The sequence below is a fragment of the Arachis hypogaea genome, chromosome 9 (assembly GCF_003086295.3).
Source record: "Arachis hypogaea cultivar Tifrunner chromosome 9, arahy.Tifrunner.gnm2.J5K5, whole genome shotgun sequence".
NCBI classification, from domain to species: domain Eukaryota; kingdom Viridiplantae; phylum Streptophyta; class Magnoliopsida; order Fabales; family Fabaceae; genus Arachis; species Arachis hypogaea.
The window spans coordinates 33741126-33813214 of record NC_092044.1 but is presented as its reverse complement, the minus strand read 5'-3'; the positions used below and the strand labels follow the sequence as shown (position 1 = coordinate 33813214).

General features: G+C 38.2%; 1 protein-coding gene and 1 pseudogene across 1 annotated transcript in view; both read left to right on the top strand.

Annotated features, from left to right (window-relative positions):
- Nucleotides 1-46011: 46011 nt before the first annotated feature.
- Nucleotides 46012-67668, top strand: LOC112709076 (probable galacturonosyltransferase-like 7; annotated as a pseudogene).
- Nucleotides 67669-71681: 4013 nt separating this feature from the next.
- The window catches only part of LOC112710832 (probable linoleate 9S-lipoxygenase 5), a 9664-nt gene continuing 9256 nt past the window's right edge, over nt 71682-72089 (top strand). The window contains exon 1 of the mRNA XM_025763253.3: nt 71682-72089. This exon is cut by the window's right edge and continues 33 nt beyond it. Coding sequence (XP_025619038.1) covers nt 71918-72089 — 172 coding nt within the window. The 5' untranslated portion in view covers nt 71682-71917.

The window sequence follows — 72089 nt, the reverse complement described above, 5'->3', positions numbered from 1 at the left end:
TTAGTTAGTTGAGTATATTTGATAGTTTAGTGTGTTAAATAAGGTTTTAAGGTGTTTTGGTAGATGTTTGGAGGTTTGGAATGCTTGGATTGATGCAAAAACATAGAAAAATTTTGAAAAACAAAGCACGCACACGCACCATGCGTGCGTATCCACAATCCAGCATTTTCGACCATCCACGCGCACGCGCACATGACGCGTACGCATGGATGCAGAAGTTCCACCCCCAGCCAAAAGACCCGAGAGTTGGGCCTGCATTGTGCGGAAATTGGACCTGAAGCACAAACCAACTCGCGCACATGCCGCGTACGTGCCACTCTCGAAATAAGCCATCGACGCGGATGCACGCTGTACGCATACGCGTCAAACCCATTGCACCACCATCCCCGCGCGCGCCATGCGTGCGTACACGCGGATTTCCTTCCTTCACTATATTTCTTTTCTTCTCCTCTTTCCATTTCTTTCCCCCTTTTTTCTTCTTCCCTACTCCTACCCTTCATCCAACACTCCCAAACACCATTAATAACCATTTATTTTAGTTAACTAATTAGTTAGTTAGTTAGTAATTAGTTAGTTAGTTAGTTGATTAGTTAGTTAGTTTACTTTGCATTTATTTTTTTCATTGTAAGTGTTGGATTATTGATTTTGTTTACTATACATTGCTGCCACTTATTGCCTAAATTCTATTTTAGCAAGAATGTTTTTAGATAATCTTTGTTGGATTCTATGATTGAGGTTATATTTTGCTACTTGGTTTTGAGCTTTTCATGCTTATCTTTTAAAAAACAGCAAGTGATGAGAATTGCCTTCGAGCTTGTAACTCTTCTTGAATTACATGATTTGGCCACCATGTAATTTGAGCCTTATTTTGTGATTAGGCAACCTCTTGATGGATGATGTTGTGCATTTACCTTAATGCCTTGTGTTATGATCATATGCATCCATATGTTTTTAGCTTGAACGCTCTCATGCTTCTTCAATGCTTGTTTTACCTTACAACTTCACTTAAAGCATCTCAAGCACACTAGAATAAGTGAAGTGCATGCTTCTTTTGTGACATTGCTTTTTATGCTAATGTGTGTTCTAAAAGGTGCCTAATTTAGAACTCACATTCCTATTTTCACTAATGTCACACTAATTCACTCACTCATTCCTAGTGATTTACCTCATTCCATCAATGTATGCTTCCTTGCTTTTGTTTTCTCATCTTATGGTGTTATACTTTTGTTTTTCATGAACAATGCACCACAAGCAAACATGGAAGCAGAAGAAAGAACACGCAGCAATCTGGAGAGTCGCCGTACCCCCTTGTTCATCTTTGAATGCACCGAGGACGGTGCAAACTTTTAAGTGTGGGGAGATCGTCCGACTGATCAGCGATTTTGGGTGACAAATTTTTAATTCCAACACTTTTGCATTTTATTTTAGGTTTTGTTATTTTTGCATATATATATACACAATAAGCTAAGTCAAAATAATGAAATTTTTCGAGAAAATCATCTATAGGGCACCAATTGATTTGAGTGAAAAATTTTCATAAAACTTGTTTGAATTATATATATATATATATATATATATATATATATATATATATATATATATATATATATATATATATATATATATATATATATATATATATATATATATATATATTGTGGAACATGGTTTTTGAGCTAAGAACACAAGCAAGTGAGATTTGAACCTAATGGTGTGGTTACATCTTATAACCACTTATTTTTCCTTCTTGTGTGCAATTATTCTCTTTCTATGATTGTGATCTTTGATTTGTTTGATTCTCTATTTCCATTATTTTGTGTATTCATGCATTTATATGATTGAGGCCATTAATTCATTAGCTCACCTACCCAAATGGCCTTACCTTTTATCTTCCTTTGTTAGCCAAATTTGAGCCTACGATTAACCCACTTTGTTCTTGATTTAGCGCATTACAAGCCTTAAAGCGGAAAACAATAAAAGTCCTTATTTGGATCTTGATTAGCTTAAGCTAGTGTGTGTGTATCATTCAAGTATGGGAACCTTGGGACATTGGGTGAATAAAAGGGTAGCTTTGTATTGTTATTGAAAAATATTGGGAATTGGGTACATACTCATGTATTGATCAAATGTAAAACCTTATGCATTGATGCTCTTATATATAGAAAGAAAAAAATGAGAAAAACAAAAGAAAAAGAAAAGAAAAAGAAAAATAATATGGAAAAGAAAAGAAAAAAATAGAAAAACAAAGAAATAAAAGGGGACAAAATGCCCCAAAGTAAAGTTCAAATAAAATCAATGCATATGTGTGATAATCAAAAGAAAATGCATGAGTATGTGAAAAAGTGAGGAATGGATAGTTAGATTAGTACTTAATTGTATAGGTCATTATATAGGTTAGGTGGGAAGTCTAAGCTTATCAAAGATTCAAATTCCAAGCTCACTTAACCATATATGCATCCTACCTTGACCCTAGCCCCATTACAACCAAAGAAAAGACCTCATGACACTTGTATGCATGCATGAAATGTATGTTGATTGTTAGAAGAAAAGAATCTTAGAAAGCATGAAATAGAGGAGAATTGAGTGAATCAATCCTAAACACTTGAGCGAATAGAGTGCAAATACATCCGATGAGGGTTTGATGCTCAATTACATGTTTCTACCAATGATCATCTCCTTTCATGCAAGTTTGTAAAAATATTTAATAGCTCAACTCAATTGTGGTTTGGCATGGTTGTTAATACCTTTGGCCCTTGTGCTTATATATGTATTCTTGAGAATTGATTTATTTTGACCAAGCAATTTCATTCATTTAGATAGTTGTATATAGGTAGATTGCATTTAGTTAGTCTCCATTGAATAAATGTTGATACCCTTTGTTTCTCTCTTGGCTTAAGCATGAGGACATGCTTGGTTTAAGTGTGGGGAGGTTGATAAACCCCATTTGTAGGGTTTATCTTGTATTAATTTTAGGGGATTTTATCACCTTTTACCCACATTTATTCAATGAAATAGCATGGTTTTATAACTTCTCCCTTAATTGTGCTTAAGAGTGAAAACATGTTTTTTAGGTCTTAAAACAGTTAAATTTAATTCACCTTGATTCCATTAGATGCCTTGATATGTTTTTTGAGTGATTTCAGATTTAAGAGGCAAAGATTGGATCAACGGAATGAAGGAAAAGCATGTAGAAATGGAGAACTTATAAAGAAATGAAGGAATCGCAAAAGCTGTCAAGCCGACCTCTTCGTACTTAATCGACCATAACTTGAGCTACAAAGGTCCAAATGATGCGGTTTTAGTTGGTTTGGAAAGCTAACATCCGGGGCTTCGAAATGATATAAGATTTGCCATAGTTTCTATACGTATAAGGATGCGTACGCACACTGTACACGTACACGCCGTTGGTGCACGTGATTCACTTCATGCAAACTCGTGGCTAGCGAATTCACAAGCCTTGTGGGCCCAATCCAACTCATTTCTGATGCTAGTTAAGCCAAGGATTGAAGGGAAATGAACATACTTCACATACTTTTTATCATTAGTTTTAGTTTAATTTTAGAAGTAGTTAGAGTTAGTTTCTAGAGAGAGAAGCTCTCTCTTCTCTCTAGAATTAGGATTAGGTTTAGTTCTTATATCTAGATTTTAATTCATCTTCTTCTACTTCTATCTTCTTAATTCCTTGTAGTTACATTCATTCTTCTTCCATTCTTTTGTTGTAATCTCTTTTATGTTGTTCTTGTGTTTTGTTGTCGATCTACTTTTGTTTCTTCTACTCTCTTTCAATTCAATCAAGGTAATTCATAATAAATGTATTTCTTTTGATTGTTGTTGTTAATTCTTTTCAATAATTGTTGTTAGATTCTATTCTTGTTATCAATTTACTATGCTTTTCTTTTGTACCTTCCAAGTGTTTGATGAAATGCTTGGTTGGATTTTAGTGTAGGTTTGGTTCCTCTTGGCCTCGGTTGAGTAATTAGTGACTCTTGAGTTATCTAATTCCTTTGATGATTGATAATTAGAAGTTGCTAATTAATTTGAATGCCTCTAAAGCTAGTCTATCCTTTGGGAGTTGATTAGGACTTGAGGAATCAAATTGATTCACCCACTTGACTTTCCTCTATGGTTAGAGGTTAACTAAGTGGGAGCAAAGGATAATTTGTTATCACAATTGAGGAGGATAACTAGGATAGGACTTCTAGTTCTCATATTTTGCCAAGAGCTTTGTTAATTGTTAGTATTTTCCTTGCCATTTGTATTTCTTGTCAAAAATCTTAAAAACCCCAAACATAACTCACAACCAATAACAAGGCACTTAATTGTAATTCCTAGGGAGAACGACCCGAGGTTCAATACTTCGGTTTATAAATTTAGGGGTTTATACTAGTGACAAACAAATTTTTGCATGAAAGGATTATTGTTGGTTTAGAAACTATACTTTACAACGAGACTTCATTTATGAAATTCTAAACTGTCAAAAATCCAATCATCAAGGAGCTCTGCAGCGTCTCGATGAATTAATGCAATTATTTCTATTTTCCATTCAAACACGCTTGTTCCTATCTAAGATGTTCATTCGCGCTTCACTATGAAGAAGGTGATGATCCGTGACACTCATCACCTTCCTCAATCCATGAACGTGTGCCTGACAACCACCTCCGTTCTACATTAGATTGAATGAGTATCTCTTAGATTCCTTAATCAGAATCTTCGTGGTATAAGCTAGAATCTATTGGCAGCATCCTTGAGAATCCGAAAAGCCTAAACCTTGTATGTGGTACTCCGAGTAGGATTCTGGGATTGGATGACTGTGACGAGCTTCAAACTCGCGAGTGTTGGGCGTAGTGACAGACGTAAAAGGATCAATGGATCTTATTCCGACATGATCGAGAACCGACAGATGATTAGCCGTGCTGTGACAGAGCATTTGGACCATTTTCACTGAGAGGATAGGAAGTAGCCATTGACAACGGTGATGCCCCTACATACAGCTTGCAATTGAAGGAGCCTTGCATGTTTGAAAGTGAGAAAGCATTATGTTGCAGGGATTCAGAAGACAAAGCATCTCCAAAACTCCAACATATTCTCCATTACTGCGTAACAATTACTCCTTTTACACCTTTTTTCTTATCTTTTACAATCGAGGCTAAAGAATCCTATTGGTATCCTGACTAAGATTAATAAGATAACCATAGCTTGCTTCAAGCCAACAATCTCCGTGGGATTCGACCCTTACTCACGTAAGGTATTACTTGGACGACCCAGTGCACTTGCTGGTTAGTTGTGCGGATTGCAAAAGTGTGATTGAAATTTCGTGCACCAAGTTTTTGGCGCCGTTGCCGGGGATTGTTTGAGTTTGAACAACTGACAGTGAATCTTGTTGTTTAGATTAGGAAAATTTTATCTTTTTTACTAGAATTGTATCTTTTATTATCCCTTTTAAAAAAATTTTCAAAAATATTAGTTTTCTTTATTAATTTTTAGTTTTTCTGTGAATTTAGTGTCATGTTTTAAGTTTATTGTGTCAATTGCATGCTATTCTTTGTCTTTCAATTTTCGAATTGCATGTTCTTTATTTTTCCTTGATCTTCAAATTGTTCTTGTCAAATTTTCTTGTTTGATCTTTGGTTTTTCCTATTTTGTGTATTTTTTGTGTTTTCCTTGTGCAAGTTCAAAATATTAGTTTTCAAAAAATTTTATTTTTATTTATTAAAAAAATACCTCTTTAAAACACGTTACATTTATAGCTCAATTGGTTAGAGCGTTAGTTTATGTTCTTGGTAATTGGGTATCTTCTTTTTAAAATCTTTTTCAAAAATAATTTTTCTTTGATTGAATCTTGTGCCAAACTTTAAGTTTGGTGTTTTCTTGTTAATTTTCTTTAATTTTCGAAGATTTATTTTGGTTTTCTAAAAATTTTAAGTTTGGTGTTCTTTCTTTTGTTCTTGTTGTTCTTGTGATTCTTCAAGGTGTTCTTGAGTCTTTCTTGTGTTTTGATCTTAAAATTTTAAAGTTTGGTGTTCCTTGGTATTTTCCCTCCAAAATTTTTGAAAACAAGGAGCATTAGATCTAAAAATTTTTAAGTCTTGTGTCTTTTGTGTGTTTTTCTCTTTCATCATAAAATTCAAAATTCAAAAAAATATCTTTTCTAACTAATTTTAAGCCATATTTTCGATTTTTTTATATAAAAATTCAGATTTCAATTTCAAAATTTTTCAAATCTTATCCTTTTGAGATTAAAAATTTTTTTTATCTTTTTCGAAAATATCCTAACCACTTTCTCTCTCCTCACTTTTTCGAAAATCTTCATAAAATATTTTTAAATTCTTTTTTTATTTTATTTTTATTTTTATTTATTTTTAATTTTATTGTCGTCTTTATTTTATTTTATTCTATTTTATTATTTCGAAATTTTTATATATAATAAAATAAATTCACATCATCGCCCTTTCTCCATTATGGACTTAAGTGGAATGAACAGTCCAGAAGGACTCTGGGGTCATATGCTAACCCCACTACTGCTTCATACGGGAGTAGTATCTGTATACCCTCCATCAGAGTCAGTAGCTTTGAGTTGAACCCTCAGCTCATTATCATGGTGCAGCAAAGTTGCCAGTATTCTGGTCTTCCACACGAAGAACCTACAGAGTTTTTGGCACAGTTTTTACAAATTGCTGACACAATACATGATAAGAAAGTAGATCAGGATGTCTACAGATTATTACTGTTTCCATTTGCTGTAAAAGACCAAGCTAAGAGGTGGTTAAATAACCAACCTAAGGACAGCATAAAGACATGAAAACAGCTATCAGAAAAATTTCTAAATCACTATTTTCCTAAAAAATGGATGACACAGCTAAGGCTGAGCATCCAAGGCTTTAAACAAGGAGATAATGAATCCCTTTATGATGCTTGGGAGATGTACAGAGAGATGCTAAGAAAATGCCCCTCTGAAATGTTTTCAGAATGGGTGCAGTTAGACATCTTCTACTATGGGCTTACAGAAAGAGCTCAGATTTCTCTAGACTATTCAGCTGATGGATCCATACACATGAGAAAGACAATAGAAGAAGCTCAAGAGCTTATTGATACAGTTGCCAGAAATCAGCATTTGTACCTGAGCAGTGAACCTTCCATCAATGAAGAGGCTAAAATAGTAACTGCTAAACTCAGTCCTACAGAACAAGCTACTGAATTCAATTAGCAATTAGATTTTCTAACAAAACAGCTAGCCGAATTTAAGAAAATATTGCAAGAAACAAGAATGGCTAATATGAATATGGAAGTGCATTTGAAGCAAACAGAACAACAGTTATCAAAACAAATAACAGAAGAATGCCAAGCAGTTCAATTAAGAAGTGAAAAAACATTAAATACCCCACTTCAAGGCAGCAGGAAGCCAAGAAATGAACAGACTGCTACTCAAAATCCCTCTGAGGACAGTCAGAGTCCAAAGAGGAATAATCATGGCGCTCAAACGCCAGATAATGGGTGAAAAGCTGGCGTTGAACGTCCAACCCATGCTCAGTCCTGGCGTCCAACGCCAGAAACAAGTAAGGAACTGGCATTGAACGCCCAAAGGAAGCCCAGTTTTGGCGTTCAGATGCCAGAAACAGATAAAGAGTTGGCGTCTAACACCAATCCAGCTTCCACCCCTAGTATTCAAACACCAGTGGGGGATCAGACACATACAAGTGTTGATAGCAACTCCTCTAAAAAGGCTTCTCAACCCACGGCTATAGTCAATAAACCTGCAGCAACTAAGGTTGATGAATACAAAGCCAAAATGTCTTATCCTCAAAAACTCCGTCAAGCGGAACAGGATAAGCAATTTGCTCACTTTGCATACTATCTCAGGACTCTTAAAATAAAGATTCCGTTTGCAGAAGCACTTGAGCAAATACCCTCTTATGCTAAGTTCATGAAAGAGATCTTAAGTCATAAGAAGGATTGAAGGGAAACTGAAAAAGTTTACTTCACTGAAGAATGCAGTGCAGTCATTCTGAAAAGCTTACCTGAGAAGCTTAAAGATCTCGAAAGCTTTATGATACCATGCACATTAGAGGGTACTTGTACCAAGCAAGCTCTATGTGATCTTGGGGCAAGTATCAACCTAATACCTGCATCTACTATCAAAAACCTTGGGTTGACTGATGAAGTCAAACCAACCCGGATATGTCTCCAACTTGCTGATGGTTCCATTAAACACCCATCAGGCGTGATTGAAGACATGATTGTCAAGGTTGGGCCATTTGCCTTTCCCACTGACATTCTGGTGCTGGAAATGGAGGAGCACAAGAGTGCAACTCTCATTCTAGGAAGACCATTCCTAGCAACTAGCCGAACCCTTATTGACGTCCAAAAAGGGGAAGTAACCCTGAGAGTCAATGAGGATGAGTTTAAGTTGAATGTTGTCAAAGCTATGCAGCATCCAGACACCCCAAATGACTGCATGAGCATTGATATTATTGATTCTCTAGTAAAAGAAGTCAATATGACTAAGAGTCTCGAATCAGAGCTAGAAGATATCTTTAAAGATGTTCAGCCTGATCTGGAGGAACCAGAGAGAATAATAGAACCTCTGAAAATCCCTCAGGAGAAGAGAAACCTCCCAAACCCAAGCTCAAACCATTACCACCATCCCTGAAATATGCATTTCTGGGAGAAGGTGATACCTTTCCTGTAATCATAAGCTCTACCTTAGAGCCACAGGAAGAGGAAGCACTAATTCAAGTGCTAAGGGCACACAAGACAGCTCTTGGATGGTCCATCAGTGATCTTAAGGGCATTAGCCTAGCCAGATGCATGCACAAGATCCTATTGGAGGGTGATGCTAAGCCAGTGGTTCAACCACAGAGGCGGCTGAATCCAGCCATGAAGGAGGTGGTGCAGAAGGAGGTCACTAAATTACTAGAGGCTGGGATTATTTATCCCATTTCTGATAGCCCCTGGGTAAGCCTGTTCAAGTCGTCCCTAAGAAGGGTGGCATGACAGTGGTTCATAATGAAAAAAATGAACTGGTTCCTACAAGAACAGTTACAGGGTGGCGTATGTGTATTGATTACAGAAGGCTCAATACAACTACCAGAAAGGATCATTTTCCTTTACCATTCATAGACCAGATGCTAGAAAGATTAGCAGGTCATGAATACTACTGCTTCCGGGATGGATATTCAGGGTATAATCAAATTGTAGTAGATCCCCAGGATCAAGAGAAAACAGTGTTCACATGTCCATCTGGAGTATTTGCATACAGAAGGATGACATTTGGTCTGTGCAATGCACCTGCAACCTTTCAGAGGTGCATGCTCTCCATTTTCTCTGATATGGTGAAAAATTTCTGGAAGTCTTCATAGATGACTTTTCAGTATTTGGAGACTCATTCAACTCCTGTCTTGACCATCTAGAACTTGTTCTAAAGAGGTGCCAAGAGACCAACCTGGTTTTAAACTGGGAGAAATGTCACTTTATGGTGACTGAAAGAATTGTCCTTGGGCATAAAATTTCGAAGGGAATAGAGGTGGATCAAGCTAAGGTAGAGGTAATTGAAAAATTACCACCACTAGCTAATGTTAAGGCAATCAGAAGCTTTCTGGGGCATGCAGGATTCTATAGGAGGTTTATAAAAGATTTTTCAAAAATCACCAAACCTCTGAGTAATCTGCTAGCTGCTGACACGCCATTTATCTTTGATAAGGTGTGTCTGCAGGCGTTTGAGACTCTAAAAACTAAGCTGGTCACAGCACCAGTCATCTCTGCACCAGACTGGACATTACCATTTGAACTGATGTGTTATGCCAGTGACCATGCCATTGGTGCAGTGTTGGGACAAAGGCATGACAAGCTTCTGCATGTTATTTACTATGCCAGTCGTGTTTTAAATGACGCACAGAAGAACTACACAACCATAGAAAAAGAGTTACTTGCAGTGGTTTACGCCATTGACAAGTTCAGATCTTATTTAGTAGGATCAAAAGTGATTGTGTACACTGACCATGCTGCTCTTAAATATCTACTCACAAAGCAGGATTCAAAACCCAGACTTATCAGATGGGTGTTACTTCTGCAGGAGTTTGATATAGAAATAAGAGACAGAAAAGGGACAGAGAACCAAGTAGCAGATCATCTGTCCCGAATAGAACTAGTAGAAGGGGCGTCCATCTCTCTTACTGAGATCTCTGAAAACTTTCCGGATGAGCACCTCTTTGCCATCCAGGAAGTGCCATGGTTTGCAGACATTGCAAACTACAAGGCAGTGAGATTCATACCCAAAGTACTATCTTTGGGATGAACCATATCTCTTTAAGAGATGTGCAGACAGAGTAATCTATAGATGTGTGCCTAAAGAAGAAGCACAGAAGATCCTCTGGCACTGCCATGGATCACAGTATGGAGGACATTTTGGAAGTGAGCGAACAGCTACAAGAGTCCTCCAATGTGGCTTCTACTGGCCTACTCTCTATAAAGACTCCCGAGTGTTTGAACTTAATTGTGACAGTTGCCAAAGATCTGGCAATCTACCTCATAGTTATCCCATGCCTCAATAAGAAATCTTGGAGATTGAGTTGTTTGATGTATGGGGTATTGACTTCATGGGACCTTTCCCACCATCATACTCAAACACTTATATTCTGGTGGCAGTGGATTATGTATCCAAATGGGTGGAAGCTATTGCAACACCCACTAACGATACTAAGACAGTGCTGAAATTTCTCTAGAAACACATCTTCAGCAGATTTGGTATCCCTAGAGTACTAATCAGTGATGGGGGCACTCATTTCTGCAATAAATAGCTTTACTCTGCGTTGGTTCGATATGGAGTTAGCCACAGGGTAGCTACTTCATATCATCCACAGACAAATGGGCAAGCTGAAGTCTCTAATAGAGAACTTAAAAGAATCCTGGAACGGACTGTGATTAACCGTAGAAAGGATTGGGCAAGAAGCTTGGATGATGCTCTGTGGGCATACAGAACAGCATTCAAGATACCTATAGGAACTTCTCCATACCAGCTGGTGTATGGAAAAGCCTGTCACTTGCCAGTGGAACTGGAACATAAGGCCTATTGGGCAACCAGATTCCTAAACCTTGATGCCAAGTTAGCTGGAGAAAAACGATTGCTCCAGTTAAATGAGCTAGAGGAATTCAGACCCAATGCTTTCGAAAATACAAAAATTTACAAAGAAAAAGAAAAAAGATGGCATGATAAGAAACTATCAACCATAGTCTTTGAGGCAGGGCAAAAAGTTCTGGTATTTAATTCTAGGCTCAGATTATTCTCTGGGAAATTGAAATCCCGGTGGAGAGGTCCATATGTGATTACAAGTGTATCACCATATGGATATGTGGAGCTTCAGGATAATGATTCTAACAAAAAGTTCATTGTTAATGGACAGAGAGTCAAACATCTTGAAAGCAATTTTGAGCAAGAATGCTCAAAACTGAGACTTGATTAAAGCTCAGTAATAGTCCAGCTAAAGACAATAAAGAAGCGCTTGCTGGGAGGCAACCCAGCCATTTACAAAGCTTATTTGTTAATTAATTGATTTTTACAGGTTTATGTCAATTACCTTCAAGGTAAAATAGCAATTGCTTGAATTCACAGAGTTACAGAAGGATTCGTATGATAAAACAGCAAAAAGGAAGCTCACTGGTGCGAAAAAGCCAGTAAGAGATGTCTTGGGCATTGAACGCCCAAAAGAAGCATCTACTGGGCGTTCAACGCCAGTAAGGATAGCCATATGGGCGTTAAACGCCAGAAAGAAGCACCTTCTGGGCGTTTAACGCCAGATTTACAACGTCTTCGGCGTTCAGAAAAACGCCCAGTGACAAAGGAGTTCCTGGCGTTCAACGCCAGCTAGAAGCAACAGCTGGGCGTTGAACGCCTAGGAGAAGCTGCAAATGGGTGTTAAACGCCTAAAACATGCAGCGTTTGGGTGTTTAACGCCTGGATTATGGGGAGGAGGTAAATTCGTTTTTACTTCATAATTTTTTCAATTTTCATATTTCAATTCATGATTTCTTGCTTAAACATGTTACAAACTCTCATTCTTCAATTCCAAAAATATTAATCCTAATTTCTAAAATCCCTTTTTCAAAAATATCAAATGTATCTTAATTCATAAACACAAATCCTTTTTCAAATCCCATCCAACTTCTTTTCAAATTTTTTTTCAAAACTCAATTATTTTTTCAAATTAATCCAAAATCTTTTTTCTAAAATTCAGATTTATCTTTTTCAAATATCTTCTATATCTTTTCAATTTTCAATTATATCTTTTTTCTATCATATTTATCTTTTATAAATCATATCTTCTATCTTATCTTTCTTCAAAATTTTTTAAAACCCACCCCCTCCCTTTAAATCCACATTCGGCCTCTCTCCTTTCCTCAACAATTCGAAAACAAGCTCTCCTTCTATCCCTCTCCTTTCTTTTCTTTTGCTTGAGGACAAGCAAACCTCTAAGTTTGGTGTGTTTATCCGTGATCACTAAACCATACCCACTAAGATCATGGCTCCTAAAGGAAAACAACCCACTCCAAGAGGCAAGAAAGAGAGTATTCCAAAACAACTTTGGAATCAAGGAAAGTTCTTAACCAAAGAACATTCAGACCATTACTACAAAATAATGGGTCTAAGGTCAGTGATCCTGGAAGTCAAATTCGATCTGAAAGAAGATGAATATCCAGAGATCCAGAGCAAATTCGAAACAGGAGCTGGAAAATCCTAGCTAATCCTGAGACAAAGGTGGGAAGAAACATGGTTCAGGAATTCTACACTAATCTGTGGCAAATAGACAGGCAGAGAATATCTGGAACTGCTCTCTAACTATCAGACCTTGGTCAGAGGAAAGATTGTTCACATCCACCCTGATAAAATTAGGGAGATCTTTAAGCTACCTCGGCTGAAAGATGACCCAGACTCCTTTAATAGGAGAATGATGTGAACAAATAAAGGCCTGGACAAGATTCTAGAGGACATATGCCTCCCTAGAGCCAGGTGGACCACTAGCACCAAGGGCGTCCCAAATCAACTCAAGAGAAAAGATCTCAAACCAGTCGCCAGAGGCTGGCTGGACTTCATTGGGCATTCTATACTGCCCACTAGCAACCGCTCTGAGGTTACCGTTAAAAGAGCAGTGATGATCCACTACATTATGTTAGGAAGAGAAGTGGAAGTTCATCAGTTGATTTCGTGTGAACTTTACATAATTGCAAATAAGAACTCCAAAGATGCCAAATTGGCTTATCCTAGCTTAATATATATGCTATGTAAAGATGCTAGAGTAAAGATGAGAATAACTGAGTATATCTTAGTTGAGCGACCAATCACCAAAACATCAATGGAAAAACAACAAGTGCAGGATGACCCCATCAAGAGGAGAGCACAGGAATTCCTCCCAGAATTTCCTCAATTTGAATACTGGGAATATCTTGAAGCATCGGTTACCAAGTTGCAAGAAGCTACGGACCAAATAAAGGAAGAACAGAATAATCAAAATAGCATGCTTTGCAAACTGCTTGGAGAACAAGAAGAGCAAAGGCGTGATTTGAAGGAACTGAAGCATCAGAAATTATCTCTTGAAGGATCAAGCACCTCACAGACTAGAGAAACATCCACTTCCCAAAATAAAGGTTGTTGAGTCCTAATCTTAGCTTTACTCTGTGATAGTTATCTTATAGATTTACCTTAGAAGTTATATAGGAGTAGTAGTAATTAGTATATCTATTTTGATTTTATTTCCAATTAAGCTATAATTTATTTTTCTCATCATCATCAAACATGAATAAAATAGTAGATTTTTAGAATAAAGAGGCAATTTAATTTCGAGTTCTTAATAAGGAAAATTCTAATTATTTATATGTAGTGGCAATACTTTTTGTTTTCTGAATGAATTCCTCAACAGTGCATATTTTTGACATTGAAATTCATGAATGTTAAAAGTATTGGCTCTTGAAAGAATGATGAACAAGAGAAATATTATTGATAATCTGAAAAATCATAAAATTTATTCTTGAAGCAAGAAAAAGCAGTGAAAAAAAAAGAGAGGAATCATTGGATAAAGAAAAAGAAAAAGCCTACAACCCTTAAAACCAAAAGGCAAGGGTGAAAAGGATCCAAGGCTTTGAGCATCAATGGATAGGAAGGCCCAAGGAAATAAATCCAGGCCTAAGCGGCTAAATTAAGCTGTCCCTAACCATGTGCTTGTGGCATACAGGTCCAAGTGAAAAGCTTGAGACTGAGTGGTTAAAGTCGTGATCCAAAGCAAAGGAGTGTGCTTAAGAACTCTGGACACCTCTAATCTGAAAAGGTTCACCCAGTTATGTGTCTGTGGCAGTTATGTATCCGGCGGTAATACTGAAAAACAAAGTGCTTAGGGCCACAGCCAAGACTCATAAAGTAACTGTGTTCAAGAATCAACATACTAAACTAGGAGAATCAATAATACTATCTAAATTCTAAGTTCCTATGGATGCCAATCATTCTGGATTTCAAAGGATAAAGTGAGATGCCAAAACTATTCAGAAGCAAAAAGCTACTAGTCCCACTCATCTGATTAGAATCTGAGCTTCACTTGAAACTTTGAGATATCATTTCTTCTTAATTTCTTTTTTTCCTATTTTATTTATATAGTTGCTTGAGGACAAGCAACAGTTTAAGTTTGGTGTTGTGATGAGCGGATATTTTATACGCTTTTTGGGGGTGATTTCATGTATATTTTAGTATGTTTTAGTTAGTTTTTAGTATAATTTTATTTGTTTTTAGGAAAAATTCATATTTCTTGACTTTACTATGAGTTTGTATGTTTTTTTGTAATTTCAGATATTTTCTGGCTGAAATTGAGGAAGCTGAGCAAAAATCTGATTTAGGCTGAAAAAGGACTGCTGATGCTGTTGGATTCTGACCTCCCTGCACTCGAAATGGATTGTTTGGAGCTACAGAAGTCTAATTGGCGCGCTCTCAATTGGGTGGGAAAGTAGACATCCAGGGATTTCTAGCAATATATAATAGTTCATACTTTGAGCGAAGATAGACGATGTAAACTGGCGTTCAACGCCAGTTCCATGTTGTAGTTTGGCATTCAGCGCCAGAAACAGGTTGCAAGTTGGAGTTCAATGCCAGAAACAGGTTACAACCTGGCGTTCAACTCCAGAAACAGCCCAGACACGTGAGAAGCTTAAGTCTCAGCCCCAGCACACACCAAGTGGGCCCCAAAAGTGGATTTCTACACTATCCATCCTAGTTTACTCATTTTCTGTAAACCTAAGTTACTAGTTTAGTATTTAAACAACTTTTAGAATTCACAAATATATTCTCGTTGCAAGTATAGTTTCCAAACCAACTAAAATCCTTTCATACAAAAAATTGTTTGTCACAAGTAACAAACCCCTAAAAATAATAACCGAAGTATTCAAACCTCTGGTCATCTCTCAAGGAATGGCAGGGATGTATTCTTATAATTGGTTATGCAAAGGTATATTTTTGGGGTTTTGGGAATAAGAGAAAAAGAGAAAGTAAATGGTAATGAAAATAAAATGATAAAGAGGTCTTGGCAAGGTTTGGTGGTCAAGGATCTCTGTCCTTATCACTAACCACAACATGAGAATTGGCAATGATCAATCCCATTAAATCATCCTCTAACTAGTAGTAAAGGAAAGTCAAATGAGCTATATCAATCCAAGTTCATAAGTCCTAGCTCTCCATCAATTCAATTAGTAAGGACTAGAGTTAATGGCTACCAATCATCAATTACTTGGACATTAGTAATTCAAGAGTTCCTAAGTTACCATCCTAAGTCAAGAACATAAAATCCTACTCTAACATCCTTCCAAGCATTTTATCAAACACTTGGAAGGCATAAAATAAAAAGATAGAGAATTAATAAAGGATAACAAAATCCAAACAACCAATTGAAAGCATCAATAACGTAAATTGAAGAAAGCAATCATAAATGTAAAATACCTCAAATTGCATTAAATAGGAAATCAAATCTAACAAGAGAATTCATAAACCAAATTGGAGAAATAGACAAATCAACAAGAGAAATAAATAAACTAGAATTCTAGAACAAATGAAAGTATAAGAGAAACTAAATTAAAGCAACATAGAAATCTGAATTTAAAAAGAAATAAACCTAAAACCAAAAACCTAGAGAGAAGGGAGAGCCTCCCTCTCTAGAAACTACATCTAAAACCTAAAATTATATGAATGAAAAGTGTATGATTGATTCCTCCACTTTGCAGCCTCTAATCTCTATTTTTGGGCTAAAAATTGGGCCAAAATAGTCCAGAATGAAATTGCCCCCAGCAATTTCTGATACGTACAACACGTGGCTCATGCGCGCGTACGCGTCATGCACGCGTACCCGTCGCTTGGCTGCGCACTATCCACGCGTACGCGTGCTTTGTATGTGCGCGTCGCTTAACAGAAAGGCAACTATGGCAAATTATATATCATTTCGAAGCCTCGAATGTTATCTTTCCAACGCAACTGAAATTGCCTAATTTGGATCTATGTAGCTCAAGTTATATCTGATTTAGTTACAGCTTTGCAATTCCTTCAGTTTCTTGTATTCCTTCCACTTTTGCATGTTTCCTTTCTATTCTCTACGCCATTCCTACCCTGTAATCTCTGAAAACACTGAACGCACATATCACGGCATCGAATGGTAATAAGAAAGGAATAAAATTAGCTAAATTAAGACCAAAGAAACATATTTTCAATCATAGCACAAAATCAGGAAGGAAAGTGTAAAACATGCGATTTCTATGAATAGTAGATAAAATTCACTCAATTAAGCACAAGATGTACCACGAAATAGTGGTGCATCAAATCTCCCACACTTAAACATTATCATGTCCTCATGTTAAGCTCAAGAGAAACTATAAGAGTGAAGAGGAATGGTAGAAAGTATGAAATGCACCCTATCTATATGAATGCAACTATATGTAAAATGTTTCTACGTACTTGGTTAAAAGTAAACGAATCCTTCAAGAACAAACATGAACTGGATTTCACTAATTCAAATCATAAAAATGAAGTTCAAATAGACTTGCAAGAAGAAGATAACTCATGAAAGCCAGGAACAAAGAATTGAGCATCGAGTTAACCTAGTTAACGTGGCCTCTAACGTTAAAGGGGGAAGAGATGCCAACGTTAGTGACACTCAACATTGTCACTAACGTTGGCCTAAGGTGCAAAAAGCCACGTTAACTCCCACGTTAACCTGGTTAACGTGGGAGCTAACGTAAGAGATGGAGAGTTGTCGACAACGTTAGTGACACTCAACATTGTCACTAACGTTGGAGCAACCACACAACCCCCAAGAGCCACGTTAACCTTCACGTTAACTTGGTTAACGTGGAAGCTAACGATGAGGAATGAAGAATGAGCCAACGTTAGTGACACTCAACATTGTCACTAACGTTGGGATGGCTAAGAATGGCCACGTTAGAAGCCACGTTAACCCAGTTAACGTGGACTCTAACGTGAGACCTAGGGGCACACTTGAACGTTAGTGACAATGTTGAGTGTCACTAACATTCTCGAAGGTTGGCAAAAGCCATATTAGAAGCCACGTTAACTTAGTTAACGTGAGCTTTAACGTGAAGCAAGAAGGGGCACACTTGAACGTTAGTGACAATGTTGAGAGTCACTAACATTCTCGAAGGCTAACAAGGCAATGTTAAAAGCCATGTTAACCCAGTTAACATGGGCTCTAACGTGAGGCAAAGGGGTGCATGGCAACGTTAGTGACAATGTTAAGTGTCACTAACGTTCTCGAACTTGTATTTTCACTAAATGTTAAACACCCCTAACGTCTTGAGCTAAAGTCTCTGTCCACTTCACACTTTCTCTCTGAAAGTAAGCCAAGCCCAATTGAAGAAAGGAACTGCTTCAAGCTCAAAGATCCAGAGGCCCAAGACTTGAAGAGCTAACTAGAAGCTGAGAAGAGTAGTATATATAGGAGTAGTTTTGAAATAGGGAGGAGCTAGGAAAGAGAACTACTCTTTGTATTTACTTTCTTTGCAATTCTAGCTTTATCATGTATTCTCCATCTTTGATTTTGATTTCTAGAGCTATGAACAACTAAACCCCTTTCATTGGGTTAGGGAGCTCTGTTGTAATTTGATGGATCAATACTAATTTTCTTATTCTTCTTCTATCTTTCCTTTTGATTTTACTTGAAAGCCTTCGATCTTCATCCAATTGGATAGTGATCTTGGAAAAGAAGATATTCAAACATGGATCTCTTCGGATCCTTGAAAGAGGAATGAAGAGATTAGCTAGAAATGCTTTCTCATGCCGGACCAAATTGAGTGTGGATGGGTATGTGGCTATAACCCTCTAAGCATTTGATTTGGGAAGTGCATGTGGTATAATCAGTGACCACACTTCATCTCTTCTCATGAGCAATTGACCAAGGAATTGGCTATTGATCAAGATTTGAGAGATTGAATTGCAAGAAATTGTGATTCAATCACTTAAGATTGCCAAGGAGATCAATGAGTGCATTGATTGAGGAAGAGATGAAAATGAAATTGATCCGGAGAATGCAACATCTCCTAAGCCCAATGAACTCCCCATTTCTGATCTTACCCATTCTCTTTATTTTCTGCAATTTACTTTTATGAGCAATCCCCCCATTCCCATTTACAACTCTGCTATTTACTTTCAGTCATTTACTTTCCTGCCATTTTAATTTCTACAATTATCAACTCTATTCATGGATTCGCTCAACTAGATCATTCCTCTAATTAAAGTTGCTTGATCAACCAATCCCTGTGGGATTCGACCTCACTCTATTGTGAGTTTTTACTTGACGACAAATTCGGTACACTTGCTGAATGGGAATTTGTTGAGAGACAAGTTTTACCCCGATCAAGTTTATGGCGCCGTTGCCGGGGATTAAATGTGCATCGACAATGATTACATTAGAGGATCACTAGATTGAGCATTTGTATTTTGTTTGATTTAATTTTCTGTTTGGTTAATTTGCTTTCCGTCTTAGTTAAATTCTTCCCCTCCCCTGTTTCTTAGTTTTTCTTTGCTATTTACAATTCAGTTCACTAACCCACTAACTGTTTGATATATTGCATCACTGACACTAACAAGTAATTCTAACAAGATACTTTCTGCATTGCTTTTCTTGCTTGTACTCTATTGGTTGTATAACAGGGAGAAGAAGCGGAGCTTCAACTTCCTTTGATTCTGAACCTGAGAGAACCTTCTTAAGATTAAGAAGGGAGGCAAAAAAAAACGTGTAGTGGGTGCTGAAGAAGCAGAGGAACACTATGAAGAATACTTTGAGACAACCATGGAAGACCATCGTGAGGAAGAGGTGCACAACCATGGTGGAGGAGGTAGAACAAATCCTGGTGGGGAAGATAGAAGAGTCTTGGGCTCTTACATTAACCCAAACCCAGGGAACTGCGGAAGTAGCATCCAAAAACCAACCATCCATGCCAACAACTTTGAACTAAAGCCACAGCTCATCACCCTTGTTAAGAACAATTGCTCGTTCGGAGGAGGTATCCAAGAAGACCCCAACCAACACTTAAACACCTTCCTGAGAATATGTGACACAGTGAAGTCCAATGGCGTTCAACCTGACGCCTATAGACTGTTGTTGTTCCCATTCTCTCTCAGAGACAAGGCAACCAAGTGGTTGGAGTCTTTTCCAAAGGAGAGCTTGACAACTTGGGATGATGTTATGAACAAATTCTTAGCAAGATTTTACCCTCCTCAACGAGTCAATCGGCTGAGAGCTGAGGTCCAAACTTTCAGGCAACAAGATGGTGAGACTCTATATGAAGCATGGGAGAGGTTTAAAGACCTAACAAAGAGATGTCCATCTGATATGTTCAATGAATGGGTGCAGCTGCACATCTTCTATGAAGGACTGTCATATGAATCAAAGAAGGCCATAGACCATTCATCCGGAGGGTCTTTGAACAAGAAGAAGACCATTGAGGAAGCCATAGATGTCATTGAAACTGTAGCTGAGAATGACTACTTCTATGCTTCCGAAAGAGGGAACACTAGAGGGGTAATGGAGCTGAACAATGTAGATGCTCTGCTGGCTCAAAATAAGCTCATCACTAAGCAGCTAGCTGACCTCACCAAGAAGATGGAGAGAAGTCAAGTAGCAGCGATCACCACTTCAACTCAAGAGGAAGCAAGTGAAGAGGAAGAAGGCACTCAGGAGCAAGCCAACTACATTGGGAATTCACATAGACACAACCATGATCCATACTCCAAGACCTACAACCCTGGATGGAGGAATCACCCAAACTTTGGGTGGGTTAATCAACAAGACCAAGGCCAAGATCAGAGACGTCACAACCCTAACAACAATACAGCCCATTCCTTATTTAATGACCAAATCTCTAAAATTGAAACCCTGCTTGAAAGCATATGCAGAGACATCCAAGACAGTAAAACATTCTGAGAGGAAGTGCAGTCAAATATGCAGAACCAAGATGCTGCCATTGAGAAGCTTGAAACACAAGTTGGTTACCTATTCAATCGGACTTCTGGCAACAACAGAAGTAAAAAGGAGGAGTGTCAAGCTATCACTCTTAGGAGTGGGAAGGAACTGAAGGGATTTGACCAGAAGAAACTAGAAGAAGAGTCAATTGACGAAGGAGAAAGGCAAGATGGAGATCAGAGCCCAACTTCTAAAAGTAAAAAAGAAGAAGGGAAGCTGAAGCCGGATGTCCCGAGAGTTCCATACCCTCAGCAATTGAAGAAAAAGGGGGATGACAACCAATTTTTGAGATTTTTAGAAATCTTCAAAAAGCTACAAATCAACATACCCTTTGCTGAAGCAATAGAACAAATGCCTCTCTATGCCAAGTTCTTAAAGGAGCTCATGACTAAGAAGAGAAGCTGGAAGAACAATGAAACTGTGATACTGACCGAAGAATGCAGTGCTATCATTCGGCACAAATTGCCCCAGAAATTGAAGGATCTAGGGAGTTTTCAGATCCCTTGTGTCATAGGTGAGATCACAGTGGAGAAGGCTCTTTGTGACCTAGGAGCCAGCATCAATTTGATGTCAGTAGCTATGATGAGGAAGATGAAGATCGAAGAGGCTAAACCAATAAAGATGGCCCTACAATTGGCAGACCGATCATTCAAGTTCCCTCACGGCATAGTAGAGGATTTGTTGGTAAAGGTGGGAGAATTCATATTCCCAGCAGATTTTGTGGTCCTAGATATGCAAGAGGAACCCAAGGCTTCCATTATCCTGGGGAGGCCCTTCTTGGCCACTGCAGGAGCTGTCATTGACGTCCAAAAAGGTGACCTCACCTTGAGATTACACAATAAAGAGATGACCTTTAACGTATTCAAGGCCATGAGTTACCCACCAGAGCAATTCGGGGAATGCATGAGGTTAGATGCGCTTGAGGAAGAAGTACATGAGGACTTTGAGGAAGAAGAACCTGAAGAGCCAGAGAGGGTAGTAGGGGAGGAATATGAATCAAGTGAAGAGGTTACAGCAACAGAAATTCATACACAAGAAGCGCCCAAGGTGGAAAATCAAAAGTCAGAGGCACCAAAGCTTGAGCTCAAAGCACTGCCACCTACTCTCAAATATGCATATTTGGGGAAAAACGGAAGTTACCCAGTAATCATAAGCTCATCCCTTAACCAGAATCAAGAGGATGAACTACTCCAAGTACTGCGGAGACACAAGGATGCCATTGGATGGACTCTTGCTGACCTGAAAGGAATAAGCTCAGCCATATGCATGCACAAGATACTGCTAGAAGAAGATGCCAAACCATCCATTCAATCTCAAAGGAGGCTGAACCCAATTATGAAAGAGGTGGTGCAGAAAGAGGTTATGAAGTTATGGCAGGGAGGGGTGATATACCCTATCTCAGACAGCCCATGGGTCAACCCTGTACATGTTGTCCCAAAGAAGGGAGGAATAACTGTAGTTCCGAATGAGAGGAACGAATTAATTCCTACAAGGACCGTCACTGGATGGCGGATGTGCATAGACTACAGAAAACGCAATGAAGCTACACGAAAAGATCATTTCCCGCTTCCATTCATGGACCAGATGTTGGAATGACTTGCAGGCCATGCATTTTATTGTTTTCTTGACGGCTATTCAGGATATAACCAAAAAGTGGTTGATCCTAGAGACCAAGAGAAAACCTCCTTCACATGCCCATATGGAGTGTTTGCTTATAGGCGCATGCCATTTGGGCTATGTAATGCACCTGCAACGTTCCAACGCTGCATGCTTTCTATCTTCTCAGACATGATAGAGAAATTCATTGAAGTTTTTATGGATGATTTTTCAGTATTTGGAGATTCTTTTCCTAATTGCCTAATCACTAGCCCTGGTATTGAAGAGATGTCAAGAGACCAATCTGGTTTTGAATTGGGAAAAATGTCACTTCATGGTGACAGGAGGAATAGTCCTTGGTCATAAGGTTTCTAACCAGGGTATTGAGGTGGACAGAGCTAAAGTGGAAATTATTGAAAAACTTCCTCCACCCGGTGATGTCAAGGCAATTAGGAGCTTTTTAGGACATGCAGGTTTTTACAGAAGATTTATTAAGGATTTTTCAAAGATAGCAAAGCCCTTAAGCAATCTCCTTGTAGCTGACACACCATTTGTCTTCGATGAAACATGCATGTTGGCTTTTGAGAACTTGAAAATGAGGCTATCCTCTGCACCTATCATCTCCCCACCTGATTGGAACTTACCTTTTGAATTAATGTGTGATGCATCTGATTATGCAATAGGGGCAGTGTTAGGACAGAGGAAAGATAGCTTAGTCCATGTGATATACTATGCCAGCAAGATCCTTAATGATGCTCAAAGAAATTATACCACAACCGAAAAGGAACTGCTAGCAATAGTCTTCGCATTTGACAAGTTTAGATTATACCTCATTGGTGCAAAAGTGATTGTTTTCATAGATCACACAGCACTTAAATATTTGTTTGCTAAGCAGGAATCAAAACCAAGACTAATAAGATGGATCTTATTGTTGCAGGAATTTGATATTGAAATCAGAGACAAGAAAGGAGTGGAAAACAAGGTAGCAGATCACCTCTCCAGAATCCCTCAGGATGAAGGTGGGGCTCATGATACTCAAGTGAACGAGCTGTTCCCTGATGAGCAGTTGATGATAGTTCACAAGGCTCCATGGTTTGCAGACATAGCCAACTTCAAGGCAACTGGGGCTTTACCACCAGAGATACATAAACATCAGAAAAGAAAGCTCATGAATGATGCAAAATACTTTGTCTGGAATGAGCCATATCTCTTCAAGAAGTGTTCAGATGGAGTCCTCAGAAGATGTGTTTCGGAAGAAGAAGGACGAGAGGTGCTATAGAATTGCCACAGCTCAAGTTTTGGAGGCCACTTTGGAGGGGACAGAACTGCAGCAAAGGTTCTACAAAGTGGGTTCTTTTGGCCAACCCTTTTCAAGGACGCCAAAGAACTGGTAAAAAGCTGCAACGAATGCCAAAGAGCGGGAAATTTGCCCAAAAGAAATGCCATGCCACAAAATTTCATTCTAGAGCTGGAACTGTTTGATGTGTGGGGAATAGATTTCATGGGGCCATTTCCAACTTCATATGCAAACAAGTACATCTTAGTAGCTGTGGATTATGTCTCCAAGTGGGTGGAGGCAATTGCAACTCCAACAAATGATAACAAGGTGGTTATGAACTTCCTTAGGAAGAATATCTTTAGCCGATTTGGAGTCCCAAGAGCCCTCATCAGTGATGGAGGGAGCCATTTTTGTAACAGACCATTAGAGGCTCTTCTCCTACGATATGGGGTAAAACACAAGGTAGCCACACCTTACCACCCCCAAATAAGTGGACAAACTGAGATCTCCAACAGAGAACTAAAGAAAATTTTGGAAAAGACTGTGGGTGCATCAAGAAAGGATTGGTCAAAGAAGCTGGATGATGCACTTTGGGCATACAGAACAGCATTCAAAACACCACTTGCAATGTCCCCATATCAGCTGGTGTACGGTAAAGCCTGTCACTTACCACTGGAGCTAGAACACAAAGCTTTATGGGCTATCAAGATACTAAATTTTGATAGCATTGCTGCTGGTGCAAAGAGAATCTTGCAGCTTCAAGAGATGGAGGAATTCAGGTCACAAGCCTATGAGAATACCAAGATGTACAAGGAGAAGGCAAAGAGAAGACATGACTCACATCTTGCACCCAGAAGTTTCGAAAGGGGGCAGCGAGTGCTCCTATACAATTCCAAACTAAGACTGTTCCCAGGAAAACTCAAATCAAGGTGGTCCGGGCCCTTTCTTGTCACAAAAGTCTCACCGTACGGGCACGTAGAAGTCATGGATGAAGGGTCAGAAAGGACTTTTACAGTGAATGGACAAAGACTCAAGCATTATCTGGGCAACATGGGGGAAAACCCCAGAATGAAATACCATCTCAAGTGAGTGAGGACTCGTCGAGCTAGCGACGATAAAGAAAGCGCTTTGTTGGGAGGCAACCCAACCTCAGGTAGTCATTTTCATCTTCATTTCAATAAAAATCACAAGTTGTTTCCCCTGTATTGCAGGGAGCTAAGTTTGGTGTTTCACACCAGAACAATCAAAAGAGACAGTGTAATTCTAAGTTTGGTGTTCCACCAAAAGGACATTTAGTTAGAATTACACCTGCTCCCAAAACACATTGCTAGCTCTAACCAATTGAGGGAAACCACTTAGATGAAGTTAGACTTTAGTTAATCATTGTTCTGTTAACAACAAGATATGAGTTATCAGCGTATGTGCAAGATTGTGTACTAAACAAGGAACTAAGTTTGGTGTTGTGATGCCAGGGCATTTTGGCCAGTTTCACTGACCTTTTCTTTACTGTTTTTAGGTAATTTCATGCATTTTCTTAGGAAATAAGTTAGTTTTGGGCAGATATTCACTCAGACCTTGATTCAAGCATACATTGTGCATTTTACATTATTTCATGAGGATTTTGCATGATTTTAATGACAAAATTGTATATTGCATTACCCATGACTTGGACTAGAACTTTGATGCACTCTATTGCTTGATTTCAGGACCAAAGGAAGCAAGGAATGGGAGGTAACTTGCAAAGTTAAGGAGAAAAGTAATTGCCAAAAAACACTCTCAAAAGCCATCAATGCCCACGTTAAAGAGTCACGTTAACTAAGTTAACGTAAACTCTAACGTGGAGAAGAGAAGTTGAGCCAACGTTAGTGACACTTAACATTGTCACTAACGTTGGCAATTGCTCACAAATGGCCACGTTAGAAGCCACGTTAACCTAGTTAACGTGGCCTCTAACGTTAAAGGGGGAAGAGAAGCCAACGTTAGTGACACTCAATATTGTCACTAACGTTGGCCTAAGGTGCAAAAAGCCACGTTAACTCCCACGTTAACCTGGTTAACGTAGGAGCTAATGTAAGAGATGGAGAGTTGTCGACAACGTTAGTGACACTCAACATTGTCACTAACGTTGGAGCAACCACACAACCCCCAAGAGCACGTTAACCTTCACGTTAACTTGGTTAACATTGAAGCTAACGATGAGGAATGAAGAATGAGCCAACGTTAGTGACACTCAACATTGTCACTAACGTTGGGATGGCTAAGAATGGCCACGTTAGAAGCCACGTTAACCCAGTTAACGTGGACTCTAACGTGAGACCTAGGGGCACACTTGAACGTTAGTGACAATGTTGAGTGTCACTAACGTTCTCGAAGGCGGCAAAAGCCACGTTAGAAGCCACGTTAACTTAGTTAACGTGAGCTTTAACGTGAAGCAAGAAGGGGCACACTTGAACGTTAGTGACAATGTTGAGTGTCACTAACGTTCTCGAAGGCTAACAAGGCAACGTTAAAAGCCACGTTAACCCAGTTAACGTGGGCTCTAACGTGAGGCAAAGGGGTGCATGGCAACGTTAGTGACAATGTTAAGTGTCACTAACGTTCTCGAACTTGTATTTTCACTAAATGTTAAACACCCCTAACGTCTTGAGCTAAAGTCTCTGTCCACTTCACACTTTCTCTCTGAAAGTAAGCCAAGCCCAATTGAAGAAAGGAACTGCTTCAAGCTCAAAGATCCAGAGGCCCAAGACTTGAAGAGCTAACTAGAAGCTGAGAAGAGTAGTATATATAGGAGTAGTTTTGAAATAGGGAGGAGCTAGGAAAGAGAACTACTCTTTGTATTTACTTTCTTTGCAATTCTAGCTTTATCATGTATTCTCCATCTTTGATTTTGATTTCTAGAGCTATGAACAACTAAACCCCTTTCATTGGGTTAGGGAGCTCTGTTGTAATTTGATGGATCAATACTAATTTTCTTATTCTTCTTCTATCTTTCCTTTTGATTTTACTTGAAAGCCTTCGATCTTCATCCAATTGGATAGTGATATTGGAAAAGAAGATATTCAAACATGGATCTCTTCGGATCCTTGAAAGAGGAATGAAGAGATTAGCTAGAAATGCTTTCTCATGCTGGACCAAATTGAGTGTGGATGGGTATGTGGCTATAACCCTCTAAGCATTTGATTTGGGAAGTGCATGTGGTATAATCAGTGACCACACTTCATCTCTTCTCATGAGTAATTGACCAAGGAATTGGCTATTGATCAAGATTTGAGAGATTGAATTGCAAGAAATTGTGATTCAATCACTTAAGATTGCCAAGGAGATCAATGAGTGCATTGATTGAGGAAGAGATGAAAATGAAATTGATCCGGAGAATGCAACATCTCCTAAGCCCAATGAACTCCCCATTTCTGATCTTACCCATTCTCTTTATTTTCTGCAATTTACTTTTATGAGCAATCCCCCCATTCCCATTTACAATTCTGCTATTTACTTTCAGTCATTTACTTTCCTGCCATTTTAATTTCTGCAATTATCAACTCTATTCATGGATTCGCTCAACTAGATCATTCTTCTAATTAACGTTGCTTGATCAATCAATCCATGTGGGATTCGACCTCACTCTATTGTGAGTTTTTACTTGACGACAAATTCGGTACACTTGCCGAATGGGAATTTGTTGAGAGACAAGTTTTACCACGATCACCCACAGAAGTCAGTATCGAGCTCCCTACACTTAAAGGTTGTACCGTCCTCGGTGCATGCAAAGACGTGCAAGTGGACGGGGGTTGTGAGCTACAACTGCTACTCTTTCTTTAATAGATTATGCAGATGGACTTGTTGTTCGCCCCATTTAAAAGCTTTTCCTTTTTCTTTCTTGATGGCTATCCTGAAAGAAGAGAGAAAGGAAGAAGAGTAACCCACAAACAAAGATAGGAAAACAAATAGAATATGGGTGGGTTGATGCCAAATAATAAGGATCTCAAATACATGGTAGCTACAACATGCAAGTGAGAAAACAGTAGAAGCAAATGGCATATGAATAGTACAAAAATTGCAATAATGGGGGAGAGAGTGTGGGTAATGAAAGACAATATAAGTGCATATCAATGCAAATAGAATACAGGTATTATAACAATTAGCATTGACTTATAATTAATAACACCCAACAGTTTAAAACAAGTCATGAAGTACTAAAATAATTCAAGAAAAGATGCAACATTTGAGTAAGAACATTTAACACTAATGGTAAAATAGGAAATACAAAAGGAGATAAAAATATGAATAAAATTAAAATGCAATGAAGGAAAGTATGCAAATGCAGTATGTAAAAGAGAATGAAGGAGAATAAGGATGAGAAGAGAGGAGAAGAAAGAATTAGGATTGAGAGAGAATTAGGATTTGGGAGGAGGGAATAATTGATACTGCGCGGCGCTCTGGTTTAGTGATGCGGCGCATGCGTATTGCATGCGTCCGCGTACGCGTGATCAAGGGATGCCTCCAGCGCGAATCCAGTGCGATGCCAGCATAACTTTCGGCCAAACCAATCAATTGCGCCGATTTCCAGGGGTACGCGTGCGCGCCATGCATCCTTCTGCATAGGTCGCCGAAACTGCGAGGGACGCGTACGCGTTAGGTATGAGTACGTGTGGGTGAGCTTGTGCGTTGGGCATGCTTCCTGCATAGCGCCCGCAGAACCCTCTGTAACTTGGGCATAAATTCGATTCCCCCAAGGACGTGTGCGCGTCATAGACGCGTAAGCGTCGAAGGCTCTCTTTTTTTTTTTTGAAAAATACATATCATGCAGAACTTATAAATTAACACTGATAGAAATAAAATAAAATAAAACTAAGAATAAAAAGGGACGATCATACCATGGTGGGTTGTCTCCCACCTAGCACTTTTAGTTAATGTCCTTAAGTTGGACATTTGGTGAGCTCCTTGTCAGGGCGTCTTATGCTTGAACTCTTCCAGGAATTCCCACCAATGCTTGCAATTCCAATAGCCTCCAGGATTCCAAACTAGGTGCATAACGCCTTCAAGCAAGTTGAAGCAAGTGACAAGGCACCAAGAGTGTTGATTGCTAGAATGAATTTCGGAGTCCCAAACCTTGCTTTTGCACCCGTCTTTGTGTTGATCACCATTGTTCCAACCGGGTGGCAAGCAATCTGAATTCTCACTAAAGTGGCCAAACAACTTCCTAGACCCATTCAATCGAGCTCTACACCAACATTTGCATTTCAACTTGGAGCATACAACCATATTGAACCTTGCATGACAACTCCAACCACTAACCATCTTCCTCTTACTCTTAATACCACAAAGAACTCTAAGTTGACCATCTATCTCAAGTAAACCATACTCAAGTGGAATGAGAAAGCTAAGGGATATGAATTTTACCCACTTGAATGTTGTGAAGGATGATGGCGACTTAGGGGGAGGGGTCTCCAACAACTTTGGCAAGGTGATTTAAAGCTCCACTCCCGTGTGTTCTTTCTTGACAACTTCCACCTATTTGCAAGCTTCTTCAATATCAACCTCTTCCTCTTAGTAGCTTTCTTCCAATTCAATCTCTTCTTTATTGCCTACCAAGGGCATGGGAGGCTGTGCTTCTTCTTCCTTAATCTTCATCTCTTGATCAACCTCTGCAAAGTCTTCAACCATGATATGCCTTGGAGGTTGTACACCCTCCTCAACATCAACATCAAACACCTTGGAAGGAGGCTCTATGACTGGACTTTCCCATGGAGGTTCTGCATCTCCCAAGTCTTCAACCACTTCCTCTTCTGTGATAATTTCGGCTTTCTCCACTTGCTCTAATACAAGATCAAACTCCTCCTTAACGTCTTCCTTTACTAATTATTTAACCACTCCTTCGCCTTCAAGGGTCTCTACTACCTCCACCTTTTGAGCCGCCTCTAGCTTCTTTTGAAGTATGAATTCATGAAACCGATCCATTACATCCCTAAGACGATCCCTTCTCTCTTGTTCCATGTCACTAGCATAATTGGGATCGTGTTGCTCTTGGATTGATGGATGTGGATGCTCTTCCATGAAGAGTGGTGATGGGATGGAGAGATCATTATGTGGTTGAAAAAGAAGTGCACTAGAGCTTGAGGGTTGATCGTTGGGGGTATTCAATGATCCAATCTGTGAGGGGAGAGCTTGTAAAGCAGAGGCCAGACCGTTTAAGGTAGAGTTAAGTGTGTTCTCCATGGTCTTTTATCTTTGGTGAATAACACTAAGAGTGTTGTTATCCAATGGAGGTTGGAGTGGATAGGGGGGTTCATTTGTTGGGAGAAAGGGCTCGTAATACGAAGGTGGTTCCTCTTGATAAGGGTATGGAGATGGTTCATCTTGATAGGGATATGGAGGTGGTGTATATGGAGGTTGTAGTTTTTGGGAGTAATTGTGTTGGAATTGGGGTGGTTCTAAGAATGGCTCGTAAGGCTCTGGGTATGGTGGGTAAGGATTAAGGTCATATGGGGGTGTTTGGTGGTAAGGGGCTTGTGAGTATGGTGGTTCAAAATTATGTTGAGGAGGGGGTTCATAGGCATGTGGTGGTGGTTGTTGACACGTACAAGAATGACTACCACATCCATTAGATTGGTAAATGCTTAGGTCCTAATAGTGCTAAAGATGAGTTAGTTACCTAATTTAGGGAATTCCTGTATGAACCTAGAATACGGAGACTTAGGATTTTAGAGTACTGAGGATGAATTAGTTGAGTGAGATGGCAGAGTACTGTAACGATGACTAATATGATAAGTTGTGAAATTACGGGTTGATGATGTTTGAGACGAGTCTAGGACTCGGGATTAAATGATGTTTTTATTGACTAATAAAGATGATTTCTAAAAAGTTACTGATATATTATTTTGTCTGAGACTGTTGAGTCGCAATGAACCTCAGGTAAGGACTGTGGCATTCTCCCACTTGTCAAGGTCGCGGCGCCGACATAAGGACGGTGGTTAATCTCGTTTATGTTGATATGTGAGGGCTGGAATGGTATCCCACTCGTATAACCTTCTCTGCTGCATGAGTGTGCATGGCTGATGTTAGGATTTCTGCTAGTAAAGAATTTTGTAAAAATATAGTCGCGTTGTGAGTATAAATTCTAAACCAACAAAAAAATCCCTTTGTACAAACGTTTTGGTTGTCATAAGTAACAAACCCAATAAATTTATAAACCGAAGTATTCAAACCTCGGGTCGTCTTCTCAAGGAATTGTGATGAGCGGATAATTTATACGCTTTTTGGCATTGTTTTTAGTATGTTTTTAGTATGTTTTAGTTAGTTTTTAGTATATTTTTATTAGTTTTTAGTTAAAATTTACTTTTCTGGACTTTACTATGAGTTTGTGTGTTTTTCTGTGATTTCAGGTATTTTCTGGCTGAAATTAAAGGACTTGAGCAAAAATCTGATTCAGAGACTAAAAAGGACTGCAGATGCTGTTGGATTCTGACCTCCCTGCACTCGAAGTAGATTTTCTAGAGCTACAGAAGCCCAATTGGCGCGCTCTTAACGGCGTTGGAAAGTAGAGATCCTGGGCTTTCCAGCAATATATAATAGTCTATACTTTGCCCGAGATTTGATGGCCCAAACCGGCGTTCCAAATCAGCTCAAAACTGCCCGGCGTTAAACGCCGGAACTGGCACAAGAATGGGAGTTAAACGCCCAAACTGGCACAAAAGCTGGCGTTTAACTCCAAGAGAAGTCTCTACACGAAAATTCTTCAATGCTCAGCCCAAGCACACACCAAGTGGGCCCAGAAGTGGATTTTTATGTCATTTACTCATCTTTGTAAACCCTAGGCTACTAGTTCTTTATAAATAGGACCTTTTGCTATTGTATTATCATCTGGGTAGCTATCCTTGTTCTTATGCTATCTTAGATCATTGGGAGGCTGGCCATTCGGCCATGCCTGAACCTTGTTCTTATGTATTTTCAATGGTGGAGTTTCTACACACCATAGATTAAGGTGTGGAGCTCTGCTGTACCTCGAGTATTAATGCAATTACTATTGTTCTTCTATTCAATTCAGCCTATTCTTGTTCTAAGATATTCATTTGCACCCAAGAACATGATGAATGTGATGATTATGTGACACTCATCATCATTCTCACTTATGAACGAGTGCCTGACAACCACTTCTGTTCTACAAGCAAACAAGACTTGAATGTTTATCTCTTGGATCCCTTAATCGGAATCTTCGTGGTATAAGCTAGAATTGATGGCGGCATTCAAGAGAATCCGGAAGGTCTAAACCTTGTCTGTGGTATTCTGAGTAGGATTCAATGATTGAATGACTGTGACGAGCTTTAAACTCGCGATTGTGGGGCGTTAGTGACATACGCAAAAGAATCACTGGATTCTATTCCGACAGGATCGAGAACCGACAGCTGAATAGCCGTGCCGTGACAGGGTGCATTGAACATTTTCACTGAGAGGATGGGAGGTAGCCACTGACAACGGTGAAACCCTACATACAGCTTGCCATGGAAAGGAGTAAGAAGGATTGGATGAAGACAGTAGGAAAGCAGAAAGACGGAAGGGACAAAGCATCTCCATACGCTTATCTGAAATTCCCACCAATGAATTACATAAGTATCTCTATCTTTATCTTTATGTTTTATTCATACATCATCCATAACCATTTGAGTTTGCCTGACTAAGATTTACAAGGTGACCAGTGCTTGCTTCATACCAACAATCTCTGTGGGATCGACCCTTACTCGCGTAAGGTTTATTACTTGGACGACCCAGTACACTTGCTAGTTAGTTGTGCGTAGTTGTGATAAAGAGTTGAGATTACAATTGTGCGTACCATGTTGATGGCGCCATTGATGATCACAATTTCGTGCACCAAGTTTTTGGCGCCATTGCCGGGGATTGTTCGAGTTTGGACAACTGACGGTTCATCTTGTTGCTTAGATTAGGTATTTTTCTTCAGAGTTCTTAAGAATGAATTCTAGTGTTTCAAGGTGATATTCTTATCATCACCAAAGCTGATTGATTCTCATTAATTTAGCTCTTGAATGCAATGTCCTGCTGAAGCTTGACTAGCCATGTCTAATTTCTTTAGACTGAAGCTTTAGACTAACATTGCATGATTCCTGGAATTCTCATTAAGAATTTTGATATTTTTATTTTTCCTCTTCACTTAAATTTCGAAAAATCCAAAAAAAATTACAAAATCATAAAAACCAAAAATATTTTATGTTTTTTGTTGAGTCTAGAGTCTCATTTTAAGTTTAGTGTCAATTGCATGTTTCTATTCTTCTTGCATTCATCCATGTGTCTTAAGGATCTTCAAGTTGTTCTTGATGATTTCATTGCTTTGATCTTTGAATTCTCTTGACTTGAGTGTTTTGTTGTTTCTCATGTGTATTCTCATTTTGTTAGTGTCAGTAGTATACAAACTGCTAAGTTTGGTGTCTTGCATGCATTGTTATTTGATTTTAGTGTATTTTGATTATTCCTCATTATTAAAAATCCAAAAATATTTTTATTTGTGTCTGATGAGCGGATAATTTGTACGCTTTTTGGCATTGTTTTTAGTATGTTTTTAGTATGATCTAGTTAGTTTTTAGTATATTTTTATTAGTTTTTAGTTAAAATTCACTTTTCTGGACTTTACTATGAGTTTGTGTATTTTTCTGTGATTTCAGGTATTTTCTGACTGAAATTGAGGGACCTGAGCAAAAATCTGATTCAGAGACTAAAAAGGACTGCAGATGCTGTTGGATTCTGACCTCCCTGCACTCGAAGTAGATTTTCTGGAGCTACAGAAGCCCAATTGGCGCGCTCTCAACGGCGTTGGAAAGTAGACATCCTGGGATTTCCAGCAATATATGATAGTTCATACTTTGCCCAAGATTTGATGGCCCAAACCGGCGTTCAAAGTCACCCTCAGAATTCCCAGCGTTAAACGCCGGAACTGGCACAATAATGGGAGTTAAACGCCCAAACTGGCATAAAAGCTGGCGTTTAACTCCAAGAAGAGTCTCTACACGAAAATGCTTCAATGCTCAGCCCAAGCACACACCAAGTGGGCCCGGAAGTGGATTTTTATGTCATTTACTCATCTCTGTACACCCTAGGCTACTAGTTCTCTATATATAGGACCTTTTACTATTGTATTTGGAGATCTTCTGATCTTTGAATCTTTGGACATCTAGTTCTTAGATCATTGGGAGGCTGGCCTCACGGCCATGCCTAGACCTTGTTCTTATGTATTTTCAATGGTGGAGTTTCTACACACCATAGATTAAGGTGTGGAGCTCTGCTGTACCTCGAGTATTAATGCAATTACTATTGTTCTTCTATTCAATTCCGCTTGTTCTTGTTTCAAGATATCACTTGTTCTTCAACTTGATGAATGTGATGATCTGTGACACTCATCATTATTCTCACCTATGAACGTGTGCCTGACAACCACCTTCGTTCTACCTTAGATTGGGTGAATATCTCTTGGATTCCTGATACACGATGCATGGTTGATCGCCTGACAACCGAGTGCTCGCCTGACAACCGAGCCAGCCATTCCGTGAGATCAGAGTCTTCGTGGTATAGGCTAGAACTGATGGCGGCATTCAAGAGAATCCGGAAGGTCTAACCTTGTCTGTGGTATTCTGAGTAGGATTCAATGATTGAATGACTGTGACGTGCTTCAAACTCCTGAAGGCGGGGCGTTAGTGACAGACGCAAAAGAATCACTAGATTCTATTCCGGCCTGATTGAGAACCGACAGATGGATAGCCGTGCCGTGACAGGGTGCGTTGAACATTTCCACTGAGAGGATGGGAGGTAGCCACTGACAACGGTGAAACCCTTGCATAAGCTTGCCATGGAAAGGAGTAAGAAGGATTGGATGAAAACAATAGGAAAGCAGAGAGACGGAAGGGACAAGCATCTTCATACGCTTATCTGAAATTCCTACCAATGAATTACATAAGTATCTCTATCTTTATCTTTATGTTTTCGTATATCATCATTCATATCCATTTGAGTTTGCCTGACTAAGATTTACAAGGTGACCATAGCTTGCTTCATACCAACAATCTCTGTGGGATCGACCCTTACTCGCGTAAGGTTTATTACTTGGACGACCCAGTACACTTGCTGGTTAGTTGTGCGAAGTTATGTTTGTGCCATGGTATTGAACACCAAGTTTTTGGATTCATTACCGGGGATTATTTGATTTGTGAAAAGTATTGATCACAATTTCGTGCACCAAGTTTTTGGCGCCGTTGCCGGGGACTGTTCGAGTATGGACAACTGACGGTTCATCTTGTTGCTTAGATTAGGTCTTTTTTCTTCAGAGTTCTTAAGAATGAATTCTAGAGTTTCAAGATGATCTGTTGAAGTCTGGCTGGCTGTGAAGCCATGTCTAATTTCATTGGACCGAGGTTTCAACTTATCATCACAAGAGCTTGTTGATTTCTATCAATCTTGCTATTGGAGCAGTGATCTGCTAAGGCTTGGCTGGCCATTGGCCATGTCTAGTGTTTTGGACCGAAGCTTTCTTTGAAAGCTTGGCTGGCTGTGAAGCCATGTCTAATTCCTGGAACGGAGTCTTAGACTAAACATTGCATGATTCCTGGAATTCTCATTAAGAATTTTGATATCTTTATTTTCTTTTTCCACTTAATTTTCGAAAAAGCACAAAAAATTTACAAAATCATAAAAAACCAAAAATATTTTATGTTTCTTGTTTGAGTCTAGTGTCTTATTTTAAGTTTGGTGTCTTGCATGCATTGTTTATTTGATCTTGGTTCTATTTTCAAGTCAATAGTACAGGGAACTGAAGATTCATAACATGCAGCAGAGGAATTACACAGAAAAAGCTGGGCGTTCAAAACGCCCAATGAAGAAGGACAGACTGGCGTTTAAACGCCAGCCAGGGTGCCTGGTTGGGCGTTTAACGCCCAAAAGGGTAGAGTTTTGGGCGTTAAACGCCAGAATGTGCACCATTCTGGGCGTTTAACGCCAGGATGGCACAAGAGGGAAGATTTTGTTTTCAATGCAAATTTTTTTCAAGTTTTCAAAATCTTTCCAAAATCAAATCTTTTTCAAATTCAATTTCTTTCTATTTTCAAAGATACTTGCTATCAATTAATGATTTGATTCAACATTTCAAGTATGTTGCCTTTTCTGTTGAGAAAGGTTTAATGTTTGAATCATATCTTTTCTTGAAAGCCAAGTCATTAATTTTCAAAATCAATTTTTTTTTAAAAATGTTTTTCAAATCATATCTTCTCAATCACATCTTTTTAAAACCAATCATATCTTCTTAACCACATCTTTTTCAAAATAACTTTCAATCAAATCTTTTTTATTTCTAATTTCAAATTCTTTTTCAAAAATCATTTGATTTCTTTCCCACTTTTATTTTCGAAAATCAATTAGTGTTTTTCAAAATGTTTTCAAAATCTTTTACTTGATTTTCGAAAATTACTTTCCCTCTTTTCACATCCTTCTATCTATGGACTAACACTATTCCTTAATGCAAAATTCGAACTCCATCTTCTTTAATAAGTTTGAATTTTTTTACTTCTGCCTTCTATTTTTCTTTTCCTCTGACACCTCAAGGAATCTCTATACTGTGATATAGAGGATTCCACATTTTCTTGTTCTCTTCTCTTTCTTATGAGCAGGAGCAAGGACAAAAGCATTCTTGTTGAGGCTGATCCTGAACCTGAAAGGACCTTGAAATGAAAGCTAAGAGAAGCCAAGGCACAACTCTCTGTAGAGGACCTAACAGAAATCTTCAAAGAAGAAGAACCCATGGCAGCCGAAAACAACAACAACGCCAACAATGCAAGGAAGGTGCTGGGTGACTTTACTGCACCTACTCCCGACTTCTATGGGAGAAGCATCTCTATCCCTGCCATTGAAGCAAACAACTTTGAGCTTAAGCCTCAATTAGTTTCTCTAATGCAACAGAATTGCAAGTTCCATGGACTTCCATTGGAAGATCCTCATCAGTTTTTAGCTGAGTTCTTGCAAATCTGTGACACTGTCAAGACTAATGGGGTTGACCCTGAGGTCTACAGACTTATGCTATTCCCTTTTGCTGTAAGAGACAGAGCTAGAATATGGTTGGACTCACAACCTAAAGAAAGCATGAACTCTTGGGAAAAGCTAGTCAATGCCTTCTTGGCAAAGTTCTTTCTACCTCAAAAATTGAGTAAGCTTAGAGTGGAAGTCCAAACCTTCAGACAGAAGGTAGGAGAGTCCCTCTATGAAGCTTGGGAAAGATACAAACAATTAATCAGAAAGTGTCCCACTGATATGCTTTCTGAATGGAGCATCATTGGAATTTTCTATGATGGTCTCTCTGAACTATCCAAGATGTCTTTGGATAGCTCTGCTGGAGGATCTCTTCATCTGAAGAAGACGCCTACAGAAGCTCAAGAGCTGATTGAAATGGTTGCAAATAACCAATTCATGTACACTTCTGAAAGGAATTCTGTGAACAATGGGACCAATCAGAAGAAAGGAGTTCTTGAGATTGACACTCTAAATGCCATACTGGCTCAGAATAAAATATTGACTCAACAAGTCAATATGATTTTTCAAAGTCTGTCTGGAATGCAAAATGCACCAAGCAGTACTAAGGAAGCTTCATCTGAAGAAGAAGCTTATGATCCTGAGAACCCTTCAATAGAAGAGGTGAATTACATGGGAGAACCCTATGGAAACACCTATAATCCCTCATGGAGAAATCATCCAAATCTCTCATGGAAGGATCAACAGAGACCTCAACAAGGTTTCAACAACAATAATGGTGGAAGAAACAGGTTTAGCAATAGCAAGCCTTTTCCATCATCTTCTCAGCAACAGACAGAGAGTTCTAAGCAGAATACCTCTGACTTAGCAACCATGGTCTCTGATCTAATCAAAACCACTCAAAGTTTCATGACTGAAACAAGGTCCTCCATTAGAAATTTGGAGGCACAAGTGGGTCAGCTGAGCAAGAAAATTACTGAACTCCCTCCTAGTGCTCTTCCAAGCAATACAGAAGAAAATCCAAAAGGAGAGTGCAAGGCCATCAACATGGCCGAATTTGGAGAGGAGGAAGAGGTAGTGAACGCCACTGAGGAAGACCTCAATGGACGTCCACTGGCCTCCAATGAGTCCCCCAATGAGGAACCATGGGAATCTGAGGCTCAAAATGAGACCATAGAGGTTCCATTGGACTTACTTCTGCCATTCATGAGCTCTGATGAGTATTCTTCCTCTGAAGAGGATGAGTATGTCACTGAAGAGCAAGTTGCTAAATACCTTGGAGCAATCATGAAGCTAAATGACAAGTTATTTGGAAATGAGACTTGGGAAGATGAACCCCCTTTGCTCACCAAGGAACTGGATGACTTGTCTAGGCAGAAACTGCCTCAAAAGAGACAGGATCCTGGGAAGTTTTCAATACCTTGTACCATAGGCACCATGACCTTCAAGAAGGCCTTGTGTGACTTAGGGTCAAGTGTAAACCTCATGCCTCTCTCTGTAATGGAGAAGTTAGGGATCTTTGAGGTGCAAGCTGCAAAAATCTCACTAGAGATGGCAGACAATTCAAGAAAACAAGCCTATGGACTTGTAGAAGATGTTCTGGTAAAAGTTGAAGACCATTACATCCCTGTTGATTTCATAGTCCTAGAGACTGGGAAGTGCATGGATGAATCCATCATCCTTGGCAGACCCTTCCTAGCCACAGCAAGGGCTGTGATTGATGTTGATAGAGGATTGATCATTCAAGTAAATGAAGAATCCTTTGTGTTTAAGGCTCAAGGATATCCCTCTGTCATCATGGAGAGGAAGCATGAAGAGCTTCTCTCAAAACAGAGCCACACAGAGCCCCCACAGTCAAACTCTAAGTTTGGTGTTGGGAGGCCACAACCAACTTCTAAGTTTGGTGTTGAACCCCCACATTCAAACTCTAAGTTTGGTGTTGGGAGGTTCCAACATTGCTCTGAGTATTTCTGAGGCTCCATGAGAGCCCCCTGTCAAGCTACTGACATTAAAGAAGCGCTTGTTGGGAGGCAACCCAATGTTATATTTTATCTATTTTCCTTTGTTATTTTATGTTCTTTTGTAGGTTGATGATCATGAGAAGTCACAAAATCAATTGAAAAAGCAAAAACAGAATGAAACACAGAAAGAAAAATAGCACACCCTGGAGGAGAGCGTGCTGGCGTTTAAACGCCAGAAAGGGGCACCAGACTGGCGTTAAACGCCAGAAAAGGGCAAGCTCTTGGCGTTAAACGCCAGAAATGGGCACCAACCCGGCGTTTAACGCCAGAATTGGCTCAAAACGCATTTTTGCATGACATTTGGTGCAGGGATGACTTTTCCTTGACACCTCAGGATCTGTGGACCCCACAGGATCCCCTCCTACCCTACCACTCTCTCTCTCTTCTTCACCCATTCACCAATCACCTCAACACCTCTTCCCCAAAAACCCTTCACCTATCAAATCCCATCTTTCTCTTCACCACTCACATCCACCCTTCATAAAACCCCACCTACCTCACCATTCAAATTCAAACCACTTTCCCATCCAAACCCACCCTCACTTGACCGAACCTTACCCCTCTCCCCACTCCTATATAAACCCCTCTTCACTCCTTCATTTTCACACAACCTAAACCCCACTTCTCCCCTTTTTGGCCGAACACAAAGCCATCCCCTTCTTCCTCATTTCTTCTTCTTCTACTCTCTTCTTTCTTCTTTTGCTCGAGGACGAGCAAACCTTTTAAGTTTGGTGTGGTAAAAGCATTGCTTTTTGTTTTTCCATAACCATTTATGGCATCCAAGGCCGGAGAAACCTCTAGAAAGAGGAAAGGGAAGGCAAAAGCTTCTACCTCCGAGTCATGGGAGATGGAGAGATTCATCTCAAGGGTGCATCAAGACCACTTCTATGAAGTTGTGGCCTTGAAAAAGGTGATCTCCGAGGTCCCTTTTTCACTCAAAAAGAGTGAATATCCGGAGATCCGACATGAGATCCGAAGAAGAGGTTGGGAAGTTCTTACCAACCCCATTCAACAAGTCGAAATCTTAATGGTTCAAGAGTTCTATGCCAATGCATGGATCACCAAGAACCATGACCAAAGTGTGAACCCGGATCCAAAGAATTGGCTTACTATGGTTCGGGGGAAATACTTGGATTTTAGTCCGGAAAATGTAAGGTTGGCATTCAACTTGCCCATGATGCAAGGAGATGAATATCCTTACACTAGAAGGGTCAACTTTGATCAAAGGTTGGACCAAGTCCTCACAGACATTTGTGAAGAGGGCGCTCAATGGAAGAGAAACTCAAGAGGGAAGCCGGTTCAACTGAGAAGGCATGACCTCAAGCCCATCACTAAGAAAAGGATAGAGCAAGCATGAGGAAATTCCTCCTCATAAAATCCCTGAGATGCCTCAAGGGATGCACTTTCCTCCACAAAACTATTGGGAGCAACTAAACACCTCCCTAGGAGAATTGAGTTCCAACATGGGACAACTAAGGGTGGAGCACCAAGAACACTCCGTCCTCCTCCATGAAATTAGAGAAGATCAAAGAATCATAAGAGAGGAGCAACAAAGACAAGAAAGAGACATTGAGGAGCTCAAGCACTCCATAGGATCTTCAAGAGGAAGAACAAGCCGCCATCACTAAGGTGGACCCGTTCTTTAATTTCCTTGTTCTTTATTTTCCTGTTTTTCGAATTTTAGTGCTTATGTTTGTCTATGTTTGTGTCTTGTGATCATTAGTGTCTTAGTGTCTATGCCTTAAAGTTATGAATGTCCTATGAATCCATCACCTCTCTTAAATAAAAAATGTTCTTAATTGAAAAAGAGTAGAATTGCATGAATTCTGAATTTTATAACAGTTTAATTATTTTGACGTGGTGGCAATACTTTTGTTTTCTGAATGTATGCTTAAACAGTGCATATGTCTTTTGAATTTGTGGTTCATGAATGTTGGCTCTTGAAAGAATAATGAAAAAGGAGACATGTTACTGAGGATCTGAAAAATCATAAAAATGATTCTTGAAGCAAGAAAAAAGTAGTGAATACAAAAAAAAATTTCGAAAAAAAAAAGAGAAAAAGAAAAAGAAAAAAAAGGAAGAAAAAGAAAGAAAAAGAAAGAAATAAAGTTTTGATCCAAGGCAAAAAGAGTGTGCTTAAAAACCCTGGACACCTCTAATTGGGGACTCTAGCAAAGCTGAGTCACAATCTGAAAAGGTTGACCCAATTATGTGTCTGTGGCATGTATGTATCCGGTGGTAATACTGGAAGACAGAGTGCTTTGGGCCACGGCCAAGACTCAATAAGTAGCTGTGTTCAAGAATCATCATACTTAACTAGGAGAATCAATGACACTATCTGGATTCTGAGTTCCTAAAGAAGCCAATCATTCTGAATTTCAAAGGATAGAGTGAGATGCCAAAACTGTTCAGAGGCAAAAAGCTAAAAGCCCCGCTCATCTAATTAATACTGATCTTCATAGATGTTTTTGGAATTCATTGCATATTCTCTTCTTTTTATCTTGTTTGATTTTCAGTTGCTTGAGGACAAGCAACAATTTAAGTTTGGTGTTGTGATGAGCGGATAATTTGTACGCTTTTTGGCATTGTTTTTAGTATGTTCTTAGTATGATCTAGTTAGTTTTTAGTATATTTTTATTAGTTTTTAGTTAAAATTCACTTTTCTGGACTTTACTATGAGTTTGTGTGTTTTTCTGTGATTTCAGGTATTTTCTGGCTGAAATTGAGGGACCTGAGCAAAAATCTGATTCAGAGACTAAAAAGGACTGCAGATGCTGTTGGATTCTGACCTCCCTGCACTCAAAGTAGATTTTCTGGAGCTACAGAAGCCCAATTGGCGCGCTCTCAACGGAGTTGCAAAGTAGACATCCTGGGCTTTCCAGCAATATATGGTAGTCCATACTTTGCCCAAGATTTGATGGGCCAAACCGGCATTCAAAGTCACCCTCAGAATTTCCAGCGTTAAACGCCGGAACTGGCACAATAATGGGAGTTAAACGCCCAAACTGGCATAAAAGCTGGCGTTTAACTCCAAGAAGAGTCTCTACACGAAAATGCTTCAATGCTCAGCCCAAGCACACACCAAGTGGGCCCGGAAGTGGATTTTTATGTCATTTACTCATCTCTGTACACCCTAGGCTACTAGTTCTCTATATATAGGATCTTTTACTATTGTATTTGGAGATCTTCTGATCTTTGAATCTTTGGACATCTAGTTCTTAGATCATTGGGAGGCTGGCCTCACGGCCATGCCTAGACCTTGTTCTTATGTATTTTCAACGGTGGAGTTTCTACACACCATAGATTAAGGTGTGGAGCTCTGCTGTACCTCGAGTATTAATGCAATTACTATTGTTCTTCTATTCAATTCTGCTTGTTCTTGTTCCAAGATATCACTTGTTCTTCAACTTGATGAATGTGATGATCCGTGACACTCATCATTATTCTCACCTATGAACGTGTGCCTGACAACCACCTCCGTTCTACCTTAGATTGGGTGAATATCTCTTGGATTCCTGATACACGATGCATGGTTGATCGCCTGACAACCGAGTGCTTGCCTGACAACCAAGCCAGCCATTCCGTGAGATCAGAGTCTTCGTGGTATAGGCTAGAACTGATGGCGGCATTCAAGAGAATCCGGAAGGTCTAACCTTGTCTGTGGTATTCTGAGTAGGATTCAATGATTGAATGACTGTGACGTGCTTCAAACTCCTGAAGGCGGGGTGTTAGTGACAGACGCAAAAGAATCACTGGATTCTATTCCGGCCTGATTGAGAACCGACAGATGGATAGTCGTGCCGTGACAGGGTGCGTTGAACATTTCCACTGAGAGGATGGGAGGTAGCCACTGACAACGGTGAAACCCTTGCATAAGCTTGCCATGGAAAGGAGTAAGAAGGATTGGATGAAAACAGTAGGAAAGCAGAGAGACGGAAGGGACAAGCATCTTCATACGCTTATCTGAAATTCCTACCAATGAATTACATAAGTATCTCTATCTTTATCTTTATGTTTTCGTATATCATCATTCATATCCATTTGAGTTTGCCTGACTAAGATTTACTCATCCTTGTAAACCCTAGGCTACTAGTTCTCTACAAATAGGACCTTTTGCTATTGTATTTTCATCTTGGTTCTTCTGGTTCCCTCTCTGGGGCTGAAGCCAATGATCACTTTTGTTCTTATGTATTTTCAACGGTGGAGTTTCTACACAACATAGATTAAGGTGTGGAGCTCTGCTGTACCTCGAGTATTAATGCAATTACTATTGTTCTTCTATTCAATTCAGCTTATTCTTGTTCTAAGATATTCATTTGCACCCAAGAACATGATGAATGTGATGATTATGTGACACTCATCATCATTCTCACTTATGAATGAGTGCCTGACAACCACTTCTGTTCTACAAGCAAACAAGGCTTGAATGTTTATCTCTTAGATCCCTTGATCGGAATCTTCGTGGTATAAGCTAGAATTGATGGCGGCATTCAAGAGAATCCGGAAGGTCTAAACCTTGTCTGTGGTATTCTGAGTAGGATTCAATGATTGAATGACTGTGACGAGCTTCAAACTCCTGAAGGTTGGGCGTTAGTGACAGACGCAAAAGAATCACCAGATTCTATTCTAACCTGATTGAGAACCGACAGATGATTAGCCGTGCCGTGACAGGGTGCGTTGAACATTTTCACTGAGAGGATGGGAGGTAGCCACTGACAACGGTGAAACCCTACATACAGCTTGCCATGGAAAGGAGTAAGAAGGATTGGATGAAGACAGTAGGAAAGCAGAGAGACGGAAGGGACAAAGCATCTCCATACGCTTATCTGAAATTCTCACCAATGAATTACATAAGTATCTCTATCTTTATCTTTATGTTTTATTCATACATCATCCATAACCATTTGAGTCTGCCTGACTAAGATTTACAAGATGACCATAGCTTGCTTCATACCAAGAATCTCCGTGGGATCGACCCTTACTCGCGTAAGGTTTATTACTTGGACGACCCAGTACACTTGCTGGTTAGTTGTGCGAAGTTGTGATAAAGAGTTGAGATTACAATTGTGCGTACCATGTTGATGGCACCATTGATGATCACAATTTCTTGCACCAAAGCGCCATCTCCGGAAGGATGGGCTGCCGGTGTCTCGATGGTAGGCTGAGGGTCTGCAGTCACTGTAAGGATCGGAGGAGTGGTCTGCTGAAGCGGGGGCGTTGTCTATAGAAGAACCTCCGGATCTGCGGTCTGTAGCTGGTGGTGCTCCTCATGATATGGTGCAGTGTGGCCGGGACCTCCCTGCTCAGCCTACGTAGGTGCCTTCTCCTCGTGATCGCTCACCTCCTCCTCAGATGTGTCGGAGGACGTGTCGGGCTCGGAGGGAATGTCACCACCAGAGCGGATCATCAGCTTGAGGTGCTCATAGCGTTGCTTGTGGCGACACTCAGACCTCTCAAAAAGTTGCCTGGTGTGACGGTCAGATCTCTCAAACTGCTGCTGGTGATGGCGCTCCATCTGATCTAGGCGGTCAAAGAGTCGGTGCACCAAACGGTAGACGGGCTCAGAAGCATGTGAGGGTGCAGTGGCTGGTGCTGGGCCAGTGGAAGCAGAAGGGGTAGCTGAAGAGGTGGCTGCCTCATTAGTGTCAGTGAGAAATGGAGGGCGGTAACCGAAAGCCAGGAACTTCCGACTGTGAGGGATGATCTTTCGGCACTCTGCGGTGGGGGGCTTTTTATCAACAGTCTCCCAAGGTACCTCAGCTCGGCGACCCAACTGAGTAATCAGGTAAGGAAAAGAGAGGGTGCCTCTAACATTGACCCTGGCCATGTAATGCCGGATGAAGCGAGGTAGATAAAGGTCCTTACCCGTCATCACACACCAGATGAGGGTAATCATAGCAGCTGACACCTCCGTCTCATGAGTGCTCGGCATCACATAGTGGCTCAGAATCTGTTGCCATAGTCGAGCCTCATCATTCAGATATATAAGCCTGATTCCCTTTGGTACCAATGTGCTTGTTCCCATGAGCCAAGGAATAGTAGGATCAAGAGTGATGTCCTTCTTTACTACATCCCAATCAAACCTCATGAATCTCATATCTTTCTCAACTTTCTGGTAACCATCTGGCTGATCTGATTTAGGTGGAAGATGGAGGATTTCTTCAATTGCTTCCTCAGTAACCAGAATATGTTTGCCTCTGAGCTGTACTTCATCCAGAGAAGATAGAAAGTAGTTACTGTAGAATTCTCTAACCCAGGATGAGTTGACCTCAGTTAGGTTCCTCTCCAGGAAGAACCAGCCTCTCTGTTTGATCTGATCTGAGGTGTACTGTTGGAGTTCTTCTGGAATTTTGAGGATCCTTTCCAGGTCTAGGTTCCTAGCGGTGGGAAAGGTTGGGTATTTCAACTCACAGTATTTGTTTACAAATTTTACCAGGTCAGCTGAAGGTACCAACTGATCAGCCTTTTCCAGCGGAGTAAAGTTCTTCTCCCGCCAGGAATCATCATGTAAGATGCCAAGGATGGAACCAGAGGATTCACCTCTTTTCTGTTTGCCAGTGGTGACTTTGCCCTTTCCCCTGCCTTGAGAGTCAGACATCCTGAAAAACAGAATTTCCAAGATATAATTGAGGAGTAAAAGCAGGAGAACAAGTAGGTAAATAACAAGATAGGCAGTAAGTGGCAAAGGAGCAGTAGAAGAATAAAATCAGTGAAGGAAATGTATATGTTGGATTGTGTTGGAGTTGAAAAGCGGAGATGAGAAATCACAGCCCAAAATATGTTAGAAGTGGAAAGTTTGTTAAATAGAAAAAACAATAATCATGCCGTGAGTGAAATTAATTGAAAGAAGTAGTGAAAAGGTAAAGTGGGAAGTTAGAAAGTTAAAAATCAATGAGTTAGTAAAAAGGAAGTCAGAGTAAGTGGCATGAAGATTGGTTTCTAAGTAACAAGAATTCCACAATTTTAAGCAACAGTCAACTCATATTCAAGCAGGAATAATAGGGTATTGATGATGATTCATATAGATATAGGAGTAGTGAAAAGTAAAATCACATCATCAAGAATTCAAATTATTGACTAGGAAATCAAAAATAAGAATAATGTGGGCCCGTGCATTCAAGAATAGGTTTGGTATTCGTGGAGCAGTTCAAAAATGAGAGTTGTAAAAACCAATACTTGAATGTAGAAGGAAAAGTAATTTGCAGAAAATTGGGCAGCATTCCGGCTAAAATTGGACGTTCCTGAAAAATGGATATTAAGAAAACCAGGTCATATGAGATCAACAAATGCTGCAAACAGTCACAAACAGTAGGAATAGTAAAGAATAGTCTAGCAGCATGAACATAGCAGATGAGTAATATGAAAAACACATCCACAATAAAATTGCAGAACAGATAAACAGGTAACAGGAACGGTGCAATTATCAGGCCTAAATCCATTATCCAAATCCTAGCTACTTAACCACCTAGAATCCACTACAAACATGCATCTCTATCTAGCCTATGCGGAACAAAAATTGAAAAATGAACTAATGAGTCGCAAGAAAGAATCGCCGTATGGCGGAACCTGGTGCGTAAAGAGTAATGAGATGGAGCAGAGATGAGGGCAGATGGGTGATGATGCGGCGGCGCTGGGTGAATCACGGCGGCGTGGCAGTGGGGCAGTGGCCGTCGGAGGTAGGCTGCGGTGGGGGGCGGTAGTGGAGGAGAGTGAGAGAGGAGGAGAAGAAGGAGGAAAGAAGAGAGGGTTGGGTGTCGCGGCAGGTCTGGGTGGTCGGGGGTGGCGTGGTGGCTGTCTTGGTGGTCGGAAGTGGTGGCTAGGGTGGTTGAGAGAGAGAGTTGCAGAGGTTAGAGAGAGGGGGTTGGGATTTGGGTCGCGCGAAGGATAGGGTTCGCGTGACTTAGGGTTAGTGATCGTGAATCCACGCGAACGCGTGAGGCGTGCGCTCGCGTGACTAGGGTGCACTAGGGTTGACGCGGATGCGTGGTCGACGCAATCGCGTGGGTTGGGTGTAGGATAGGTGACGCGGATGCATGAAGCACGCGAATGCGTCGCTGATATTTGTGCTAGACGCATGATTCCAGCGTCGTTTCAGCGCAACTCTCTGTTTGGTTTGGGGGTAATAATATCCGCGCGACGCGATCGCGTCGCTCACGCTTTTGCGTGGTGTGGGTGTTATGTAGGTGACGCATTCGCGTCAGGGACGCATACGCGTGGGTTGTTTGGTGCTACACGCATCATAGCCGCATGATTCCAGCCCAACTTTCTGGGCGTTGAATCTTTACGTCGATATCCAGATCACGCGTTCGCGTGAGTGACGCGGACGCGTGGGAGGCCTTTTTTGCAAATGACGCGATCGCGTGGGGCACGCGGTCGCATGAAACAATTGTGTTAAAGGCACGCCTCCAGCCTTGCTTCAGCGTGACTCTCTGTTCACTTTCCTTTTCTTTTAATGCACTTGTGACGCGGACGTGTTAGCGACGCTGTCGCGTCGCGTGCTCTCTCTCTCTCTCTCTTTTTTTATGCAGTATGCAGATTGCAAAATGCAGTGAATGTCATGCAAAAATTTAGGTTCAAACAAAATTCAAAAACAGAGCAAAATAGAGGGGGAACGATCGTACCATAGTGGGTTGTCTTCCACCTAGCACTTTTAGTTAAAGTCCTTAAGTTGGACATTTGATGAGCTTCCTGCTATGGTGGCTTGTGCTTGAATTCGTCCAGAAATCTCCACCAGTGTTTGGAATGCCAGCATCCTCTGGGGTCCCAAACAAGGTACGTAAAGCCCTTAGGTGAGTTCGAACAGGCTTGCAGGCTCCCGGAGTGTTGAATGGTAGAATAGATTCCAGGATCCCAAACTCTACTTTTACACCTGTTTTTGTCTTTATCTGCATTTTTCCAGCCGGGTGATGAGTGATCTGAATTCTTACTGCAGTGACCAGACAGCTCCCGAGATCCTTTCAATTGAGCTTGACACCAATTCTTGCACCTCAAATTGAAGTGTGAAACCTCAGTGAATCTTGCATACCAGCTTTGAGTGCGAGTCATTTCCCGTTAGCTTTTAAAGCCGCAAAGAGCTCTAAGCTAGCCATCTATCTCAAGCAAATCATATTCAAGTGGAAAATTGAAGATAAATGTCAAGGATTTTACCCACTTGAAGTTTGTGTTGGGTGGTAGTGGCCTTGGGATCAGTGTTTTCAGTGGTTCTACAAGCTCTACTCCCTTGTGGTCTTTTGTGAATTCCTCCACTTCTTGGCAATTTTCTTCCAATTCAACCATGTCTTGACCAAAGTCATCGATATCTTTTTCATCACTTGGTCATAATTGGGAGGTTGAGAAAAGTCGACCTCTGCATTATCTTCGTATTCGCTTGGGGAAGATTCTTCTGTCTCAAAGAATTCACTTGCGGATGCAAGTTCATTGCTAAGAGAACTCGACTTGTGATCATCATCATCAAGGAAACATGCGTCCTAGGTTATTCCGTTTAATTCTTCATAAGATACTTGCATTGGAGGCTGTACACTATCCTCCTTAGTATCAATTGTAACGTCTTCGATGGAATTCTCCATAACTCTGGATTCCTGCGGAGGTTCAGCATCTCCTAAATCTTCAACCAACTCTTCTTCTACAATGACAGCATCCTCTACTTGTTCCAATACGAAGTTATGCTCTATGCTGTCCACTGGAGCTTCTAGTGTCTTTTTTACACTACGTTCTTCATTAGAATTTCCACATGAGGCCATGGGAGTCTGTTGAGTGACTAAACATATGGAAGATAATTGATTTATTGCTTGCTCCAGTTGATGAAGGGTTGCATTAAATTGGTCTATTGATTCTTCAAAGCGAACCTGTGATTCTTGGCTTGATGGATATGGACATGGTGCGTAGGGGAGTGGTGGTTCTTGGGAGTAATTGGATTGGCGTTGGGGTGGATAAGGATCATATGGTGGCGAATGGTGAAAAGAAGCTTGTGAGTGTGGTGGGTTAAGGTTATGTTGAAAGGATGGTCTCTGAGCATAGGGTGGGGCTTGTTGGTAGCTACAAGGGGGTCCACCAAATCTATTAGTTGGGTATGCATTGTAGAATGGTCTTTGTCCATGATATCTAGGAGGTTGTTGTTGCCTAAAGGGGTGATCAGATCCTCGTAGCTCCATCCATCTTTGATTGCTTAGACCTTGATGCATAGTCCTGTTATAGCTTCCATTCTTTGCAACAAAATTAGAACCAAACTCAAAGCGAGAGGGGTGAGAATTCATAGTAGTTATCAGAAATAAAGGGTGAAGAGAAAAAAACAAATAAACAAGTAAAAGAAAAATATTTACAATAACCAATAATAAGGCACACGTTTGCAATTCCCCGGCAACGACGCCATTTTGACGTTAGGATTTTTGCTAGTAAAGAATTTGGTAAAAATATAGTCGCGTTGTGAGTATAGATTCTAAACCAACAAAAAATCCCTTCGTACAAACGTTTTGGTTGTCACAAGTAACAAACCCAATAAATTTATAAACCAAAGTATTCAAACCTAGGGTCGTCTTCTCAAGGAATTGCAGGGAGGTATGATTTATTATTTGTTATGGAAAAACAATGTTTGGGTTTGAAAAGGGTTTTAAGCAAGAGAAATAGATTGCAAGACTTAATAAATTAATAACTAATAAAACTCTTGGCAAGGTATGAAAACTGGAAGTCCTATCCCAGTTATCCTTATCAATTGTGATGAGAATTGGATTTTTCTCCCACTAAGTTAACCTCTAACTATGAAGGTAAGTCAAGTGGATGGAATAAGTTTGGTTCCTCAGGTCCTAGTCTTTCCTTGGAAAGGGCTAGAGTTATTGGAACTCGAGTTAATTCTTGAAGAACTCCAATTTTCAGTCAACAATGAGTTTGACAACTCTAGAGTTACCAATTAATCAATTAAAGCTAAGAATATAAAAAAAAGCTAAATTAAAATCATAAATATCCGGAATACCTCAAATTATATTGAATGAAGATGTCAATTCTAACATGCACAATATTCATAAGCCAATTGGGCAACATAAATCAAACATAAATAAAAGCTTCAGAGTAAACAAAAATAGAAGAGAAACATAAATTATTGAACCTGGTCAATCCTAAATCCTAAGAGAGAGGAGAGAGCCTCTCCCTCTAAAAACTACATCTAAATTATGAAAGTGAAAATTACTCTCTATCTGATTGTCCTCCTCTACATGAATGCATTCCCTCACTTCATAACTTCTAATATGTGCCTCTTGGATTTGGATCTGGGCCAAAAAGGGCCCAAAAATCGCTGGAAACGAGATCTGCAAATTCTGCAGATCGCGCACATCACGCGTTTGCGTGGGTCACGCGGTCGCGTCATCTGGAGTGTTGCTCTTCCACGCGGTCGCGTCAGTCATGCGCCCGCGTCAGTTGTATTTCGCAAGTCACGCGTTCGCCTCATCCATGCGCTCGCATCGATTTTCTTTTGTGCGAACCACGCGTTCGCGTCGTCCATGCGGACGCGTCACTGCCAGCTGCTCCAAAACTCCCATTTGTGCTTTCCTTCCATTTTTGTATGTTTCCTTTCCATCCTTTAAATCATTCATGCCCTATAAAACCTGAAAGTACTCAACACACAAATCACGGCATCGAATGGTAATAAAGGATAATTAAATTTGATTATTTTAAATCATAAGGAACATATTTTCTCATATATCACATAATAAGGAAGGGAAGGTGAAACCATGAAATTTACATGAATAAGTAGGTGAAGGGTTGAATAAATCACTTAAATTGAGCTCAATATACATCATAAAATATGGGTTTATCAATGGCCTATATCCCTGGCGTAGCAAATTTCTATACTGAATGAGTGTGCAGGGCCTATATCCCCGGTGTGGCAGAAAGGCTACATTCGGAAGGATGTGTCAGGTTAGCATTTATAGACCGGCAAGTGATATCACGAGCCACTAGGAAAATCATTCATCATATGCATCTTCTACCTGTTTTTTGCTTTGCTTAATTTCTATTATGCCTAAATGAACCACATGTTTACTTGCTAATTATTCTACTTGTTGTGCATGTACTTTACTTGTGCTTTACTTGTCTTCATTACTTGTGTTTTCTACTGGGATTGAGGACATTCTGTAGGCAGTGGGGATGGGATCGCATTGAGGTTAGGCTAGCGAAGGCTGTGGGACAGCAGTGCTATGTTAGTTAGAAGTCCCTTAAGTTAGAATACCTTGTTTATTGATGTGAAGTTCTAGGATTGTCTCTGGTATCCCGGAATCTTAAATCTTACATTACTGGGCACTGTTACCATACAAAAAACCTCCGGTTCTCATACCATATGTTGTTGTTATTTTTTAGATGCAGATCGCAACCCACCTTGGTGAGTTTGCGGATATGGTGACAAAGCGGAGGATGATCTTTCTTATGCTTTATTTTACTTTACTTTTGTTGTAATTATTCTCTCACCTTTTGTATTCAATACTTTATGGCCTTAGAGGCTTGATTTGAGAAATAAGTTTTATAAGCTGTTTTAAACATCTCAAACTCTTTTATATTTCAGTTTGACTAGCCAGCCTAGACTCCACAGGCTGTGACTAGTCCTCTTTATATATATATATATATATATATATATATATATATATATATATATATATATATATATATACTTATTCACTCGGGGCAGTTTATCTTCGCGAGCCGAGTCTTGAGTTTTGTTATATGTATTTTGGAACTCTTGGTATATTAACTCCTTAGCTTGTTCTATCTTGTTTTGTCTGCTTTATCGCTTCGTGAGCGTTACGCTTTTCGATTTAACGATGTTTGCTTTATCCCTTTCTTCAAAGGCTCCTAGTTATAAACCTTTTTCACTATATTATATATGTAATTTTTCTTTTAGAGGTTGTAGCACCTCGTCCCCTCTGTTTTACATCCTAGGTGTAAAGCTTATCCTTTGCTTTACGACTAGAGGTAATGCCTAGGGTAGCAAGATGTTATAAGAATTGCATCTTTCTATTTTCTCAACTGAAAGTCTATAACCTATGAAGTATGAATATAAAAAACAGAACCTGGATATGAATTGCAACCTTTGTTTGCTTTCTAAATCTAAATTCATCACGAGCCTTCATAGCCCTTAAACCTGTTTGTATTATTATTGCAAATGATCTACACTTAAGAAAGATTTCCTAGCAATGTATCCTTTGAAGTTCATTTCTATTTTCAAAGCTGCTGCTTCACGACGCAACTACTCATAGAGCTTCCGAGTCAATATTCCTATTTATCATAGAAAAGAACTAGATGAATCTATAAATTCAATAATAGAAATTTAACATAGCCAACCCATAATGAGGTTCTGTTGAATTTAAGGTCTCCATCAAAGATTGAAGTTATAACTTCATTTTTCAGAAAGTGTCATTCATTAATTCTATTACATGAAAACAAAAAGTCTAGATATACAACTGAGGAGTTTCAAAGACTACATGAAAACGAGGTATAAAAAGCACAGAAAGAGTTGTAAAAATTAATAATACCTTGAAACGAGATCCAATTCAAGAGAATTTTGAAGATTTTGAAGACTTCGGTGGGGAAGGGGAAATAGACCAGCCACAAATGAATATTTTGAAGCTATCAGCAGATCCTGATGTTCTGCGGCCATATAATTCTTGTTTTTGTCAAGAAACATATCAGCCAGATATGTCACCTGGACAAAAAAATAATAGTCAAAATGAAGGAGACAAATATTCAAGCAACATTTAAATTCGAAAAGTCATTAAACGGAACATGTAATAAAAAAGACTAAATATATCTACCTCCCCTGTATAGTGAGATATGGTAAAACTAGTTCGAGAAAGTTTAAGTTTGATAAATCGCTTGTTGTTTTTGAATATCTGATACAACTTCTGAGAAAATATTTTGTGTTGACTTAGGAAACATAATGTATCACAAAAATTAGACTAATATTAACTTTCAATCAAATTACAAAGTACACCCTGTAGATAATGCCTAATACAAATGTTATACAGAAAATAAGACATTAAAGAAAAAAAAGTAAATTTTAAAAAGGTATAAGCATCTAGCTACAACTTAAAAGCAATATCAGATCAATAACAAATTAACATCATTAGCATACCAGGCTTCATCAAGAAGTTCAATTATTCCTCCAGATTTTTGCAAAAGATTGAAACATTAAAATTATCATTACATGAATGAATTGTGTAAGAAAATTAAGAGTGAAATGGAATTAAAAAAATTTTTACATTTTACATGGATAATCTATGCATTTAAAACACACACATACATCTTGTACCAGTTGTTGCATGTCCATTATTAAGAAGAACAAGACATTATAATATGAAACAAGCAACAGATAAATACATTTTCAATCAAATTCATAACATCTTAATTGTCAACAAATTCTATGTAACTCCAATCAATCTCTTCCTTGATGTATTCTTCTTGTTCCATTTTAAATATATGACGCAATTATTCAATTAAAAAATGTATTATTTGTAGAGTAATATAAAAATTCTGGATTTGGGTCACAAATTATGTCAGAAATCACCCAACCTGATTAAAGTATTGTTATAACTTCTCATTTGTAAAATTAATACAGAACTGCTCAAAACTAAGAAAAAGATATTTATCAGATACAATGCTAAATACTATACCGAAAATGCCAAATGAAACAACTAGCTTACCTATTGAATTTAAAACTTTCAAATCTATAGATATCAAGAACTCCAATGATAGATTTAGAATTTGGCTAATGCATCCTTGCTGTCAAGGATTCTTGTAATGACCTGCTCAGGTGTTACCATCACATGCTTGATCAGTGCATCTTCCAAGCTCATAGCATCATACCTACAATAAAATTACATAAAATGAACTGAACATTGACAAAATCATAATAAAGCATAGTAGAGCATACGAAATAAACAAATGAATTATGCTAGTACACACTTGAGAAGTTCAGTAATCGTATTAAGATGGAACCTAGATTTTTCATATTTGATTACAGAAGAGTCAATCTCCTCTCCTTTTGCAAATTCATAGTGAAAAATAAGGAAGAGAAGAATGAAGGGAGGTACTTGAGAATAGATTTTATCAGAATCAGCGGGTTGGAGTTCCTTCCCATAAAGCTTGCCATCTCTGTATTTCAGTTTCAATATATATCTTTTTCAGTTTTTTCTAGAGGTAAAGGGCAAGAAAGAGAATCATTGAGAAAAAGTCATAGAGTGAAAAAGTTGAGTAAAATACTTGAGAGAAAATCCAAGAGTGATTTCAGATTTCTTTTGTTCGTATTTTCTGTCTCGTGTCATGTACCTGAGAGGTATCCCTTGCTAAGTTGGATAAACACTTTGTGTGGTGAGTTTAGGTATTCAGATAACCAAGTTAAGTTTATGTTGAAACTTGTGTGCCCATATAGGATTACGTTGAGTCCTAGGGAATTGGTGTATATAATACTTGGATTATAGTGAAAATTCCACCAATGTTGTGGTGGAGTCTGGATGTAGGTTGCATTGCACAAGGCAACTGAACTAGGATATATGGCTGTGTTATCTTCTTCCTATTTTCTTTAGTTCGGTTTTCTGATTTTTATGAGACAAAACGAAATTGTCTCTTAAATTATCCACTGTGCAAACCAAACAGAAATCAAGTTCAAAGCTCTGGGTTTAATGCTTAATCAATCAAAGTTAAAGATGGTCATAAATTCAATCTCCCTCCCCCTTCTTTAACCCTTCTAGAACCTTCAGTATTTTCTTCTAGTCCTTGTTCATTGGCACACCTCTGAATAATGTGGTAAAATTAGGATTTGATCAATTTAAGGCTAGATATGGACACTTCATCTTTTAATAATAATATTTTTTCATTCAAAAAAAATTGTTAATTTTTACTTCAGTTACTCAAAATAATGATAAAGAGTGCTAAGCCACTGTATTTTTGTCATGTAAACAAGTTAGTTTTATCCATTGTTAATCATCTCTTTGGTTGCGTACATTAAAAATTTTAATTATGTCATGTGTCTTTTTATAGCTCAAAATTTTTTATGTATATTTTTGTCTATTTACTCACTTTTTTCGAATTAAATCTCGTTTTGGTCCCTGAGATTGACAAGTTGTACTGTTTTAGTCATTGACTTCTCAACTGCTATAATTTGATCCTCCAGATTAAAAAAAGTGCACCAACGTAGTTCTTTGTGTATTTTCTGTCACTCCAAACTCAATATCGTTAGTGACGTGGCTCAAGTCTTGCTATGCTGGACATATTAAAATGACATTGTACGCGTTTTAACGCTAAAGAATGCACTAAACGATGATATTTGATGGTTTAAATAATACTAAAACGTTATACTTCTCTTTTTTGAACAATTAACCCTCAAATGACATTGTTTAGTGCCTTTTTTTGCGTCAAAACACGTACAACATCATTTTAATATGTCCAGCGTGGTAAAATTTGAGTAATGTCACTAACGGCGTTGGAGCTTCAATAACAAATAATACACAAAAAATTATATTAGTGTATTTTTTTAATTTAAAAAACTAAATTATAATAATTAAAAAATTATAAATTAAATTAGTATAACTTAGGGGTGAGTATGGCCCGGCCCGGCCCGAAGACTCGACCCGGTCCCGAACACTTTAGGGGTTAATTTGGTGTGATTTCATCGGGTTTAGGACCGGGTAAGGGTCTCAAAAATAGACCCGGTCATTATTTCGGGTCGAATCCGGGCCATAGCTCGGGTCACCCGAAATCGGCCCGGTGGTCCGGTCACCATACACAATAAATATTTTGTATTATTAGTGATGGATGATGGCTATTATTATGTGAAATTTAAGTATTATAAACATTAATATTTTGTGTTATTAGTCATTATATATAAGACTATACATTAATATTTTATATTTAAAATGTATAAGACTTTAGACTAATGCATAATATTGTGTTATTTGTATTGATTTAAATATTTGGTGTTATTAGGCAATATTAGTATTGATTATGGTTATGCTTTAATTTTAGAGAAGAGTTAGTTCTTGTTATATTTTTTTATGTGAATTTTACCATGTCAAATAATGATTGGAGTCTTGGAAATTTAGATATTTTTACATGCTAACTTACAAGAAGGTATCAAGGTAATATAATGTTAACAGCCCGATTTTCACCCGATCTTCACCCGGTATAGTTGTGGTCCGAAAGGGTATAAGTTTTATCGGGTCTAGGGTCGGGTTCGGGTCTCAAAAATGGGTCATGTGCATATTTCGGATTGAATCTAGGTCATATCAAACCCAGTTTCACCCAACCCATACACACCCCTAATATAACTTACCATTTCAAAAATTAAAGTGGAGTTTAATTCCACTTTTCTCTTATATTTGTTAGTTTGACTTTCTATTTATTTTGATAAACTAATTACAGTCGTGGCCTTATTAAAAATAGTTTCTAAACCTCCATGGAACGCGGTTGGAAACTTACCGCGTTGCTAAAAGAGTATTTTAGGTTTTTGAGAACAGCGAAAGTCAAACAGCTAAAGAAATATAAAAATTAAACCCAGCCACTCAAATAGTTTTTAGCTTCAAAAATAATTCTTAAAATACACTTTTTTGGAAATCCCAACTTCGTTGTATGCAGGAGTGTTAATCAACCACGTAAAAGAAAGAAGAAATAATTAATCAGCTGTTTAAACATCTCCGAAATAAATAAAACAGAAATTATGTAATCAAATAAAATCCATAAAATAGTCACATAAAACAAAATAAAATCCATAAAATTCATACGTTTAATATTAAACTAGTGTATGCTCCTGCACTATACACAAAGAATAAAAATAAATAAATATGTACGTGGAATTATGTTTAAGAGAAAAAGTGACATTAGTTTTAGTGATTAAAGATAGTATAAATTTAATTTATAAATAAAATATTAATACATGATAAAAACAAATTAAATTTAAGATTAAAATAATTTTCTTTTTTTATAATTGTTTTTATTAAAATAATTTTTTATAATTATATTTATAATTATAAAAAAATAATTTCAAAAAAATAATACTAAAATAATATTTTAAGTATATTTATAATTATTATTTTTATTTTTAAAAAATAATTTTTTATAATTATTTTTATTTTTAATTATTTTTTATTACTATTTTTAATAATTTTTAAAAATAACATCAAAATTATTTTTAATTATTTTTATTTTTAAAAAATAATTTTTTATAATTATTTACATTATTATTTTTACCAAAATGATTTTTTTATAATTGTTTTTTCTTTTTTGTAATTTTAGAAACTATCACCAATATGACATTCTTTCTTATAATTTCTTATAATTATTTTTAAACTAACACCAAAAAAATTATATCATTTTAGTATTAGTTTTTCGAAATTACAAAAAAAATTATAAAAAAATTATTTTGGTAAAAATAATTAAAAAAATTAATTTTGGTGTTATTTTTACGAATTATTAAAAATAATAATAATAAAAATAATTAAATATAAAAAATAATAAAAAATCATTTTAATAAAAATAATTATAAAAAAATTATTTTTTAAAAATAAAAATGATAATAATATAGTAATTATAAATATAATTTAAAAAATTATTTTAATAAAAATAATTTTAAAAAATTATGAGAAAAAAATAATTATTTTAGTTTTAAATTTAATTTTTTTATCATGTATCAATATTTTAAATCAAATTTATGCTATCTTTAATCGCTAAAATTAATGTCATTATAAAATTCGTATTATGCTTACCCTATACTTGCATGCATAATTCTATAATAAAAAAAAGTCTAGGAGTCAATACTTTTATTAAAATATGACCAATATTTAATTAACAAAAAAAATGAATAATTTTATATTATTAAATGTAATTTTATATTATTAAAAATACTAATAATAAATAATTAATAGTTACAAATTACAAAATTTACTCACCCCTTAATATTCCTCTCCTATAATATTGTTCACATAAAAATATAGTTATATGTATACTTTTTTATTTATTTAAAAAAATAAAAAAAATTTTAGGGATAAGTATTGTTTTGGTCTCTAACGTAATTTTTTATTTAGAATCATCCTTGACGTTTTTTTTCGTATTAAAATCGTCATTTTAACTTTTTACAAACAAAAATACCCTTTACAACACTACCAGCACCTTTACCACCACCAGCACCTCCCTTACTCCCATCAAATACTAATAATCATAATCAAAATCAAATTCAGAAGCAGAAACAACATCAAATTTAGAATCAACAACATCAAATTCAACAACAAAAATCAAAACATAAAATCAGAATCAGAAGCAGAAACAAAGCAAAAACAAATATAGAAGCAAAAGAAAATGCAGATGCAAAAGATAAAGCAGATGCAGAAAATGAAGCAGATGCAGAAGAAGAAGTAGATGCAGATGCAGAAGCAGATCGGAAGCAGATGCAGAAGAAGGAGCAGATGCAGAAGCCGAAATATAATCACCGACGCTTCCCCGACGGCAGCTCATGGGCGAATCGGCGGCGACAGCTCAACGGCATGGTCTCCCTCCAAGGCTCGAGGACAACGCCGGTGCATCTCCTTTCCCTCTTCTCTTCTCCCCCGTCGCAGCCCCTCTCTCCTTTCTTCTTTCTTTCAGCGACGGCGACGGCGACTCCAAACTTTGTCAGCGCCGTCCCCCCTTCCCCCCTTCCCCCACTCCCTTTCCCTTTCCCTTTCCCTTTTCCTCCTCCCACCCTCACGCCTTTTTTTCCTTTTCCCCTTATAATTTTTTTTATTTATTAGAATAGGAGTAGAGTTAATAGTCAAAATCATCCCTAAAAGATACCTCGATCACTATTTTCGTTCTCGAAAGATAAAATTAATCAAATTTGTCCCCGAAAAATGACCAACATGGTCACGTTCGTCCTTCCGTCATCTCCTTCGCTGAGATGACAAACATTCGCTGATGTGTCCCGTTAACTGCTAGCATGGCAGATGCCAAGTAGCACTCTCTTATTGCTGACAAGACAAGTCTTTTAAAACAATTCAAATTAGTCCCTAAGTAGATGAACCCTAATCCCAAATTCTTGGAATTACCTAGCTACTTAGAAATGCAGAGCAATGCCGTCCCAACAACTACACCCTAACCACCGTCTGCAACCCTTCCCCTGTCCATGTTCCTTAACCCTCAACCACGAGTACCTCCGCAACTCCATTGCCGGCTCCATTGCCGCCGTCCACTTCATCCTCCAGCACTCCCTTGCCCTAAGAACATCTTCTTCCATTTTCTTGTCTCTAACTCCAATCTCAATTCCCTTGTTCAATCCACCTTTCCGCAGTTAACAGGACAATTTTCTATGTTCTATTTTTGAGATAGGGTATAATTTTGTATTCACAGTAAGTATTTCAATCGCTGTTCTTTCATTATACACACACTGAGTTTCTTTTACATAGTGGAGGAAAAATTTAAAAGGAAAAGTAGAATTGAAATATTCTATATAGGAAGCAAGATACATTTCTAAGATGTATAAATTAGATTGATGTGATTGTATTCTTCTTCCAGGATGCTGATATCATGTGGTTCAGGGACCCATTTCCTCGTTTTCACCATGATGCTGATTTCCAGATAGCATGCGATCATTTCATGGGTAGCTCATATGATTTAGAGAATAGACCCAATGGAGGGTTTAACTTTGTAAAGTCCAATACTAGATCAATAGAGTTTTACAAATTTTGGTACTCTTCGCAAGAAGTCTATCCGAGATATCATGATCAGGATGTGCTCAATTTCATCAAGGTAGACCCTTTCATTATTGATATAGGACTGGAAATGAGGTTCTTGGATACAGTAAATTTTGGTGGCCTTTGTAAACCAATCAAAGATTTAAATTAAGTTTGTACAATGCATGCAAATTGTTGCTATGGCATAGATAGTAAACTTCACAATCTTAGAATTACTACTTCGATCCCAAATATCATTTGTAACCTGATCTCAACCTCCGTCAAGCAACTGCTAAATTATGCCAGAAATTACCTCGCTGACCTTCTCGAAACTTGCATCAACAGAGTCATCTATCTCGATTCCGATTTGGTTGTCGTCGACGACATATCCAAGCTCTAGAGCCCCAGCATGGGCTCCAGGACCATCTGAACACTCGAGTACTACCACGCCAACTTTAGCAAGTATTTCATGGCGGCGTTCTGGTCGGACCACCACTTTGTGGGGACATGCTAGTAAAGAATTTATAAAAATATAGTCGCGTTGTGAGTATAGATTCTAAACCAACAGAAAATCCCTTTGTACAAACATTTTGGTTGTCACAAGTAACAAACCCTTAAATAAATTGATAACTGAAGTATTCAAACCTCGGGTCGTCTTCTCAAGGAATTGCAGGGAGGTATGTTCTTATTATTGGTTATGCAAAGGCATATTTTGGGGTTTTGAAAAGGGTTGAACAAGTAATGTAAAATAACAAGTCATTAAAATAATAACTAATAAAGCTTTTGGCAAGATATGAGAGCTGGAGGTCCTATCCCGGTTATCCTTATCAATTGTGATGAGAATTGGATTTTTCTCCCACTAAGTCAACTTCTAACTATGAAGGTAAGTCAAGTGGATGAATTAATTTTGATTCCTCGGGTCCTAGTCTTTCCTTGGGAAAGGCTAGAGTTATTGGAACTCGAATTAATTCTTGAAGAATTCCAATTTTCAGTCAACAATGAGTTTGATAACTCAAGAGTTACCAATTAATCAACCAAAGCCAAAAGTGAAGAAAATCTACTCGAATGAAAATAAATTGGATAAAGCTAAAGCACCCATAACATATAAGTCTGAAATACCTCAATTTGTATTAAATAAAGAAGATCCTAACATGAATGGCTCATAAGCCAAATAGGCAACATATGTAATACAAGCATTAAAGTATCTGAAACTAAAAGAGAAATATAAAGTAAAAGGAATATTGAACCTGATGAAGAGTTGAAATCCTAAATCCTTTAAGAGGAATCCTAATCCTAAATCCTAAGAGAGAGGAGAGAACCTCTCTCTCTAAAAACTACATCTAAACTAAAAATTATGAATTATCAAAAGCATGTCGAGTCTCTGCATGTTCCCTGACTTTAATCTGTGTTTCTGGGCCAAAAATTGGGTTGAAATACAGCCCAGAATCTCTGCCAGCGACTTTTGTAATTCTGCAGATCGCGCACGTCACGCGCCCGCGTCGTCCACGTGATCGCGTCACTCAACTTTTTTGTATCATGCGTGCGCATCGTCCACGCATTCGCGTCGTTCGTGCAGCTTCCAATCCGCGCGATCGTGTCAGGCACGCAAATGCGTCACTATGATTTCTTCCATTTCATGCGGTCACGTGAGCTATGCGGCTGCGTGACTTCTCGCTGGTCATCTCCTCAATTCCTTGTGTTCCTTCCATTTTTGCACGCTTCCTTTTTATTCTCTAAGCCATTCCTGCCCTATGAAGCCTGAAACACTTAACACACAGATCAAGGCATCGAATGGTAATAGGAGAGGATTAAGATTAGCTCAATTAAGATCAAAGAAGCATGTTTTCAATCATAGAACTAAACTAGGAAGGAATTGTAAAATCATGCAAATCATATGAATAAGTGGGTGAAATGCTTGATAAAACCACTCAATTAAATACAATATAAACCATAAAATATTGGTTTATCAACCTCTCCACACTTAAACATTAGCATGTCCTCATGCTAAACTCAAGGAGACCAAATAAATGAGTAGGAAAAGGCAAGACTCATGCAATGCAACCTATAAATGTGAATGCAACTACATGATAAAATGATTCTACCTACTTGGTGAAAAAGTAAATAAATCTTTCAAGAATAAATATGAACTGGATTTCACTAATTCAAATCACAAAATACAATACAAATAACTTGCAAGAAGAAGATAGCTCATGAAAGCAGGGAACATAGAATTAAGCGCTGAACCCTTACTTGGTAGTGTATATCATCTTAATTCTCAAGTGTCTAGGGTCAATTCTCTCAATTCTCTACTAATCTTGCTTTCTATAGATTGCTCTTCATCTAACAATCAACAGAAAATTAATGCACCAATACACAAATCAAGAGGTCTTTTAAGGGTTGTAATGGGGTTAGGGTCAAGGTAGGATTGTATTTGGCCAAGTGGACTAAAATCTGAATCCTTAATTAACATAAACTTTTTCCACCTAACTTAAGACAATCCATATAATCACAATACAAGATCTAACTTCCCATTAACTGTGTTTTTCACATATTCATGCATCCTAAATTTGAGTTCAGTACATATGCATTGATACCAACACTTACTTTGGGGCATTTTTGTCTCCTTTTATTTTTCTGCTTTTTTTTATTATTCTTCTCAATGCATATGATTAAGGTTTTGAATGCATAAACATGTTCTTAACATTTTTCATATTTTCACACAAAGTCTAACATACTCAATTCCCAAACCAAATATTTTCAAACCCACTTTTTCCCACACTTAATTCATGAGCACTTTCATTAGTCTAAACTAATCAAGGATTCAAATTAAGGACATTATTGTTTTTTGCTTAGAGTTAATGTTGTGTTAAAGTAAAAAACAAAGGGGTAAAATGGCTCAACATTGGTTTGCAAAGGATAATGAAAGGTAAGGCCATATGGGTATGTAAGCTCAGTGAAACAAGGCCTCAATCATATAAGTGCATGCATACATCAAATAATGGAAATATAGAATTAAGCAAGACAAAGATCACAATTTTAGAGAGAAAAACACACACCAAAAATAAAATATTGTTTGATAGAATGCAACCAATCAAATAGGCTCAAAATCTCACTGGTTTTTTGTGTTCGAGCTCTAAATCATGTTCCAAAATAATATTTCTTCAAACAAATTTTTCAAAAAGTTTTTAATTTAAATTAGTGAAATACTATAACAAGTTTCTTGAAAAAGAAAATATTACTTCAACCAAGTGGTAAAATATGCACAAAATATTACAGACATGCAATCAAACATGCAAATGCAACAATGAAAAACAAAAATTAGTATTAAGAAAGGGCTAACTAACCCGTGGAGATCAGTATCGACCTCCCCACACTTAAAGATTGCACCATCCTTGGTGCATGCAAAGATGTGCAGGTGGCGGGGATGTGGTTCCTCAGCTGTTGCTCGTTGTAGAGGTGTTCTCTTTACCCGTTCTGTTGGCCAGCCAGAAAAAGGGAGAAGAGAAAAGGACATGAAGTCAAAGAGATAGAGCAAAGAGGAGGGCGGTATGAGTGATAATCATGCCAAGTTAGGGAAATAGTGAATGAAAGACATGGTCGCGATTCCATGTGATCAGTTCATCAATGGAAATATAGCAAGGCATGGGGAGTATTGGATGCAAGATGTTTATTAGCATGCCGGCAAGGGCATGAGTAGCATAGATCAAGCATCAAAGATTAAAAATGTATTATTACTCGTAACAAATCGACAATCACGTTTGTATTGACAATTATAATTTAAAATAAAATGTGGAAAGCATTTTGTGAAAAACAGGCATTAGAGTAGTAGGATAACATAAAAGTAGTGCATGTTGCCATACGGGCTTTTTCACAAACACATAACATGCATGGTAAATAAGTTATTGAAAGTATTCAGTTGAACATGCAAGCAACCTTTTAAAAAAATTATATAATTGTCAAACAATTCTTTGAATAATCCACAAGTAAAATAAATAAATTTCTAACACCAATGAAAATAATGCAATGAATGAAACTATGCAAATAAATTAAATGGAAGTGAAGAGGGATGAGAAGAAGAAAGTAAGAAAATGAAAAAGAAAGAAGAAAAGAAATAAGAAGGGAAGAAAAGAATTAGATATAGGAAAGAAAAGATAAGATATTTGGCTGCTCTGGATAAGTTGTGCGGCGCAAGCGATGTGGACGCATGGGGAACGCGGTCGCGTGACTTGCGCTTAAATTAATCGATGCAGTCGCATCGGTCACGCGGACGCGTGACGCATTTTGTGCTACTGGCGCAAGAGCAGTCTCGCTTTCGCACAACTTTCTGTTCAAAATTCATTATTGCCAAATTCCAGGGTGACGCGGTCGCGTGGTCAATGCGATCGCGTGAGTGGCCATTATAGGGGTCTGACTCGGACGCGTCAGCCATGCGTCCGCGTGGTAAGGCTTGTGCTTCTAGCACGAGTTCAACCATGATCCAGCTCAACTTTCGGCCATACACCCTTTTTATATCGATTTACAGGGCACGCGTTCGCGTAGGTGACGCGGACGCGTAGGAGGAATTTTTCCCACATGACACAGACGCGTCAGCGACGCAGTCGCGTGGGTCAAATTTGTGCCAAAGGCACGCCTCCAGCCACGCTCTCGCGTGACTCTCTGTTCACTTTTCGTTTCTCCCTAAAGCACCTGTGATGCGGACGCGTCAGCAACGCTGTCGCGTCGCGTGCGAATTTTTTTTTTTGATGCAGTATGCAGAATGCAAAATGATATGGATGTTATGAATGATTCCAGGTTCAATAATATAAAATAGAAACAAACAACACGAAATAAAATTGAAAAAGAAATGATCATACCATGGTGGGTTGTCTCCCACCTAGCACTTTTAGTTAAAGTCCTTAAGTTGGACATTTGGCAAGCTCCTTGTCATAGCGGCTTGTGCTTGAACTCATCCTGAAACTTCCACCAATGCTTGGTCTTCCAATAAGCTCTATCCATACTAAGTAAATTCCTCAAGCTTTGATGGAGTTCTTCACAAGCTTTGAGCTCCCAAAATTGATCCTCATATATTCCCGGATCCCAAATCTTGTTTCTACACCCGTCTTCAAGTTGATCATCATTGTTCCAGCCGGGTGGCTCAGCTTTAGAATTCTCACTGAAGCGTCCAAACAACTTCCTAGACCCATTCAATTGAGCTCTATACCAACCTTTGCGTTTAAACTTAAAGCTTCCAACCATAATGAATCTTGCAGGACAATTCTTACCACTGACCATCTTCCTCTTACTCTTAATGCCACAAAGAGTTGTAAGTTGACCATCCGTCTCCAGTAGCCCATATTCAAGTGGAATTAGAAAGCTAAGGGATATGAATTTTACCCATTTGAATGTTATGAAGGATGATGGCAACGTAGGGGGAGGGGTTTCTAATGAACTTGCAAGCTCTACTCCCTTGTGCTCTTCTCTGACAACTTCCACCTCTTTGTAAGCTTCTTCAATTTCAACCTTTTTCTCTTGGTGGATTTCTTCTAATTCAATCTCTTCTTCATTGTTTACCAAGGGTATGGGAGGTTGTGCTTCTTCTTCTTTAATCTCCATGTCAAGTTCAACGGCAGAGGATGCAATTGAGGATAAGAATTCATTAATGATTGAATCCATCTCTTGACCATCCCTTTCAAAATCTTCAATCATGAGATGCCTTGGAGGTTGTACACCCTCCTCAACATCAGTTTCGAACATCTTTGAAGGAGGCTCTATAACTTGACTTTCCCATGGAGGTTCAGCATCTCCTAAGTCTTCAATCACTGCCTCCTCTTTTTCTTCAATAGTTCTGGCTTCCTCCACTTGTTCTAGTACAAATTCATGCTCCTTACTGTCCACCGGAGTTTCTAATGTCTCCTTCATGCTACGTTCTTCATTAGATTGTCCACATGAAGCCATGGGGGTTCCTTGAGTGTCCGAACCTCAGGAAGCTAATTGATTTATCGCTTGATTCAATTGATGAAGGGTTGCGTGAAATTGATCCACTGTTTCTTTGAAACGATCCATTGATTCTTGTTGCGCTTGGCTATGATAAGTAGGATCATAGTGCTCTTGGATTGATGGATATGGAGATGGTGTATATTGAGGTGGTGGTTCTTGGGAGTAATTGGGGTGGAATTGGGATGGTTCTATATATGGTTCATACGGTTCATAGGGTGGTTGGTATGGTAGACTTGGGTTAGGGTCATATGGAGGTGAATGGCAGAAAGGGGCTTGTGAGTATGGTGGTCCAAAGTCATGTTGAGGATATCTATCATTTTGGTATGCATTGTAGAATGGTCTTTGTCTGTGATATCTAGGAGGGTGTTGTTGTCTAAAGGGTTGATCAGATCCTCGTGGCTCCGTCCATCTTTGATTGCTTTGACCTTGATGCATATTCCTGTTATAGCTTCCTCTTCCTGCAACATAGTTATAACCAGACTCATAGCCAAAGGGGTGAGAGCTTATAGTAGTGAGAGAAAATAAAAATAAAAATTAACAAAAAGAAAATATTTTGAAAAAGATATAATTTTTGAAAAAGGATAAGATAAGATAAAAAAATTTTAAAATCTGAAAAAAAAAATTTTGAAAAATATTTACAATAACCAATAATAAGTCACACGTTTGCAATTCCCCGGCAACGGTGCCATTTTGACGTCGAGATTTTTGCTAGTAAAGAATTTGTAAAAATATAGTCGCGTTGTGAGTATAGATTCTAAACCAACAGAAAATCCCTTCGTACAAACGTTTTGGTTGTCACAAGTAACAAACCCCTAAATAAATTGATAACCAAAGTATTCAAACCTCGGGTCGTCTTCTCAAGGAATTACAGGGAGGTATGTTCTTATTATTGGTTATGCAAAGGCATATTTTGGGGTTTTGAAAAGGGTTGAACAAGTAATGTAAAATAACAAGTCGTTAAAATAATAACTAATAAAGCTTTTGGCAAGGTATGAGAACTGGAGGTCCTATCCCGATTATCCTTATCAATTGTGATGAGAATTGGATTTTCTCCCACTAAGTCAACTTCTAACTATGAAGGTAAGTCAAGTGGATGAATTAATTTTGATTCCTCGGGTCCTAGTCTTTCCTTGGGAAAGGCTAGAGTTATTGGAACTCGAATTAATTCTTGAAGAATTCCAATTTTCAGTCAACAATGAGTTTGATAACTCAAGAGTTACCAATTAATCAACCAAAGCCAAAAGTGAAGAAAATCTACTCGAATGAAAATAAATTGGATAAAGCTAAAGCATCCATAACATATAAGTCTGAAATACCTCAATTTGTATTAAATAAAGAAAATCCTAACATGAATGGCTCATAAGCTAAATAGGCAACATATACAAGCATTAAAGTATCTGAAACTAAAAGAGAAATATAAAGTAAAAGGAATATTGAACCTGATGAAGAGTTGAAATCCTAAATCCTTTAAGAGAAATCCTAATCCTAAATCCTAAGAGAGAGGAGAGAACCTCTCTCTCTAAAAACTACATCTAAACTAAAAATTATGAATTATCAAAAGCATGTCGAGTCTCTGCATGTTCCCTGACTTTAATCTGTGTTTCTGGGCCGAAAACTGGGTTGAAATGCGGCCCAGAATCTCTGCCAGCGACTTTTATAATTCTGCAGATCGCGTACGTCACGCGTCTGTGTCGTCCACGCGATCGCGTCACTCAGCTTTTTCGTATCCCGCGTGCGCGTCGTCCACGCATTCGCGTCGTTCGTGCAGCTTCCAATCTGCGCGGTCGCGTCAGGCACGCGAACGCATCACTCTGATTTCTTCCATTTCGCGCGGTCGCGTGAGCTATGCGGCCGCGTGACTTCTCGCTGGTCATCTCCTCAATTCCTTGTGTTCCTTCCATTTTTGCACGCTTCCTCTTTATTCTCTAAGCCATTCCTGCCCTATGAAGCCTGAAACACTTAACACACAGATCAAGGCATCGAATGGTAATAGGAGAGGATTAAGATTAGCTCAATTAAGACCAAAGAAGCATGTTTTCAATCATAGAACTAAACTAGGAAGGAATTATAAAATCATGCAAATCATATGAATAAGTGGGTGAAAAGGTTGATAAAATCACTCAATTAAATACAATATAAACCATAAAATATTGGTTTATCAGGACACTTGAGGGACGCAGGCCCTGCTACTTCAACACGGGATTAATGGTGATGGTGATGGATTTGGTGAGGTGGAGGACAAAAGGGTACACAAAGAGGATAGAGAGGTGGATGGAGGTTCAGAAGAGCGTACGGATCTACGAGCTCAGATCCTTGCCGCCGTTCCTTTTGGTGTTCGCGGGACACATGGGCCCATCGAGCACCGGTGGAACCAGCATGAATTAGGAGGTGATAATGCTAAGGGAAGCTGCTGGGACCTCAACGCTGGCCCGATGAGCCTCCTGCATTTGGGATTAGGGTTCATCTATTTAGGGACTAATTTGAATTGTTTTAAAAGACTTATCTTGTCAGCAATAAGAGGGTGCTACTTGGCGTCTACCACGCTGGCAGTTAATGGAACATATCATCAAACGTTTGCCATCTCAGCGAAGGAGATGACGGAAGGACGAACGTGACCATGTTGGTTATCTTTCGGGGACAAATTCAATTAATTTTATCTTTCGGGGACGAAAATGGAGATCGGGGTATCTTTTAGGGACAATTTTGACTATTAACTTAATAGGAGTAATTTAGTAAAAAAAATTAAAAATTTTATTAAAAATGACGATTTTAATATGAAAAAAAACGTTAAGAATGATTATAAATAAAAAATTACGTTGGAGACGGTTTCGATTCTGACCATCAATGTTAGAGACCAAAACAATACTTATCCCAAATTTTTATCACTTACCTTTCAAATTTTCAGTTTTTTTCCTTTAAAAAAATATTAAATAATTTAAAAAAATATTAATTTTAAAATTAAGATTCAATTGTAATAAAAATAAAGATTGATTTTGAGTTTAGCTTTTTAAACTATCAACGTAAAAATATATTGTACTAATATCAAATTTAATGTTTATATATAGAGATAACAAAAAATTACAATTTTAGATAATAAGCATGGAAATGAATTTTTTTTTTTATAATTTTTTTGGCTTATATCCTAATCAGAGGTGCATAATGTTTTTCTTTCAAAAAATATCGTACTAAATTCGTTCCTTATTATTATAGTTATTAGAAGATGGTTTGTGATTAATTATTATAATTCTATGTTTCATATAATATAATTCTATTGTTTAATTTATAAAATTTAATTTACGTAATCAATCTGTACCAATAATTGATTTTTTTAAATAATTTGTATAATTTTTTTTTATCAAAACAAAATGGGTTTAATATTGGTTTCAATTAGAATTATGGTTCAAAGTTAAAACAATTTAAAGGGATTAAATTATAATATATTTAAATTTTAACTTAAGATACTTAAGTCATTTACTAAACTGTGATTGATTCATCTCACTTTAAGTCCCAAACATGAAATATGAGGACAAATGTAAAAAAAAAAAAAACAGTTGATAATATAAATATTATTTTTGTAACTTGAAAATTCTTTTTTCTAAAACAAAAAGGAGAAATTAAAAATAATTCAATTGAACGGAAGAGTAATTGGCAAATAAAAGCCCCCAATGAAAAGCTTTGCTTTTCACCCCCAATACAAACAAGCTTTTGGCGCTCAACAAAAAAATTTATACCGTATTTATGTGTGTCACAATTCACACTACTAATTTTATCATATTTAATGTTTTCACTTTTAGTCTTATATTAGTTATTAATTTAGTGATTAATGTTTTATATATACTTAAAGTAATTGTTCCCAACACATTAAAGTAGAATAACAAGTAAATTAGACGCAATAAAGTAAATTTGAACACAAAGATTATTAATCTTCTATCATCTCTAATATTATCATTAATAACTAAAATGATTAATATCAGTCTATTTTTATAGTTTAAAAATGTCTTTTTTTGTATGACCTTAATACCTACTTCTTTATTGTTAAAAATTATGTCATTGTGTTCCAATCAGATATTCTAAATTACTGCAAAAAATCCAGTCAACTACATCTTTTGTTCCTCTTTTTTATTAGGCATGCCAGTCCAACTTTCAAACAATTTTTTAATGGTTCTAAGAACGGCCCAAATTCCATTAAAAAACATAATCAAGCGCATCACACTTGTCACGTAAACTCACAAAAAGGAAATAAATGATGAACAAATTTTATTTCCTTTTTACACAGCACAATGTATTGTCATTCTGATGAATAACGCCTAATCTACTCAACTTCTCTTTAGTATCCACCCTACCAACTAGAACAAACCATCCGAAAAGCTCAATTCTCTGAGGTACCAACCATCTCCAAATTGAACTTGTGAAACTATAACTCGTAATCTCTTCTGAAAGAGTCTCCAAATGTAACACTTGCATACAAGAGTTAGTAGAAAAAACACTTTTATTATCAAATTTTCAAACAACATTATCCTCTCAACCAGTTGAAAGTTTTACTGGCCTTAACCTATCATGAAGTTGATGAACGAGTTTCAACTTCTCTTGGAACAACTCTCTCCTCCAATGGAAATTCTATATCCATTCTAACCCATTCCAAAATCCACAGTCCCGTATCACAGATCCTTACTGGTTTTAAATAGAGAAGAGCCTTGGAAAACTCACTTTAAGAGGATCACCTTGAACCCAATTATCTTCCCAAAAAAGAGTTCTTCTTCCATTCCCTACTTCCATCGCCAGCCCACTAATAATTTTTTCTTTCACTGTTGTTCTTTTATATTCAAATGGCAGATGTCTTTCCACGGACCCCTTTTACCGGTAAAGTCTGATTTACTAGCATTACATTAGGGTTCAAATTGTTACATGAATAAACAATCTTCTTCCAGAACGGACAATCCTCCTTTAAAAATCGCCACTACCACTTAAACAAAAGCGTTGTGTTCTTGAGCACTGCATCTCCGACTCCCAAATTCCCTTCCTTTTTCGGTACCTGAATCACTTTCCACTTAACCAGAGGTAGACCATAATTACCATCCTCCTTGTACCACATAAATCTCCTTTGTAATATAATCAAATTGTTAGCGACCGTTTTTGACATCTTGTACAAACTAAGATAATAGATCGATAGGTTATTCAGCACCAATTTGATGAGAACTAGCTTACCTGCTTTGTTTAGAATATTCGCTTTTCATAAGCTGAGCTTCTCTTCCACCTTATCTATGATCAGTTTCTACATCTTCACCAAACACAAATGAGCTCCTAAAAAAATCTCGAGGTATCTAACAGGTAAGACAGCTTGCTTGCACCCTAGTAGGCCACACACACGCTACCCACTTTTACTCACAACTAACCGAGATCAAATTCGACTTATAAAGTTAATGCTCAGACATCAACTCAAAACAACGCAACAGCCTCTTATAATTCACAATTGTCTCTGTCTCTGAAGGACAAAATAAGATAGTATCGTCCACAAATTAGAGATGTGGCAGTTCAATATGATCTCTCCCAACCAGTAACAGAGCAATGCTCCCATTCCTTATGGCTTCCCCCAACATCCTATGCAATACATCGACCACAAGCACAAACAAAAGAGGAGATAAAGAATCTCCTTGTCTTAGGGCCTCTCCATTTTGAATGGCTTGAATGGTGACCCTGACATAGTAGCTGTACAGACACACTCCTTCATCCAATTCTTCCATCTTTGTCTGAAACCCATCTTCTGTAGCACAGTATCCATAAAACTTCATCTGACTCTATCATATGCTTTGTGGAAATCCAGCTTGATAATTGCCGCATTTTTTCTTCGCGTCTTGAGCCATTGAACCGTCTCACATGCAATAAGGGCACCGTCATGAAATTTTCTACCATTCACAAAAGCACTCTGTGTCACTCCTACCAAACCTAGCATAAGTGACCTCATCCTTCTCACCAAAACCTTCGAAATCACCTTATACACACACCCTACCATATTAATCGACCAAAAATTCTTGTTCTCTTTGGCAGCCATAAATTTCGGAACTAGTGTCATCCACGTAACATTCGCATCAGTTAGTAGTTTAGCACTCTGGAAGAACTCTGTCACCACTGCAGTGAACTCCTGACCAATATTTTTCCAGTATTATTTGATGAAATTCATATTATATCTATCACAACTTGAGATCTTAAAAGATTTACAATCTCAATCTGTCTTTCTAACTTCCTCCACACATTACAAATAATTGTTATTTTTCAAACTCAATCTAATTTAGATTAGATTTGTTTATATTTCATTCAATTTAAATTTTATAATATAAAAATTTTAACTTAAATTTTTTTTTGCGATCATTTTTTATACTATTTTTTAAAAATTAATTTATTATAAATTAAAATCTTATTTAAAAAATTATTATTAAATTATTGTAAAAATAAAATTTAAATTTTTAATATTATTTAAACAAACGAATAATTTAGTTTTTCAAATGATACTTGATAGAGAATCGTTAAAAAAAAAAAAAAAAGCAAGCCGTGTTGAAGTGGATAAAAATGATTACATTTGCATCATATGAATTATTATTATTAATATTTGGACAAAATTATTTAAGGGTTTGTATGACACACATGAAAACATTGACAAAACTATTATTTCCAACGTGGCAAAAGATATTCATAAATCCTTTCGTTCAAAATAACTGTTGTCCTAGCTAGCAAACAGTAACAGAGTGAGTCGGTTGTGTCTATAAATGGCACAATAATGTCATGTTACTCCTTCACACCACACACTAACAAAAATAAGCTCTTACACTTCATTCTAAACTGCCAAAGTTTCTGTTTTCTCTCTGAAACATGTTTAAGAACATCATCGACGCTGTCACTGGCGGAGGCGACATGCAGAACCACCGCCAGACAGTGAAAGGGACGGTGGTGCTCATGAAAAAGAACGTGTTGGACTTCAACGATTTCAGTGCTTCCCTCCTCGATCGCCTTCATGAGTTTCTCGGAAAACGAGTCTCTCTCC